Genomic DNA, 72,089 nt, shown 5'->3' with positions numbered 1-72,089 from the left:
CTCCTCTCGCCCTATTCCTCGCGCGAGGCAGAGGCAGAGCAGAGGAGGGAAGCGGCGAGGGGGTCGGCCGTCTCCGGCCGAGACGAGGGCACCAGCGAGACCGGGGCGACGAGGGGGTCCCGTTCAGAGGGGGCACGACCGCCGGGGAAGAGAGAGCTGGAGGGGAGAGGCGACGCCATGGGAGGGCAGGGGCGACTCGGTGGTGGTGGAGTTCATCGGAGCAGGGCGCTCTGGCGAGGGCTGAGGGGTCGGGGCGGCTCGCGGGGATGAGGGGGAGGCCATGGGGAGGTCGGGGAGGCACGAGAGCTCCGGATAACCGAGATGGAGAGGCGGCCGAGATGAGGCAGCGGCGGCCGAACGCAGAGGCCGCGGTCAGGGTGCACTCCGGCGAGGGGAAAAGGGTTGGGGTGGCTGAGTGGAACGAGGGGAACCTCGCGGACAACTTGAAAGGAGGGGAGGAGACTCGTGCTCACCAGAACCAAGGAGGAGTCGCGGCGGCCGAACGAACTCCGGCAAAAAGAAGAGGGGGCCGAGGGCTCCGGTGGGATAGGAGGGACGAGGAGGGGCTTGGGAGCTGCGGAAGAGCCTCGGGGTCCTTTTATAGGAAGAGGGGAAGGCTCTGGAGCTCACGAACGAGCTCTCGACTGAGCTTTAATGGCGGGCAGAGGCTGGACGTTGCACGGGCATGGCGCTAGCGGCGCATTTAAGGCAAATGAAGACGAGCCATCGATGCAGGGAGATGTAGGGCATCACGGGGCAGCTACTAGACATGGATGGAGGTCGAGACGACGAGGGAGATGACGGGCACAGGGCCGGGAAGAATCCAGAGCGCGCAATGTGCATGACATTAGCGTGATCACCACGCGCACTGGAGCAAACTCTGGGTTTTGGCCAGGCCGACCATGTCCAGTGGATGGACCTTGGTGCCCTTAGTCCAACTAAAGAAATAAATCGGTCCAGGGGCAAAGAAGAGATTTGCGCTTAGCTCCAAAAGTAAATCAGTAAGAAGGTGTTTGTAACTTGCTGTGGTTAAACCAGCTAGGTAAATCAGTAACTAGCTTGTCTGGGAGGTTTAACTATCGAAGGACATTCATCCTGGAGGTCTAAGGGTAAAAGGATCAAGATTTACCGCAGTTGCTTCACAACTGCATACTTGGTCCAAAAATGAAGATCATGATGATGCTCTCACATGGAGTGTTCAATTGGGCTAAGATTGGGCAAATCTTAGTCATTTGGTCATATTAAGATGCTGTAAAAAGCTCATGCCAAATGGACAAACCAAAATAGCACTTGCTTCACAAACATCTCCTCTAGACAGAAACTTGAAATAATTATGGAGGTCAAATGGCTGAATGAACTGATGCCAAATTGGGTGGAGAGATGTTTTATGGGCATAAGAATGATCTGGTAATTTATCAGGATTTTTGAAGCAATATAAAATACATTTGCTTCACAACCTGAAAATAATGCCAGAATCAAAGATTGGCTCCTATGCTCACATAGATGATTGGATGGGGCTGCAAATGGGTGGAAGGGGTTAATATGAGCACATTAAGGAGTGTGCAAAAGTTCAACTCATTTGGCTACTCCTAGCTAGTACTTCCTTCACAATGCATTCCCTCAGACAGGAACTTTGAAAAATCACTGAGGAAGATTGGCTAGGTAAATAAAGTTGAGCTTTGGCACAGGGCAATTATTTGAACATGAAAAGATGCCCAAAAATGTTGAGGTCAATTGGGCACAGGAAAATAACACTTCCTTCACAACCTGCCACGCATGACAGAATAGAAAAGGAATTATTGGGGAATTATTTTTGAACATGGCAATGAAACGTTTTGCCATATTTGATCAAGATATGACCCAAACAATTTGTTAGAATTATTTGGGAATTTTGGAGTGATGGAAATATAGGTTGCTTCACAACCTATGGCTATTGGAGTTATTCCTTTAATAGAAAAGGAATATTCCCAATAAAAAGAATATTGGGATTTGGGCTAGGATGGAAATGACAGGGTCTAGGAAAAAAATTGGGAATGACAAGCCACTCTGGAAACAAAGAAGAGGGCATCTTCTTTAGTTTCCAGACCACAAAGCCACGAAAAAGAAAAACTCAGGCAAAAACCTCGGAAAAACAAAAGAAAAAAGAAAGGGCAAAAAATCAGGCTGTCACAGAAGAGCAGCGACCACTAGTAGAAAAACAACTTTTAGTACCGGTTCGTAAGGACCTTTAGTACCGATTCTGGAAACCGGCACTAAAGGGTGCGGACTACAAGTCCCCCCGCCCCCTTTAGTCCCGGTTCAACACGAACCGGGACCAAAGGCCCACCATGTGGCACGAGGCGCGCCGTGGTCTGGGGGACCTTTAGTCCCGGTTGGTAGGATTTTTTATTTTTTTTAAATAAAGCAAAAACACCTCACCTACTAGGCCGGCACGGCCTGCATACAACTAGAAACCCAACCTCTAGTTGGGCCAGGATGCAGGCCCATACGGCTCATGACCCACAAGTGTAGGGGATCGCAACAGCTTTCGAGGGTAGAGTATTCAACCCAAATTTATTGATTCGACACAAGGGAGCCAAAGAATATTCTTGAGTATTAGCAGTTGAGTTGTCAATTCAACCACACCTGGATAACTTAGTATCTGTAGCAAGGTATTTAGTAGCAAAGTAGTATGATAGTAATGGTAACAGTGGTAAAAGGTAAAGATAGTAATAGCAATATTTTTGGGTTTTGTAGTGATGGTAACAGTAGCAACGGAAAAGTAAATAAGCGAAGCACAATATATGAAAAGCTCGTAGGCAATGAATCAGTGATGGATAATTATGTCGGATGCGATTCCTCATGTAATAGCTATAACATAGGGTGACACAGAACTAGCTCCAATTCATCAATGTAATGTAGGCATGTATTTCGAATATAGTCATACGTGCTTATGGAAAAGAACTTGCATGCCATCTTTTGTCCTACCCTCCCGTGGCATCGGGGTCCTAGTGGAAACTAAGGGATATTAAGGCCTCCTTTTAATAGAGAACCGGACCAAGGAATTAACACATGGTGAATACATGAACTCCTCAAACTACGGTCATCACCGAGAAGTATCCCGATTATTGTCACTTCGGGGTTGTCGGATCATAACACATAATAGGTAACTATAGACTTGCAAGATAGGATCAAGAACACACATATATTCAAGAAAACATAATAGGTTCAGATATGAAATCATGGCACTCGGGCCCTAGTGACAAGCATTAAGCATAGCAAAGTCATAGCAACATCAATCAAAGAACATAGTGGATACTAGGGATCAAACCCTATCAAAACTAACTTGATTACATGATAAATCTCATCCAACCCATCACCATCCAGCAAGCCTACGATGGAATTACTCACGCACGGCGGTGAGCATCATGAAATTGGTGATGGAGGATGGTTGATGATGACGACGGCGACGAATCCCCCTCTCCGGAGCCCCGAACGGACTCCAGATCAGCCCTCCTGAGAGGTTTTAGGGCTTGGCGGCGGCTCCGTATCGTAAAACGCGATGAAACTTCCTCTCTAATTTTTTTCTCCGCAAGACAGAATATATGGAGTTGGAGTTGAGGTCGGCGGAGCTGCAGGGGGCCCACGAGATATGGGGGCGCGCCCAGAGGGGGTGGGCGCGCCCCCCACCCTCGTGGATAGGGTGTGGGCCCCCTGGTCTTCATCTTTTGCAAGGATTTTTTATATTTTCTGAGACTTGTCTTCGAGGATTTTCAAGTCATTCCGAGAACTTTTGTTTTCTACACATGAAACAACATCATGGTAATTCTGCTGAAAACAGCGTCCGTCCGGGTTAGTTCCATTCAAATCATGCAAGTTAGAGTCCAAACAAGGGCATAAGTGTTTGGAAAAGTAGATATGTTGGAGACGTATCAACTCCCCCAAGCTTAAACATTTGCTTCTCCTCAAGCAATTCAGTTGATAAACTGAAGGAGATAAAGAAAAACTTTTACAAACTCTGTTTGCTCTTTTTGTTGTAAACATGTAAACCTAGCATTCAAGTTCCAACAAATATTATGAACTAACCATACTCACAATAACATCTCGGTCTCACAATTACTCATATCAATGGCATAATCAGCTAGCGAGCGATAATAATAAAACTCGGATGACAACACTTTCTCAAAACAATCATAACATGATAGAACAAAATGGTATCTCGCTAGCCCTTTCTGAGACCGCAAAACATAAATGCAGAGCACCTTTAAAGACCAAGGACTGACAAAACATTGTAATTCATGGTAAAAGAGATCCAGTCAAGTCATACCCAATATCAACCAATAGTAATGAATGCAAATGACAGTGTGCTCTCCAGCGGGTGCTTTTTAATAAGAAGGTGATGACTCAACATAAAAGTAAATAGATAGGCCCTTCGCAGAGGGAAGCAGGGATTTGTAGAGGTGCCAGAGCTCAATTTTAAAATAGAGGTTGAATAACATTTTGGGCGACATACTTTCACTATCAACGCAACAACTATGAGATGGTTGTATCTTCCATACTACATGCATTATAGGCAATTCCCATGTAGAATGGTAAAAGTTTATACTCCCCCAACCACCAACAAGCATCAATCCATGGCTTGCTCGAAACAACGAGTGCCTCCAACTAACAACAATCCTGGGGGAGTTTTGTTTAATTATTTTGATTTTCTTTGATCTTTTTGGATCATGGGACTGGGCATCCCGGTTACCGGCCCATTCTCGTGAATGAGGAGTGGAGTCCACTCCTCTTGAGAATAACCCACCTAGCATGGAAGATATAGGCAGCCCTAGTGGCAACATGAGCTACTCGAGCATACAAAACAGAATTTCATTTGAAGGTTTGGAGTTTGGCACATACAAATTTACTTGGAACGGCACGTAAATACCGCATATAGGAAGGTATGGTGGACTCATTGGAATAACTTTGGGGTTTAAGGAGTTTGGATGCACAAGCAGTATTCCCGCTTAGTACAGGTGAAGGCTAGCAAAAGACTGGGAAGCGACCAACCGAGAGAGCGACAACAGTCATAAACATGCATTAAAACTAATTCACACCGAGTACAAGCATGATTAGGATATAATCCACCATGAACATAAATAGCATGAAGGCTATGTTGATTTGTTTCAACTACATGCATGAACATGTGCCAAGTCGAGTCACTCAATTCATTCAAAGGAGGATACCATCCCATCACACCACATCATAATCATTCTAATAGCATGTTGGCACGCAAGGTAAACCATTATAACTCATAGCTAATCAAGCATGGCACAAGCAACTATAATCTCTAAATGTTATTGCAAATATGTTTACTTCACAATAAGCTGAATCAGGAACGATGAACTCATCATATTTACAAAAACAAGAGAGGTCGAGTTCATACCAACTTCTCTCATCACAATCGGTCCATCATATATCGTCATTATTGCCTTTCACTTGCACGACCGAACAATGTGTATAATAATAAGAGTGCACGTGCATTGGACTAAGCTGGAATCTGCAAGCATTCAACTCAAGAGAGAAGACAAAGTAATATGGGCTCTAAGTTAAATAAACAATCATGCATAAGAGAGCCACTAAACATTTTCAATACGGTCCTCTACTCTCAACCCCTCAAAGGAAAGAAAAGAAAATAAAACTATTTACACGGGAAAGCTCCCAACAAGTAAAAGAAGAACGAGAAATCTTTTGGGGTTTTCATTTTAATTTTTACTACAAGGATGGAAATTAAACTAACTAATTTTTTTGTTTTTTCTTAAGGTTTATCAAACATGCAAGAATAAAACTAGAAAAAGAGAATTAAACTAACATGGATAGTACAATGAAAGAGTATGAGCACCGACGACTAGGATAGTGTGTGAACATGAATGTAAAGTCGGTGAGAAATACGTACTCCCCCAAGCTTAGGCTTTTGGCCTAAGTTGGTCTAATGCCACGGACCGCGGCTGCTCTCTCCGGTGTACTGAGAGGTGAAATCAGGATACCATTGGTTGGCCGTCTCCTCCGGATCCCACTGATAAGATGATGGATGATATGGGTCTAGTGGTGGTTCCGACTCGGGCTCAGGCTCTGGAGTGGATGCTTGGCCTCGATGAGCATACACCGCTTCCGGCATGACAAGAAAATTATCTGCAGTCAAATCAAACAACAAGGGTGTAGGCAGAATAATAGTCTCATTGTGTTTCTTACTAAATCTCAAGTTATACAGGAGCGTCTTATCACCATTCTGAAAAATAAAGTCGTGTGCTACCATGCTCCTGTAATCTAAAATGTAAGAAGGCAAAATTGTCTCCTCTTTCTCATAGTGCCTAATAGGTATCCTAAAATGTCTAGCAAGACGTGCAGCATAGATACCTCCAAAGACGGGGCCTTTTGTACGATTCAGATTTAAACGTTTAGCAATAACGGCACCCATACTAAAACTATTATCACCAAACAAGGCATGGAATAGAATAATGATATCTGGGACACTGAAGTTTCCACTATTTCCATGACCAATCAGACATCTACTAGCAAATATGGCAAAGTAGCACAAAACAGGAAAGTGTATGCTAGAGATTATCCCATCGGAACCCTTCTTTGGATCCCCTTCAGTGATAGTGTTAACAAAGCCCTCTACATTGCTAGGATGTGGTTCCTCTAATTTTCCCCCAAAGGGTATCTTACATACCGCGCAAAAATCACGTAAAGACATTTATCTGAATTCATCATATAAATGAAATGATACTGAAGGTGGTGACTTCTTAGGATAATAATAAAAGTTTTGCACGAAAGTATTGGTAAGTAAGAGATACTGATCGATCTGGTCGAGGAGGAAGTCGTTGAGGCCTGCATTCTTGATCAAAGAATAAAAATCTTCATAAATTCCATCTTCTCTCAAGAAATTTTCGCATGGCCACTCACACGGTCGTATTTCCGCTATGCGAGGAAGATTATACTTGGCCTTTTCCTTCTCTTTAGCTTGTTTTTCCTAGGAGCCTTGGCTAGAAGGGCCCCTCAAAAATCTCTTTATCATTTTCTGATTTTTTTTGAAATTTGAGTAACTTCAAAATAAAAGTGAATAAAATTAAACAAGATTGATAGCAACTACTCCTACAAGTGCCTAGAGCCTATACCATGCATTAAAATTACTTGGGACCTCATAAATTTAACATGCAAGCTCAAGAACAGGGTCACCAAGGCAGCAAGGATTTGCAATGAATAAAGCACTAGAACAAAAACTATTTGGACCAATGGAGGAGTCACATACCAAGCAACAATCTCCCAAAGCAGTTTTGTGAATGGAGCCTTGAGCAAGGAGATAAAAAATCACAGCAAAACGAGCTAGAACTTGTGCTTGAGCTGGATGAGGATTTTTTTGGGAAGAAGATGGAGTGTGTGGGTGCTAGCATAAGTGGAAGGGGTCCACCAAGGGCCCACGAGACAGGGGGGCGCGCCCTCCACTCTCGTGGCCAGGTGGCAAACCCCCCTGCAGTGTTTTCAGTGCCTAAAATCCTCAAATAATTCATAAAAAAACATACTAAATTTGCAAGGCATTTGGAGCACTTTTATTTTCGGGGTATTTTTTATTGCACGGATAATTCAGAAAACAGACAGATAATACTATATTATTTATTTATTTATTTTAAATAACAGAAAGTAAAAAGATGGTACAGAAGGTTATGCCTTCTAGTTTCATCCATCTCATGATCATCAAAATGAATCCACTAACAAGGTTGATCAAGTCTTGTTAACAAACCCATTCCGAATACCACGGAACCGGAGAAATTTTGAAGTGACACTAGGTTACCTCAACGGGGATATGAACATCCCCAATAATAAGAATATCATACATTTTCTTGACAGTAGGGAGAGGAAATTCAAAACCTCCAATAATAATTGATGGAATTTTCTCAATAGTATTTATGCTATGAACTTGAATTTGTTTCCTCGGAAAATGTACCGTATGCTCATTTCCATTAACATGAAAGGTGACATTGCCTTTGTTGCAATCAATAACAGCTCCTGTAGTATTTAAAAAGGGTCTACCAAGAATAATAGACATACTATCGTCCTCAGGAATATCAAGAATAACGAAGTCTGTTAAGATAGTAACATTCGCAACAACAACAGGCACGTCCTCACAAATGCCGACAGGTATAGCAGTTGATTTATCAGCCATTTGCAAGGATATCTCAGTGGGTGTCAACTTACTTAATTCAAGTCTACGGTACAAGGAAAGAGGCATAACACTAATACCGGCTCCTAAATCACATAAAGTAGTTTTAACATAATTTCTTTTTATGGAGCATGGTATAGTGGGTACTCCGAGATCACCAAGTTTCTTAGGTATTCCACCCTTAAAGGTATAGTTGGCAAGCATGGTAGAAATCTCAGCTTCCGGTATCTTTCTTTTGTTTGTAATGATGTCTTTCATATATTTAGCATAAGGGTTTAATTTAAGCATATCAGTTAAGCGCATGCATAAGCAAATAGGTCTAATCATTTCAGCAAAACGCTCAAAGTCCTCATCATCCTTTGTCTTGGATGGTTTAGGAGGAAAGGGCATGGGTTTCTGAACCCATGGCTCTCTTTCTCTACCATGCTTCCTAGCAACAAAATCTCTCTTATCATAACGTTGGTTTCTTGATTATGTGTTATCAAGACCAACAACATGTTCAATTTCTATATTATTGTTATTACTAGGTTGAGCATCAACATGAACATCATTATTAGCATTATCATCAGGTTCATGCTCATCTCTGGATTGTGTTTCAGCATCAAGGATAGAAGTATCATTAGGATTCTCAAGTGTTTCTACATTAGGTTCACTAGAAGTTTGCAAAGTCCTATCATTTTTCTTTTTCTTCTTCTTAGAAGAACTAGGAGCATCTAGATTATTATTCTGAGAATCTTGTTTAATTCTCTTAGGGTGGCCTTCAGGATACAAAGGTTCCTGAGTCATTGAAAGTGCAACTATCCCTAGGTGGTTTTGGTAATTCATAACAACATATAGCTCATTGAGCTAATGCTATTCCAAGACTATTATTTCAGGAAAGCTCAATGAATGGCATGGCATGGATGATGAAAGTGGATCCCTCAAAATATCAAGGACAAAGGATTGGCTCAAGCTGAAAAGCTCAAGACTCTTCATTTTACATTTTAGTGATCCAAGATCACATTGAGTCTATAGGAAAAGCCAATACTATCAAGGAGGGATGAGGTGTTGCTTAATGAGCCTCTTGCTTCGTGTGCTTAGTGATATGCTCCAAATACCCTCAACTACTTTCTCACATCCTCATATGACCTAAACCTAAAGTCAAAATCGGTCACACCGATTCTTTCTATCCGGCGCCACCGAGTTCAAATGTCATAGCCACTGCCACAAACCCTAGGCAAATCGGTCTCACCGATAGGGATCTCGGTCTCACTGAGATGGGATTGTAATATCTCTGTTTCCCTTCGTAACGTTTCGGTCTAACCGAAGTGAGCGATCGGTCCCGCCGAGATTGCAATGTAAACTCTCTGTTTCCCTTTCGTAACATTTCGGTCTCACCGAAAAGAGCGAATCGTTCCCACCGAGTTTACCTGACCAACTCTCTGGTTAGCTAATTACCAAAATCGTCTCACCGAGTTTGTGTAATCGGTCTCACCGAGATTACATTATGCCCTAACCCTAACCATATCGGTCCTACCGAGTTGCATGTCAGTCCCACCGAAAATCCTAACGGTCACTAGGTTTACTAAATCGGTATGACCGAGTTTATTGATTCGGTCCCACCGAGATTGGTAAATTGTGTGTAACGGTTAGATTTTGTGTGGAGGCTATATATACCCCTCCACCTCCTCTTCATTCATGGAGAGATCCATCAGAACAAACCTACACTTCCAACTTACCAGTCCTGAGAGAGAACCACCTACTCATGTGTTGAGGCCAAGATATTCCATTCCTATCATATGAATCTTGATCTCTAGCCTTCCCCAAGTTTCTTTCCACTCAAATCTTCTTTCCACCAGATCCAAATCCTATGAGAGAGAGTTGAGTGTTGGGGAGAGTATCATTTGAAGCACAAGAGCAAGGAGTTCATCATCAATGCACCATTTGTTACTTCTTGGAGAGTGGTGTCTCCTAGATTGGCTAGGTGTCACTTGGGAGCCTCCGACAAGATTGTGGAGTTGAACCAAGTAGTTTGTAAGGGCAAGGAGATCGCCTACTTCGTGAAGATCTACCGCTAGTGAGGCAAGTCCTTCGTGGGCGACGGCCATGGTGGGATAGACAAGGTTGCTTATTCGTGGACCCTTCATGGGTGGAGCCCTCCGTGGACTCGCGCAACCGTTACCCTTCGTGGATTGAAGTCTCCATCAACGTGGATGTACGATAGCACCACCTATCGGAACCACGACAAAAACATCCGTGTCTCCAACTGCGTTTGAATCCTCCAAACCCTTCCCCTTACTTTCTTGCAAGTTTAATGCTTTAATTTCCGCTGCTATATACTCTTTGCATGCTTGCTTGAATTGTGTGATGATTGCTTGACTTGTCCAGAGATTGCTAAAATCTGCCAAACTCTAAAATTGGGAAAAGGTTAAGTTTTTTAATTGGTCAAGTAGTCTAATCACCCCCCCTCTAGACATACTTCAAGGTCCTACAGTCATTTTACCCGTTCTAGTAGCCACTCTAATAGCAAAGTCTTGTTTATTATTTAATTTAGCTAGCAATTCATTCTGAGCCTGAAGTACTTGTTCATCTTGAGTAGCAATCATAGAAGCATGTTTACTAGTGAGTTTAAGTTCATCTTTAACTCTAGCTATATAATCATTCAAGCGTCCTATCGTATAAGCATTATTCTTCAATTGTCTACAACATAATCATTGAAATTTGCTTGTCTATCCATGAAATCATCAAATTCATCTAAACATGGACTATGAAATTTAGTAGACGGGATTTCATCTTTATCATATCTATAGAGAGAATTTACTTTTACTACCTGTGTCGGGTTATCAAGACAATGTGTTTCTTCAACAGGCGGTATATTAAGACCATGTATTTCTTTAATAGGAGGTAAATTCTTAACGTCTTCAGCTTTAATACCTTTCTCTTTCATTGATTTCTTTGCCTCTTGCATATCTTCAGGACTGAGGAAGAAAACACCTCTCTTCTTCGGAGTGGGTTTAGGAATAGGCTCAGGAGTTGGCTCAATTGGTTCGGGAATTGCCTCAGGAATTGGCTTAGGAAGAGTCCAATTATTTTCGTTAGTCAACATATTGTTCAATAATAATTCAGCTTCGTCGACTGTTCTTTCCCTGAAAACACAACCAACACAATTATCCAAGTGGTCCTTGGAAGCATCGGTTAGTCCATTATAGAAGATATAAGTATTTCATTTTTGTTAAGAGGATGATCAGGCAAAGCATTAAGTAATCGGAGAAGCCTCCCCCAAGCTTGTGGGAGACTCTCTTCTTTTATTTGCACAAAATTATATATTTCCCGCAAGGCAGCTTGTTTCTTATGAGCAGGAAAATATTTAGCAGAGAAGTAATAAATCATATCCTGGGGACTACGCACACAACCAGGAGCAAGAGAATTATACCAAGTCTTAGCATCACCCTTTAATGAGAATGGAAATATCTTAAGGATATAAAAGTAGCGAGATTTATCATCATGAGTAAACAGGGTAGCTATATCATTTAACTTGGTAAGATGTGCCACAACAGTTTCAAATTCAAGGCCGTAAAAAGGATCAGATTCTACCAAAGTAATAATTTTGGGATCAACGGAGAACTCATAATCCTTATCAGTAACACAGATAGGTGAAGTAGCAAAAGCAGGGTCAAGTTTCATTTTAGCATAAAGAGACTGCTGCTTCCATTTAGCTAATAATTTCTTAAGATCATATCTATCTTTGCAAGCAAAAATAGCTTCAGCAGCTTCTTCATTCATAACATAACCCTCAGGAACAACGGGCAATTCATAATCATTCGGAGAACCTTCATCATCACTATCATCAATAATAGCATCTTCAATAATTTCGTTCTCTCTAGCCCTAGCAAGTTGTTCATCAAGAAATTCACCTAATGGCAAAGTAGTATCACGCACAGAAGTGGTTTCATCATAAGTATCATGCAAAGTAGAAGTGGCATCATCGATAACATGCGACATATCAGAATTCATAGCAGTAGCAGGTTTAGGTGTCGCAAACTTACTCATAACAGAAGGAGAATCTAGTGCAGAGCTAGATGGCAGTTCCTTACCTCCCCTCGTAGTTGAGGGATAGATCTTGGTTTTAGCGTCTTTCAAGTTCTTCATCGTGATCAACAGATATAAATCCCAAGTGACACAGAGAATAGAGCTATGCTCCCCGACAATGGCGCCAGAAATTAGTCTTGATAACCCACAAGTGTAGGGGATCGCAACAGCTTTCGAGGGTAGAGTATTCAACCCAAATTTGTTGATTCGACACAAGGGGAGCCAAAGAATATTCTTGGGTATTAGTAGTTGAGTTGTCAATTCAAGCACACCTGGATAACTTAGTATCTGCAGCAAGGTATTTAGTAGCAAAGTAGTATGATAGTAATGGTAACAGTGGTAAAAGGTAAAGATAGTAATAGCAATATTTTTGGGTTTTGTAGTGACGGTAAAAGTAGCAACGGAAAAGTAAATAAACGAAGCACAATATATGAAAAGCTCATAGGCAATGGATCAGTGATGGATAATTATGTCGGATGTGATTCCTCATGTAATAGGTATAACATAGGGTGACACAGAACTAGCTCCAATTCATCAATGTAATGTAGGCATGTATTCCGAATATAGTCATACGTGCTTATGGAAAAGAACTTGCATGACATCTTTTGTCCTACCCTCCCGTGGCAGCGGGGTCCTAGTGGAAACTAAGGTATATTAAGGCCTCCTTTTAATAGAGAACCGAACCAAAGCATTAACACATGGTGAATACATGAACTCCTCAAACTATGGTGATCACCGAGAAGTATCCCGATTATTGTCACTTCGGGGTTGTCGGATCATAACACATAATAGGTAACTATAGACTTGCAAGATAGGATCAAGAACATAATAGGTTTAGATCTGAAATCATGGCACTCGGGCCCTAGTGGCAAGCGTTAAGCATAGCAAAGTCATAGCAACATCAATCTCAGAACATAGTGGATACTAGGGATCAAACCCTAACAAAACTAACTTGATTACATGATAATCTCATCCAACACATCACCGTCCAGCAAGCCTATGATGGAATTACTTACGCATGGCGGTGAGCATCATGAAATTGGTGATGGAGGATGGTTGATGATAATGACGGCGACGAATCCCCCTCTCCGGAGCCCCGAACGGACTCCAGATCAACCCTCCCGAGAGGTTTTAGGGCTTGGGGGCGGCTCCGTATCGTAAAACGCAATGAAACTTCCTCTCTGATTTTTTTCTCCACGAGACTGAATATATGGAGTTGGAGTTGAGGTCGGTGGAGCTGCAGGGGGCCCACGAGACAGGGGGCGTGCCCAGAGGGGGTGGGCGCTCCCCCCACCCTCGTGGACAGGGTGTGGGCCCCCTGGTCTTCATCTTTTGCGAGGATTTTTTATATTTTCTGAAACTTGTCTCCGAGGATTTTCAAGTCATTCCGAGAACTTTTGTTTTCTACACATGAAACAACATCATGGTAATTCTGCTGAAAACAACGTCAGTCCGGGTTGGTTCCATTCAAATCATGCAAGTTAGAGTCCAAAACAAGGGCAAAAGTGTTTGGAAAAGTAGATATGTTGGAGACGTATCAACGGCCCAGTAGGCCCCACATGGCAGAAGACTTGCAGTAGGCCCACAAAGGCCTGCTTAAAGAGGAGCTCGACACGGTAGCTGCAGCGGGGCTTATAAACCGGTGCGAGCTCCTCTCAACTAGCAAGGTTGGACTAAACATTGTGCACTGCGGGTGACAGCGTACCACCTTTAGTACCGGTTGGAGCCACCAACCCGTACTAAAGGGAGGGTCTTTAGTACCGGTTGGAGCCACCAACCCGTACTAAAGGCCATGACCCCTTTAGTATCAGTTGGAGCCACCAACCGGTACTATAGGTCACAAATGAACCGGGACTAATGCATAGCCGTTCGAACCGGGACTAATGGTATCATTAGTGCCGGTTCATTTATAAACCGGGACTAATGTGTCTCACGTAAGTAGTTTTTCTACTAGTGGACGAGGACACCTACGCGCCGCCGAACGAGGTTACGCCGGACCCCCCCCCCCAACTTTGGATTGGTTTTAGGGCCAGTACGATCTTTGTCTTTGGAAGTCACTGCCGCCGGCTGAGAAAGCTAGGCAAGTGGCTTTTAAGAAGGAGATGGTGGAGGAGGATGCCAAGCACTAGGCACCCTGTGAAGCCCGTGATGCTGTCTGGAAAAAGGAGGTGGCGGGGGTTTGGGGCCGGGCGCGTTGTCGTGCGGAGGCGGTGTATGAAGACGGGTACTTTGCGAGGAAGGCCAGAGGCGCTAGGCGCCTCGTCGCTGCGTGGAGCTGGGCCGATAAGCTCCAGCGTGCCATCGACGAGGAGCTCCGGTGGGCGCCCAACGAAATGGCAAGATCGTTCGCGCGCGTCCGCCTACAAGAGGCAGATCGGCATGTCAAGCGTTGTGAGGCGGAGGAGGCAGAGTACTGCCTCCTCTCTGGGAAGACGCCACGCACGAAGGAGCTGCTGGCGAGGGGCTGTCAGAATACTGGCCCAGGAGGGATTATTAGTTTTAGTATTGTTCATTTTCAATTTTATGCATTGTACCTAGTAGTTAAGTATCATCACATATATGTAATGATATTATATATTATGTGATGAACTAATGAACAATCAATATTATATATATTATGAATTTCATTTTCTATCTTTTTATACTAATTTGAATCTATCTGTTATCATTCACATATACAGAATGGAAAGTGTATAAACACACATTGAAACAGAATATATAAGAATGGAAAACAAAGTACACACATTGAAACAGAGCAATAAACAAAGCAATAGTATGATTGTTGTGAATACATAGCTATCCACGTCGAAACGACTCGAGAAAATAAAACACGTCCATGAGACCATGATCAGCAGCCCTTGCCTACGATAGCTCTTGGCTCTGCCTGAACTCGTGCAGGCGTTCGTCCAAGCGGTCGACACGCTCGCGGTACATCTAGAGCGCGATCTCGAGCTCCAAGTTGGCTATTTCATCGGAGATCACCTCCTCGAGGATGCGACGGCCATGTTCTTCTATTGTTCCCAGGTGGACACCTGGGCCAAGGAGGCGATCGAGCCTACCGACCAGCACGTTGGCATCGAGCAGGCCGCGGACAAGGCGAATGGCACGACCCATGTGAACGGTGCGGCGGGCGTCCCGTGCAAGTACGGTGCGACCGGCCTCTGATGCAAGTACGACGCAGAGGGCCTGTGCCAACTCCTGGGGAGGAATGGGGGTACTGACTGGACATGTACCCAGCTGTGATGCCATGTCAACAGCAGGCAAGCACCGATGGATCCGCTCTTGTTGTGCGGCGCGCCGCGCCCCTCGCTCTGCGGTGCTCCAACAGTCTCGCTGTGCGGCGAGCCGCAGCCTATCTGCGCGAATGCGCCTAGCTTGCTCTAGGCGTGCCATTGATCATGTTGTGCGGCGAGCTGCAGCCTCTCGGCGCTGACATGCCTATCTTGATCCGCGATGCTGAAGCGCCATGCGCCAAGGGTCTGCTCAACCCTGGCGATGACACGCATCACGGCGTCGTCCATCGCGTTTCCGGGCGCCACGTCCTCGACGGGTCGTAGCGCCTTCTGTTTTTCCTCGTCGACGAGGTTGATGGAAGAGGCAGTGCTTTGGTGCGTTGGCATTGATCTCTCTACGCAACCTTCTTCTTGTAGACGTTGTTGGGCCTCCAAGTGCAGAGGTTTGTAGGACAGTAGTAAATTTCCCTCAAGTGGATGACCTAAGGTTTATCAATCCGTGGGAGCGTAGGATGAAGATGGTCTCTCTCAAATAACCCTATAACCAAATAACAAAGAGTCTCTTGTATCCCATCCACACCCAATACAATGATAAATTGTATAGATGCACTAGTTCGGCGAAGAGATGGTGATACAAGTGCAATATGGATGGTAGATATGAATATTTGTAATCTGAAAATATAAAAACAGCAAGGTAACAAGTAATAAAAGTGAGCGTAAACGGTATTGCAATGCTAGGAAACAAGGCCTAAGGTTCATACTTTCACTAGTGCAAGTTCTCTCAACAATAATAACATAACTGGATCATATAACTATCCCTCAACATGCAACAAAGAGTCACTCCAAAGTCAGTAATAGCGGAGAACAAATGAAGAGATTATTGTAGGGTACGAAACCACCTCAAAGTTATCCTTTTTGATCGATCTATTCAAGAGTCCGTAGTAAAATAACACGAAGCTATTCTTTCTGTTCGATCTATTATAGAGTTCGTATTAGAATAATACCTTAAGACACAAATTAACCAAAACCCTAATGTCACCTAGATACTCCAATGTCACCTCAAGTATCCGTGGGCACGATTATACGATATGCATCACACAATCTCAGATTCATCTATTCAACCAACACAAAGTACTTCAAAGAGTGCCCCAAAGTTCCTACTAGAGAGTCAAGACGAAGACGTGTGCCAACCCCTATGCATAAGTTCTTTGAACCCCCAAGTTGATCACCAAAACATACATCAAGTAGATCACGTGAATATCCCATTGTCACCACAGATAATCACGACAAGACATACACCAAGTGTTCTCAAATCCTTAAAGACTCAATCCGATAAGATAACTTCAAAGGAAAAACCCAATCCATTACAAGAGAGTAGAGGGGGAGAAACATCATAAGATCCAACTATAATAGCAAAGCTCGCGATACATCAAGATCGTGCCGAATCAAGAACACGAGAGAGAGAGAGAGAGATCAAACACATAGCTACTAGTACATACCCTCATCCCCGAGGGTGAACTACTCCCTCCTCGTCATGGAGAGCGCCGGGATGATGAAGATGACCACCCGTGAGGGACCCCCCCTCCAGCAGGGTGCTGAAACAGGGTCCCGATTGGTTTTTGGTAGCTACAGAGGCTTGCGGCGGCGGAACTCCTGATCTATTATGCTCCTGGATGTTTTCGGGGTATATGGACATATATAGGCGAAAGAAGTCGGTCAGGGGAGCCACGAGGGGCCCACGAGGGTGGGGGCGAGCCCAGGGGGGGTAGGGCGCGCCCCCGACCCACGTGGCCACCTTGAAGCTTCCCTGACGTCTACTCCAAGTCTCCTGGATTGCTTTCGTTCCAAAAATAACTCTCCCGAAGGTTTCATTCCGTTTTGATTCCATTTGATATTCCTTTTCTTCGAAACAATGAAATAGGCAAAAAAAACAGCAACTTGGACTGGGCCTCCGGTTAATAGGTTAGTCCCAAAAATAATATAAAAGTGTATAATAAAGCCCATTAAACATTCAAAAAAGGTAATATAATAGCACGAATACTTCATAAATTATAGATACGTCGGAGACGTATCAGGCATGCTTGGAAAAGGTGGATGTGCTACATGCTGTGCTTGTTGCCCTCGTGCGTCGCGCCGCGCCTAGGTTTATGTGTAATATTGCTGGGTGGCGGGAAAAAGGTGAGGAAATGGCGGGAAACAGTGGCGTGTTCATAGAATGCCATCAATTAGTGGAAACTTAGCATATAAGGAATATCGAGCTAGCACAAGAAGTAGATGATGATGAGATGAACACGAACCACACTAGGGAACCCGTTGGTGATGAATTCATCAATCGCAAATGGTTGTACACTAGCAAGCATTTTCCCACAATACACACGGCTTATTCCATCACAAAGAGGTTGAATGGATCAACTGTATGCCACGTATACACATTCTCAAAAAGTAATGCGGTAGAACTTCTTTAACATATGTTAAAAAATAAAATAAAAAGAAAAAACAAGGACCTCGAGGTTAAATTAGCTGAGGGAGTGGGTCATTTCAGTCATTTGACCGAAATGACTCATTCTATCAGTTAATTTAACATCAACACAACTTCCCATCCAGTCAGCCTGAGCACACTTAACTTGAGAGTTCTTTTAGATGAGCTACTGGTGGAACAGCTAGTCCTTGCTGATATAGGATGCCTCTTCGCATCCTTATGGTGTATTCGGATGACCGCCCGCCCCCAAATTGCCAATACATGTTGTGTAGACAGAGCATATCACATACATCTTATTAGAAGCAATCATCTGTGTTATTATCGGTCTTCGCACACATTTCTGATTATAGACCCGTTTGCCGCATATCACACAATCTTGTTATATTGAACCGTTTTTGTTCTCTTGTCTCAACGCAAACAGTTCATCCGAGTGAACCACATGTCGTATATCGCACACACCTTGATCTGCCTGACGGTTTATTTTGTGTTTCCTAATCACAAACAGTTTATCCGAGTGAACAATATGTTGTATATCGCACACACCTTCATTTGGCTGCTCGTTTCTTTTGTTCCTCCTCATTGCAAACATTTGAACTGAATTGTATGCCCTGCATCGCACACGGAACCAAAGTATAAACCGTGTTTGATGCATCCATCATCACAAATGTTTTGCACTTTTTTGACGGTTTTTTACACCACCATTTGCGATTATTGCATCGCACATAGTTTCGTCGAAGGATTTCTGATCATAGTGTCGCATTAGCAGCATCCTGCAGTAGTGATAGTGGACTGTATCAAGTATTGCTTGTGATCGGGAAATTGTTGTGCAACTTAATTTTTCTCTCGTTATTCTCTTTCACTGAACAATTGTCATGTGTTGCAATAGATGCTTTTTTATGCAATCACCTTGATTTAATAGCTATTTTATTGTTAATGTGATGATGTATCAAATATGGCAATTTGATTAGTAGTTATTATTGATACCAAAGAAAACATGATTTTATTTGGTAAGCCAATAAAAATAAAATATGGGCTAGTTGAGGTGGTTCTCAAGGAAAAGTGGTATGAAGAAATTGACAACAACGAAAACGGGAATGTGTGGTGGGGAGGGAGGCCAAAAAAGGGACAGATGCAAGAACCTTACAACTCTTTTTAAGTAAAAGAGATATCCGGACTATTTATGTATGTTAGAAACCATTGTGTAGACAACTTACATCATCTCTCTTTGAAATAAAGATCTTATATACTACTTCCATCCACTGTAAACTTTTATAAGACTTTTTAGATCACTACTTCGGTCACCCAACAGTCATATTACTTTTTATAGAGGTAGTAGTTAATAAGCTCCAAAAGGAGTTTTTATAGTTAATACATGACATAACTCCAGAACAAACGTCCAATACTTTCTTATCTAGTAAAATACTGCACTAGAGATGTTTTTTTGAAGAGTATGCCAAAAGCATACCATAGTTTTATAGAAGAGAGCAAAAACAATGTACACAATGCCTCTAAAAGCAACAGAGATGTGAGATGCAGCAGAGACACGTGATGCATTTGAAAGGAAAAAACAATTAAAAGTGTGATTAGTAAAGTGTGGTTGACGGTAAAAGCAAGCAAAAGAATGAAGTTGAAAAAATACAACAAAAAATAACTAAATCACTTTCAACTGCACTATTTATTATATTCTTATAGGTAAATATGCGCTAGTTAGCATTTTGCCCATAGGTTAGAAATGACCGAGATCCTCTATCTGCTGCTTTTTGTCAAAGCTTTCATGCATAGCACTGTATTCCCTTCCTTATCTTTTGGAAGGGAATTTTCTCCTTTAATTTATCCATGGATAATGAGTGATGAACTGTTTTTTTTCCTACCAAAAACGAGGTTACACCTCCGGCCTTTGTGTCATTGTGATGCACACAACCATTCTTATTAATATTATGTAGAGTAAAAAACAAATACAACCACGACTGAATTATTACAGGATATGAAATAAACACCTACGAATTAGTCGAATTCTTCTGCATCAACGCTTTCAAGAAGGGACGAATGTTCTTGCACCATCGTCGCCATGTCCTTACGAAGGTGGCCTGGACAAAGATTTGCATCCTGTTTGCCGAGACCGGACAATGAACCAGAATAACAACATGGAGACAATACCTTCAACAAGGTAAAGATGCAAGTTCGCTGCTAAACTGACCAATAAAGGACATGACAAGAGTTTTTGCTCCATACATGAAGTGGTGTTCCAGTAAGCATCTTGATAACGAATCATTCGATAGTCGCATCCGTCAATAGTTCATGTCAGGGCCGAAAAGGCACTAGTATATTGATTGGGCGTTATTGATAAACAATGGATGTAATACCTCCAAGAGAAATGATAAATGATGGGTTAGGCTTAGCGAGTTAACACAAATTCTGTCATGAGCCTTTCGACGGGAATTGAAATGCTATGCACCATTGATAGACCCAAAACATTTTGAAGCCTCAACACTAACATACCTCATTGTGTCATCGGAAATCCCTTGAGGGACGACGAAAAGTACCCCTGATGTTGCAGTTTACTATGAATTATCTTAAGATGTTATTTGAGTTTCAAACTTGTCAAAAACTTGTAGACTATAGAGGGTTAATTTAAGCTTCTAAAGTTGCAAAGCAATCTGAAACTTAGTTTCCATAAGAAGCATTGCCTCTTTGTTGAAAAATATAGGTCATAATAATAATTTTGCAACCTTCTTTCAAAATACAAGGCACAAACATCATGGTTGGTGATTTTACTTCCCCATTTGTCCTAATTTATCTCTAGGCTCTTTTCATCATATATGGTTATCTCTTAGATTCTCGACAAAAATAATATATTGCAAATTTGGCTTATTACTAGTGGATTCTTTAGTTTATATGCGAGACAAAAATATTTTTTTAGGGAAGACAAAAACTTGATTTGTAAATTGTAGTGGACAGAATACATGATAACATAACTCATGTTGCATTCTTTGGCTTAGGGTTCGACATGTCTTGTGCCATAGGAAGAAGAATATCAGTTGAGGAGGAGGCGCCAAAAGGATGAAGAAAGAGGGAAAAGATAAGAGTGGTGGGGAATGAAGATGCACGATCAAGTTCCCAATGGGTAATGAGCACCTTGGCTACTTTAGAGATTAGGGTGCCATGTCCAGAGTTGGGGACTATTATGGTGGGAAAGTGGAATAGGTTGCACAAGATGCCAAAGAGGAGAATGCAACGAGATGTTAGAGTAGGTGAAGAGAAGGTGGGGTTGGGAAGTGGCCAAGCGAAGGAGGCCAGTAGTGCTGACGAGCAGCAGGATCAAGGAGGAAGACAAAGACGCGAGCAGACTAGCGGGTGCGCACTTGCCGTACAACGCACACGTCATGCACATCCTTTCGTGAAATTTGTATTGAACCAACTAAAATAGTGAAAGAAAAAATAACTCACCATAATTAGCCTTCCAATGTACTTTTTTTTACAATTAAGTGGCAATAAACCAATGAGATAACATACCCAATCAAGTCAATTATCAAAAAAATCTCTATTGAGGGCTCTTATGGCGGGGAGAGTGGGTTAGAGTGCACGAGATGTTGGTCAGAAGAAGGTTGCAAGGTTGCAAGCGTAGGCGAAGAGAAGGTGGGTAGTGAGGATGTCAAGCAGGGGAGGCCGGCAGAGTCGACGAGTGGAAGGAGATAGGAGAAAGGTGAAGATAAAGATGCGAGGAGGATGGGTTGCGCATTTGCCCTATGGCGTGAATGTCACACACATTGAATTTCGTATTGAATCTGCTAAAATGATGAAAGCAAAAAAAACATAATTAACCTTCCAATATACCTTTTCTACAATTAGGTGATAATAAACCAAGTGGGATAACACACTCAATCTAGTCAATTATCCAAAATTCTCTGTTGGGAGCTCTGATGACAGTAAAATGACTAGAGTACACAAGATGCTGGAGATGGAAAGGTAGTGAGGTGCAAGAGTAGACTAAGAGAAGGTTGGGCTACGAGGACGTTGAGGAGAGGAGGCTGTCGGTGCTCACAAGAGGGAGGAGCTACCAGCAAGACAAAGACAAAGACAAAAGCATGAAGAATAGTGGGTTGCACATTTGCCCTATGGCGTGAACGTCGAACACATTGAATTTCATATTAAGTCGCCTAAAGTAATGAAAGCAAAAATAACTTGTCATAACTGACCTTTCAATATACGTTTTATACTATTAAGTAATAATAAACCAAATAAGATAACACCCAATCAAATTAATTATCCAAAATCCGCATCTAGATGGGACACAGCTATTCTTAGCTCAAGCTCAAATGAGCATGCATGAATAGTAAATTCATAAAAATTTGGAAAGAAATCTGAATCTTTTTTTGTGCTAAACATTGACAAATTTTCTGAGTGCTTGCAAAATTTCATCATGAGATCACATTTGTGGAAGTGGTGGCAACAAAAACAAAATCGGTGCTCCAAATATCATTTTCAAAAGCATTTTGGAGTGCTGATTTTTTTTGCTTCGACTTACAGGAATATCATTTGAATGTGAAAATTTGCAGCCTCTTAAAACATTTGTTAAAGTTTATCACACACAAAATTCAGTTTTTTTTGGATTTTTTTCCCATCTTCTTTCGAATGTACTATAAATGAGCTCGGGAGCGGAAAGACACTTTCAATCTAGATGCTGTTATGGCGGGAAGGAGGACTAGAGTTCACGAGATGCTGGCGAAGAGAAGTTAGCGACGTGCAAGAGTTGACGAAGAGAAGGTGGAGTTGACAGGACATCGAGCGGTGATGACGAGTGGGGGGAGCTAGGTGGAAGACCAAAAGGTGTGAGGAGGAGGAATGGTGGGTTGTGCACTTGCCCTAAGGCTTGTGCATCACGCACATCCTTTCATGAATTTTGTCCAAAAATAACTCGCCATAATTAACATTCCGATATACGTTTTCTACCCCTAAAAAAAGGATATACGTTTTCTACTGTTAAATGACAGTAAAACAGATAAGATGACACATTAACACGCCCAATCAAGTCAATCATCCAAAATTCCATGTCATCTTTTGTTTGGATAAATAATTACTAATATACTTCTACACAGGAGTTAAGGTTCTGCTACTCGTTGTCGATTTGTTTTCATGGTTTTTTTTAGGCAAATTTGTTTTCTTGGTAAAACCGGCGGCGCCAACCCACCCCCGTGCGCGGCCCCGCCGACGCGGTCAAGCCCGCCGGCGCACGCACGCACGCGCACCGCGCCGGACCCTGTCTGGCGTGCGCGCCACCACCCACTGACTCGCACGGTGCGACCGCACCCGCGACGCGTGCCCCCGGTCATCGCGCCACGTGCCGCGCGACGGGGCTCCGCTAGCCACCGTGCGCCCGACCCGCTACGGCCAGCCGCTAAATAAATCGCCTCGGATCTGACCAAATCTTCTCCGTCCGGACCGCACGCCGTCTCCCCCGTTTCCATTTCGCGAGGAGAAGAAAACGAGGGGGCAAGGGGAGGACAAAGAAACGGGGTCGGCGCCGCCGCCGCCGCCGCCGCTGGTTCGAGGTGGAGGAGGTACGAAATGGATCGGCGCGCTCGCAGCGTGCCTTCGATTAGATTGACGTACATAAAGGGGAGAAGCGGAGGAGCTCGGGAATCTCTGTTCCCTTGATCGTTTCTTCCCTTCATTTTGTGTTGGCGTGGGGATTGTGTTTAGGATGAGGGGTCTATCTTCCGCCTGCGATTTCCGCCCCGTTTGCTGTCGGCGTGTCGATCATTTGGGCTTTGGATTGGTCCGGATTTCGTTTTTTATTCCCTCGGTTTGGGCCGCTGCATGGTTGCGCCTGTGATCGTTTCGATTCCAGATACATACGTACATACACCTATTATGCAGTAACCTGTAATCTGTGTGTGTTTATGAGCTGAGGTCTGAGGGGAGGGATTCTTAAATTTTGTGGGCGCGCGATTGTCTCGTAATGATTCAGAAGGCAGAGGATACTTGGTTGTGCCTATTGTGTTTGTGTTATTCTTTACGCGATTGAGTATTCTGCCAACATTTCTTCGTTTGGAAATCGATAGGCAGTTTTTGTTGTTTGTATCTTCAAATAAATTACTATGCAGTATGATGTTTGCACATGATATAGTTATCCATGACCTAAGTGTTTTTATATTGTCTGGGTGGTCCCAGACAGTCTTTTGTTTGAAGCAGGAAATTCGGCATCACTGTATCACAATCTAAACTGTTATATGGAGCTTTCGATCAAGTCATTTTCATTCAACTGCTAATTCCAATTGGTTTTGGGATAATGAACAGATGAGGCCAAGAGGCAGATAGAATAATGAACATAGGGTCTTATTTTGTTCCAATTTTGTTACAAAAATCTGTTGATTAAATTTTAGGAAATATTTTCTAATATATTTTTTGTTTGCTTTAAATGAAAAAACTGAAGAGCGTCCGGTTAACTTGTAGCGCCGCTACAATGTAGTGATTTGATATAATTTCATGAACATAGCTGAATATGGCTTCCTTGGAGTGTAGTTGAATGTTCTTAACTAACAGTAGGTGCAAAGTTGGATTGTTTGGTGCTATTGGAGATTGGTATCATTACCTTCTTCCCATTTTCTTTCATGAACTGTATCATTTCTACATGTGGATTTACATATTGGAGGATACCTTTCTGACTGTTTGTGGCAACATCAGTTCCTAACTTTCATTGCATTGTGGCTGCAGAAGTGTAACACAAGTTGCCATGGAGGAGAACGCCGGTAGATCCACCACAACAATTGGCATTCTAAGAAGGGGTTCTGGTGTCTCCTTGAGAAATCAAAGCAATGAGGAGAGACCAAATCAGTTCCAGAATAAGGCAGGGAACACCACAAAGCTCAACCCCACAAAAGCAACATGGGCTGGCAACAAGGAAAAGCCGGGGTATTTGCGTGACTCCTTTAATTCATCAGGATCCAAGTCTGTATCTGCAAGCTCTTCAAAAGCTCCTGTCAGAAAGAATTGCGACGAAAAGCTAAGGCGCCCATTGTCGGCACAGTTTAACAATGCTGAAAGTAGTAACAGAAGAACTGTTGTCAACCGTCTGCAGAGTAGCAAGAAAGCTATTGCTGGTGAGGAGGATGGGCATCCATGTGCTCAGCAGATTGAGTCTGAAGATTCATCATCCACATCAACCACTGGGGATCAGCCAACAGGGCTAGATCCTGAAGTCTTAGATTCATCTGTTTCTTCAGGGAGTTCTTCACATGTAGTTGATTCCGTGGCGAGAAATACTGCATTGAGGACTAAACCACGTAGGCAGAAGGATAAAGAGGAAATAGGTTTGGGTAAAACTCAAACTGCATCTACTTCTGTCCATCAGCCTGACGGACCTCGCAATTTGGTCATTGGTGTGAAATCATCAAATGGTGCTGGTCCTGGTGTACAAAGGCGTGGTATAAAAAACCTTGGTTGCACATCAATCTCTGATGTTTTGCCGTCAGGCTGTTCTTCATCTAATTCTGTCCATAGTAAGAGGACTGAGATTACGAGAAAGAGGATTTCTGATGGGGAGACTTCTTCGAGACCAAGGGCTTTAAGTGGGCAGCCTTCTTTGTATCCTGGCAGTACTGGTCCTAGAGTCAGAGACTCTGAACAATCAGCTTCTCAACAAACAACAAGGACTAGCAACAGAATTATTCGGGATTCTGCAGATTCAGTAAGGACTAGGCGTCCTTCTACTCAGCAGGCTAGGATGAGGATGCCAGATGAAACAGAGCAGGGCGTGTTTGCTCTGCGCGAGACTGTTTCGGGGGCTCGTCAACCAGATTGGGCCCGATTTTCGATGAACGAAGTTCCTCCACAGAGGTCAACAAGGCCTTTTCCTATGGAGTTGCCTCATGCAATTTACTCTTCTAGTCGTCAAGGCTCTAGTAACCGTACATCAAGGAGCAGAGGGAGTTCTCATCCCGAGGATAGCTCCCCACAAATGTTTAGAGATGTCTACAGGCGCATGAACATGGACGGAATTGCAGAGGTAAATTTGTTTTTCCATGTACTGTCTGAGTTGTTTGATTTTGTGCTTAGGTTTTGTTTGTGATGAAACTGATCAAACTATCATAGTTTAAAGTGCAATGCTTTTTATGAGCTGCTAGGAAGTCTTGACATGAGAAAGCAATAACAGTGTTGATATATGGAATGCTTATTGTGTACAGGTGTTGCTAGCATTGGAAAGGATCGAACAACATGATGAATTGTCTTATGAGGTCAGTCCTTTTGTCCTTGTTTGCAACTTTAATTTTCTCTTTTCTTGCCAACTTAGCTCTGAAGCGTGTTCTGTACAAAATATTGGCAGCAATTGCTGGTGCTGGAAACCAATCTATTCCTCAGTGGCCTTGGCTTGAATGATCAGCATAGAGATATGAGAATGGATATTGACGACATGTCTTATGAGGTATTATTACCATGATATTGATTTTGCCGTAAGAATTTGATTAGAGCCGTTCTTTTCTTTGTTAAGAATTGTTACTCTGTAACCATTCAGTTTGCGTGTATAGATCTTAAAATGTAGCCCTATGCTCATGAAGTTCAGACACCAGAAGCTGATATGTTTTGTTTCGCTCAGGAATTATTACAACTAGAGGATAGAATTGGCTCCGTGAGCACTGCCCTTTCTGAAGAGCAATTGGAGAAGTGTCTCAGTCGAGTCGTGTATAAGCTAGCGAATCCAGCGCTAGAAGTGAACAAACCTGTAGTAGATGATGTCAAATGCAGCATATGCCAGGTATTTCCCAGTTCATGGGCCATTATTACTGCTTCTTTCGCAAGAAACTATTGTTTGTGCATTACTATACTGTTATTTGTTTTTGTGCTGCTTACATATGTTTTTGACATTGACTGGATATTACAGGAGGAGTACATTGAGGACGAAGAGGTTGGCAGAATGAAGTGCGAGCATCAGTACCATGTGTGCTGCATTCAGGAGTGGCTTCGACAGAAGAACTGGTGTCCGATATGCAAAGCTTCAGCAGTACCTACGTCGGACGCGGACAAGGGGGATACATGAATCTATGTCAAATACTCTCTCCGTCCCAAAATAAGTGTCTCAACTTTAATATAACTTTATACTAAAGTTAGTACAAAGTAGAGACAGTTATTTTGGGACGGTGAGAGTAGTATGAACATACCATGAAACCATGTTAGACATCGTAGGCACTGCCTCAAATCAAGGCCCTCCAACTTGTGAATATATATGATAAACTGTTCCTCTCTTGCAAAGCCCCGTGTCTTTCTTTCTTTCTTTTTTGTTACATTATTATCTTGTTCTACTCACAGTACACGTCACTGGCCATCAGATAAAAAAGGGAAACGATCATCCTTGGGACTGGAAAATGGTGTACAATCTACGGACTACTGAAAGAGGAGAAGTGTGATGGCTGTAAATTTATGGCGGCTGCCCACCAGAGAAAGAAGAAGCTCCTAGGAAAAGAATAAAAAGAGGGGGCAAATGATGGGCTCCAGCTTTTGTGTCTGCTCTTCTCCCATCATTACTCGTGCTGTTCTGTGTCATAACTCGAATTCGTGCCAGTTCAGCCAGAAAAAGAACCCGTGATCATGGTGGCCAACTTTTTTATTATACAAAGCAAAAGCATAGTTGGTCAAGATCCGCCCTTTGTGTTCAACGGTCGAACCAGCTACTCTATGTCAGTGCTTGTTCTTCTCCTAATTAACCTCTGAAAGTCATGGCAGCGCTACTACTCTTTCAGAGCTGTTTGCCAAAAATATTCTGAGGTAGCACTTCTGCAGCTTCGTCGTTGGGCTGATTCGTTGTTGGGCCTCATGCAAAATTTGGGCTTCCTACTTCTAATGCAGCCCGACATAGATCATTTGCATCAGTGAACGGAATGATGGCGGAGCGCCTATGTCTCGCTTTCAGCGAGTAGAAGCATGCGGGCATAGATCGTTGGGCTGAAGCATGCGGGCATATCGGCCAGCCTAGTTCGCGGTAGAACACTGCCTTATTACCTTTTTTTATGTTTTTATTTTTTATTCCTTTATTTATTTATTTTTACACTTTCAAATGTTCTAAACATATATATTACAAAGTAGACTTTCAATAATATTTTGAAAAGAAGTTAATTATTCATTTGAAAAATGTTGAATGTGTATACATAACATGTTGACCATGAATTAAAAAATGATGAAGTATTTTGATGATGTGTATAAAAATATTAGTAAAAGCATTTGAAAAAATGTTGAACAATTATTTAAAAAATGCTAGACAAAGCATTTGAAAAATGTTAAATGTGTATAGAAAAAATGTTGATCATGTATTACAAAATGCTGAAATTAATTCTTCATGTATATAAAAATGTTAATCAATTATTTAAAAAATGTTGAACAAATATTTGTTAAATGTTGATCAAGCATTTGAAAAATGTCAGATGTGTATAGATAAAATGTTGACCATGTATTAAAAAAAATGATGCATTTGGTTGATCATATATAAAAAAAATACTAATCGAGCATTTTATAAAATGTTGAACAAGTATTGAAAAATGTTAATCAAGCATTTGGTAAATGCTGAATGTGTATAGAAAAAATGTTGACAATGTGTTCCAAAAAATGCTAATATTGCATTTAGAAATTATTAATCAAAACATTTGAAAAAACAATAAATATGCATAGAAAAAAATGTTGGCCATGTATTAATAAATGTTAATTTTGTATTTGAAAAATGTTGATCAAACATATGAAAAAGTTTACAATTATGTATAGAATTTTTTTGACGATGTATCAAAAAAATGTTAATCAAGCATTTAAAAAATATGATAAATATGTATTTAAAAATTACTGACCATGTATTAAAAAAATGTTAAATTTGTATAGAAAAAATGTTAGACATGTATTAGAAAAATGTTGCTAACATATATGGAAAATTTAAAATGAATCCAAAAGAAAAGAAAAATACAGAGAAGAAATAAGAAAACCAAACAAAAAACAGAGAAGACAAAAAAATAAAACTAAAACCAATGAAACAAGAAAAAAAGGAAAAAAACCGAAGAAAAAATAAAAAAAGGAAAAGCCCAATGAAAACCAAGAAAGTATTAAAGAAAAACAACAAAAAGAAAGAAAATAAAAAATCTTAAAAACATTGAAAAACAAAACCCCTGAAAAACGGATAAGATATAGTGGAACGAGGCTCGTTTCGACTAAGAAGGCCCGACCTACTAGTTAATCACGAACGTGAATCTAGCGCAATGGCTAGCTGCGCTCATGATCAACTAGTACACCAAGGATCAAATCCTCCTGCGTGCGACGCTCTCTTTTCTTTCTCTTCCTATTTCCTTTAAGTGACCGCTATTGGGCTGGCCGCGAGAAATTGTGCGGTCTCGCTTAAGGCGAGATATAGTCGCCGCAGAATGATGGGATTCTATGCTCTTAGTATTAAATTAAAGTTTCAAGATAAACATAGATCAGACCATGATACATTAAGTGCACGTGCAGAAATTCGAGCAAAGCTCTACACTTGGAAAAGACAAAAAAAGTACCCGAATGTGGGCTTTTGCTACACCCATGATGAATAGTAAAATAAAAAAAGTTAAACAAAACAGAAAAAATATTTTAAAAAATAACAAATCATGAATTTTCTACAAACATGAAAAAATTTATGAAGAAAAAATATTCTAGTGTTCTGGAAAACAAAATACAAAATCGATTCTCCAAAATGCTTTTTAAAATAGTCTTTTTGGAGTATCGATCTTTTTTGCCATAACAATGAATATTTGTCCTTCATGATTTTTTGAAGTATGCAGACAATCCACCAATGTTTATTGAAAAAATAAAATAAAATCAGTTTTTAGTTTTATTCTTAACTATTATTTTCGAGTTTACTGTTCATGGAGGGCACTTGAGCTCACGAGCAGAAACTCCATGTCCAAGAAGTAACCTTCTGCTACTGTAAGTTTTTTTTGAGGGAATGCCATCATGGCGCACTTTATTTCAAGTTGAATAACGATATATCGTTCATTACAGCTGGGACAATAAAGCTAGGGAGATTACCCTCCCAAAACACAAAAGAATTAGAAGTAAAAGCATGTCTAACTAATGTGTGCGCCATCATGTTCGCTTCCATGTTGCAATGTTGCATGGAGATGTTCCCAATTCTAGATGCAATCTAACAACAATCTGCTTGTATAGACGAGTATGGACTCCACATTTGAATGACCCCATTAAGAGCTTGCACAAGTTCCATAGAATCTATTTCAACTATTACCGAGACACATCCCAACTTTTCCATCATGTACATGCCCTTCTGAAGCATTGTTGCCTCTGTTGTTGCTACATCAAGTAATCAATCTAGAGACCAGCAAGCCCCTGCAATAGCTTCGCCAATTGCATTACGTAGTACTACGCCTGCTCTACCTGTTTCATTTAAAAAAAAGATGCATCGATGTTCAACTTATATGAAAGTCTTGGTGGCCTGCACCATGTTGTTGCTTGTGGTTCAGGTTTTGAATAAGCTCCCACATAGTTCATTGCTATAGCTCGAATAGCAAAAGCTGACTGAGGTGGAGGAGCCACAACCACCACTTTTACAAACTCTCTACGTTGCCACCAAATATACCAAGCACCCATGATAATCATCTCCTTTAACCCAACTTGCCCAAGTACTGGTGATTTATTATTTTATCGTTGAAGCATCTCTTCAAGAACTATGGATCTAGATCGTTCAACATATGTAGCCTTCATAATAATGTCTTGAAGACCCAGCGATTTCCAGACATCTTGTGTACGGCTACAAGTGAACATTAGATGCCTAATATCTTCAGAGGCCGGGGGTTTTCCCCCTTTTCAAAAAAAAGATGCCTAATATCTTCAAGACCCGAAGAGCAAGCCATACATTGACCTAGAGTAGGAATGTCTGTATTAGCCAACACTGCCAGGGCTAGGATTATGCCATGCAAGGCTTTCCTTCCGAATTTTTTTACTTTGCTTGGCACTTTCAGCTTCCATAAGGTGTCCCAAACAGGATTGCGTGAAGTTGTCCCTTGCTCATCCGCTCTAGTCAGTCGGTGTCTATGGACATGATCTCATTCAATATAGTACACCAAATTTACCATGAATATATATGATTTTGTAAAATGCTAGGCCACAAAATTTTCTTTTAGATGTTTGCTTAAGGGTATTAGCAAGATTCTTTCCACGTCAATTGGGTTAAAAACATCCCTTATGAGCATCTCATTCGAACTTCAAGTAGCAAGTTCAATTAAATCACTTATGGTTTGTAGCAGAATTTGGCCTTTAGGTGTTTGCGCCATTCTAGATGGACTTCCTACTATCCAGTGGTCCTCCCAAATATCTATGTATTCACATGTGCCAACTCTCCAAATGTGTCTTCTCCGAAAACTACATAGGCAGGTCACAATATTTTGCCATGTGAAAGAAGAGCTATTTTTAGGGCCCGCCTTTAGTAAATTGTAGTGAGGATAATACTTAGCTTTTAGAACTTGAGCACACAACGTATCAGTACTTGTGATGGGTCTATTGGGGAATGCGGTAATTTCAAAAAAATCCCTACGATCACGCAAGATCTATCACTAGGTGATGCATAGCAACGAGAGGGGAGAGTATTGTCTACGTACGCTCGTAGACCAAAAACGGAAGCGTTATGACAACACGGTTGATGTAGTTGTATGTCTTCATGACCCGACCAATCCTAGCACCGAAGGTACGGAACCTCCATGATCTGCACACGTTTTGCTCGGTGATGTCCCGCGAACTCTAGATCCAGATGAGGTCGAGGGAGAGTTTCCTCAGCACGACGGCGTGGTGACGGTGATGATGAATTTACCGGCGCGGGGCTTCGCCTAAGCACTACGATGCTATGACCGAGGTGTGTAACTGTGGAGGGGGCACCGCACACAGCTAAACAATCAACTTGTGTGTCCTAGGGTGCCCCCCTGCCCCCATATATAAAGGAGCAAGGGAGAAGGAGGCCGGCCAGGGGAGGAGGCGCGCCAAGGGCGGGCAATCCTACTCCAAGTAGGTTTGCCCCCCCCTTTCCTATTCCTACAAGGAGAAGGGGGAAGGAGGAGGTGCAGAGAAGGAAGGAGAGGGGGCCCGCCGCCCCTTCCCCTTGTCTAATTCGGACTAGGGCAAGGGGGCCGCACGCCACCTCCTGGCTGCCCTCTCTCTTCTCCACTAAGTCCCATGAGGCCCAATAGCTTCCCAAGGGGGGTTCCGGTAACCCCCGGTACTCCGATTTTATCCGAAACTTATCTGGAACACTTCCGGTGTCCGAATATAGTCGTCCAATATATCAATCTTTACGTCTCGACCATTTCGAGACTCCTCGTCATGTCCGTGATCACATCCGGGACTCCAAACAATCTTTGGTACATCATATCACATAAACTCGTAATACCAATCATCATCGAATGTTAAGCGTGCGGACCCTACGGGTTCGAGCACTATGTAGACATGATCGAGACACGTCTTTGGTCAATAACCAATAGCGGAACCTGGATGCTCATATTGGTTCCTAAATATTCTACGAAGATCTTTATCGGCCAATGCTTGCGAGGCTTATACTGATGAGTATTACCGAGAGGGCCCAGAGATACCTCTCCGAAACACGAAGTGACAAATCCTAATCTCGATCTATGCCAACCCAACAAACACCTTTGGAGACACCTGTAGAGCACCTTTATAATCACCCATTTATGTTGTGACGTTTGGTAGCACACAAAGTGTTCCTTCGGTATTCGGGAGTTGCATAATCTCATAGTCCGAGGAACTTGTATAAGTTATGAAGAAAGCAGTAGCGATGAAACTGACACGATCATAATGCTAAGCTAACGGATGGGTCATGTCCATCACATCATTCTCCTAATGATGTGATCACGTTCATCAAATGACAACACATGTCTATGGTTAGGAAACATAACCATCTTTGATTAACGAGCTAGTCAAGTAGAGGCATACTAGGGACTATAGGTTTTGTCTATGTATTCACACATGTACTAAGTTTCCGGTTAATACAATTCTAGTATGAATAATAAAGATTTATCATGAATTAAGGAAATAAACAATAACTATATTATTGCCCTAGGGCATATTTCCTTTAGTCTCCCACTTGCACTAGAGTAGATTACATAGTAATGATTCTAACACCCATGGAGCTTTGGTGCCGATCATGTTTTGCTCGTGGAAGAGGCTTAGTCAACGGGTCTGCAACATTCAGATCCGTGTGTATCTTGCAAATCTCTATGTCCCCTTCCGACACTTGATGACGAATGTAATTGAAGCGTCTCTTGATGTGCTTGGTTCTCTTGTGAAATCTGGATTCCTTTGCCAAGGCAATTGCACCAGTATTGTCGCAAAAGATTTTCATTGGACCCGATGCACTAGGTATGACACCTAGATCGGATATGAACTCCTTCATTTGCTGCTTCTGAAGCAGCAATGTACTCCGCTTCACACGTAGATCCCGCCACGACACTCTGCTTGGAACTACACCAACTGATAGCTCCTCCATTCAATAAAAATATGTATCCGGTTTGTGACTTAGAGTCACCCGGATAAGTGTCAAAGCTTGCATCGATGTAACCGTTTACGATGAGCTCTTTTTCACCTCCATAAACGAGAAGCATATCCTTAGTCCTTTTCAGGTATTTCAGGATGTTCTTGAGCGCTTTCTAGTGCTCCACTCCGGGATTACTTTGGTACCTCCCTGCTATGCTTATAGCAAGACATACATCAGGTCGGGTACACAGCATTGCGTACATGATAGAACCTATGGCTGAAGCATAGGGAATGACTTTCATTTTCTCTCTATCTTCTGCGGTAGTCGGGCGTTGAGTCTGACTCAACTTCACACCTTGTAACACAAGCAAGAACCCTTTCTTTGACTGATCCATTTTGAACCTCTTCAAAACTTTATCAAGGTATGTGCTTTGTGAAAGTCCAATTAAGCGTCTTGATCTATCTCTATAGATCTTGATGCCCAATATGTAAGCAGCTTCTCTGAGGTCTTTCATAGAAAAACTCTTATTCACATATCCTTTTATGCTATCCAGAAATTCTATATCATTTCCAATCAACAATATGTCATCTACATATAAGATTAGAAATGCTATAGAGCTCACGCTCACTTTCTTGTAAATACAGGCTTATCCAAAAGTCTTTATAAAACCATATGCTTTGATCACACTATCAAAGCGTTTATTCCAACTTCGAGAGGCTTGCACCAGTCCATAAATGGATCGCTGGAGCTTGCACACTTTGTTAGTACCCTTTGGATAGACAAAACCTTTCGGTTGCATCATATACAACTATTCTTCCAGAAATCCATTCAGGAATGCAGTTTTGACATCCATTTGCCAAATTTCATAATCATAAAATGCAGCGATTGCCAACATGATTCGGACAGACTTAAGCATCGCTACGGGTGAGAAAGTCTCATCGTAGTCAACTCCTTGAACTTGTCGAAAACCTTTCACAACAAGTCATGCTTTGTAAACAGTAACATTACCGGCTGCGTCGGTATTCTTCTTAAAGATCCATTTATTTTCTATGGCTCGCGGATCATCGGGCAAGTCCACCAAAGTCCACACTTTATTCTCATACATGGATCCCATCTCAGATTTCATGGCCTCAAGCCATTTGGCGGAATCTGGGCTCATCATTGCTTCCTCATAGTTCGTAGGTTCATCATTGTCTAGTAACATGACTTCCAGAACATGATTACCGTACCACTCTGGTGCGGATCTTACTCTGGAAGACCTACGAGGTTCGGTAATAACTTGATCTGAAGCTTCATGATCATCATCATTAGCTTCCTCACTAATTGGTGTAGGAATCACTAGAACCGATTTCTGTGATGAACTACTTTCCAATAAGGGAGAAGGTACAGTTACCTCATCAAGTTCTACTTTCCTCCCACTCACTTCTTTCGAGAGAAACTCCTTCTCTAGAAAGGATCCATTGTTAGCAACAAAGATTTTGCCTTCGAATTTGTGATAGATGGTGTACCCAACAGTTTCCTTTGGGTATCCTATGAAGACGCACTTCTCCGATTTGGGTTCGAGCTTATCAGGTTGAAGCTTTTTCACATAAGCATCACAGCCCCAAACTTTAAGAAACGACAACTTTGGTTTCTTGCCAAACCACAGTTCATAAGGCGTCATCTCAATGGATTTTGATGGTGCCCTATTTAAAGTGAATGCAGCCGTCTCTAAAGCACAACCCCAAAACGATAGCGGTAGATCAGTAAGAGGCATCATAGATCACACCCTATCTAATAAAGTACGGTTACGATGTTCGGACACACCATTTCGCTGTGGTGTTCCAGGTGGCGTTAATTGTGAAACTATCCCATGTTGTTTCAAATGAAGACCAAACACGTAACTCAAATATTCTCCTCCATGATCAGATCGTAGAAACTTTATTTTCTTGTCACGATGATTTTCCACTTCACTCTGAAATTCTTTGAACTTTTCAAATGTTTCAGACTTATGCTTCATTAAGTAGATATAACCATATCTGCTTAAATCATCTATGAAGGTAAGCAAATAACGATACCCACCATGAGCATTAATACTCATTGGATAACATACATCGGTATGTATTATTTCCAACAAGTCAGTAGCTCGTTCCATTGTTCCGGAGAACGGAGTTTTAGTCATCTTGCCCATAAGGCACGGTTCGCAAGCACCAAGTGATTCATAATCAAGTGATTCCAAAATTCCATCAGCATGGAGTTTCTTCATGCGTTTTATACCGATATGACCCAAACGGCAGTGCCACAAATAAGTTGCACTATCATTATTAAACTTCAATCTTTTGGCTTCAACACTATGAATATGTGTATCACTACTATCGAGATTCAACAAAAATATACCACTCAGCAGGGGTGCATGACCATAAAAGATATTACTCATATAAATAGAACAACCATTATTCTTTGATTTAAATGAATAACCGTCTCGCATTAAACAATATCCAGATATAATGTTCATGCTCAACGCTGGCACCAAATAACAATTATTCAGGTCTAAAACTAATCCCGATGGTAGAAGTAGAGGTAGCATGCCGACTGCGGTTACATCGACTTTGGAACCATTTCCCACGCGCATCGTCACCTCATCCTTAGCCAATCTTTGCTTAATCCGTAGCCCCTGTTTCGAGTTGCAAATATGAGCAACAGAACCAGTATCAAATACCCAGGCGCTACTGCGAGCATTAGTTAAGTACACATCAATAATATGTATATCAAATATACCTTTCACTTTTCCATCCTTCTTATCCGCCAAACACTTGGGGCAGTTTTGCTTCCAGTGACCAATCCCTTTGCATTAGAAGCACTCAGTTTCAGGCTTAGGTCCATACTTGGGTTTCTGCTCTTGAGCAACAACCTTTTTGATGTTTTTCTTGAAGTTCCCTTTCTTCCTTTTGCCCTTTTTCTTGAAGCTAGTGGTCTTATTGACCATCAACACTTGATGCTCCTTTTTGATTTCTACCTTCACGACCTTTAGCATCGCGAAGAGCTTGGGAATAGTCTTGTTCATCCCTTGCATATTATAGTTCATCATGAAGCCTTTATAGCTTGGTGGTAGTTATTGAAGAACTCTGTCACTGACACAATCAACTGGAAGATCAACTCCTAGTTGAGTCAAGTGATTATGATACCCAGACATTTTGGGTATGTGTTCACTGACAGAACTATTCTCCTCCATTTTGCAGCTGTAGAACTTGTTGGAGACTTCATATCTCTCAACTCGGGCATTTGCTTGAACTTCAACTCCTGGAACATCTCATATGCTCCATGACGTTCAAAACTTCTTTGGAATCCCGATTCTAAGCCGTAAAGCATGGCACACTGAACTATCGAGTAGTCATCAGCTTTGCTCTGCCAGACGTTCTTAACATCATCAGTAGCATCTGCAGCAGGCCTGGCACCCAACGGTGTTTCCAGGACGTAATTCTTCTGTGCAGCAATGAGGATAATCCTCAAGTTACGGACCCAGTCTGTGTAGTTGCTACCATCATCTTTCAACTTAGCTTTCTCTAGGAACGCATTAAAATTCAAAGGAACAGTAGCACGGGCCATTGATCTACAACAACGTAGACATGCAAAATACTATCAGGTACTAAGTTCATGATAAATTAAAGTTTAAGTAATCATATTACTTAAGAACTCCCACTTAGATAGACATCCCTCTAATTATCTAAGTGATCATGTGATCCAAATCAACTAAACCATGTCCGATCATCATGTGAGATGGAGTGGTTTCCAGTGGTGAACATCAGTATGTTGATCATATCTACTATATGATTCACGCTCGACCTTTCGGTCTCAGTGTTCCGAGGCCATATTTGCATAAGCTAGGCTCATCAAGTTTAACCCGAGTATTCTGCGTGTGCAAAACTGGCTTGCACCCGCTGTATGTGAACGTAGATCTTATCACACCCGGTCATGACGTGGTGTCTCGGCATGACGAACTATAGCAACGGTGCATACTCAGGGAGAACACCTGTACCTTGAAATTAGTAAGGGATCATCTTATAATGCTACCGACGTTCTAAGCAAAATAAGATGCATAAATGATAAACATCACATGTAATCAAAATATGTGACATGATATGGCCATCATCATCTTGTGCTCATGATCTCCATCACCGAAGCATCGTCATGATCACCAATGTCACCGACGCGACACCTTGATCTCCATCGTAGCATCATTGTCGTCTCGCCAACTATTTTTACTACGACTATCACTACCGCTTAGTGATAAAGTAAAACATTTACATGGCGATTGCATTGCATACAATAAAGCGACAACCATATGGCTCCTGCTCGTTGCTGATAACTTTGTTACAAAACATGATCATCTCATACAACAATTTATATCACATCATGCCTTGACCATATCACATCACAGAAAGCCCTGCAAAAACAAGTAAGACGTCCTCTACTTTGTTGTTGCAAGTTTTACGTGGCTGCTACGAGCTTCTAGCAAAAACCGTTCTTACCTACGCATCAAAACCACAACGATTTTTCGTCAAGTGTGATGTTTTAACCTTCAACAAGGATCGGGCGTAGCCACACTCGATTCAACTAAAGTTGGAGAAACAGACACTCACCAGTCACCTATGTGCAAAGCACGTCGGTAGAACCAGTCTCGCGTAAGCGTACACATAATGTCGGTCCGAGCCGCTTCATCCTACAATACCGCCGAATCAAAGTATGACATGCTGGTAAGCAGTATGACTATTATCGCCCACAACTCTTTGTGTTCTACTCGTGCATATAACATCTACGCATTGACCTAGCTCGGATGCCACTGTTGGGGATGCGGTAATTTCAAAAAAATTCCTACGATCACGCAAGATCTATCACTAGGTGATGCATAGCAACGAGAGGGGAGACTGTTGTCTACGTACCCTCGTAGACCAAAAGCGGAAGCGTTATGACAACGCGGTTGGGCGCACGTCTTCACGATCTGACTGATCCTAGTACCGAAGGTACGACACCTCTGCGATCTGCACACGTTCAGCTCGGTGACATCCCACGAACTCTAGATCCAGCTGAGGTCGAGGGAGAGTTTCATCAGCACGACGGTGTGGTGACGGTGATGATGAAGTTACCAGCGCAGGGCTTCGCCTAAGCACTACGATGATATGACCGAGGTGTGTAACTGTGGAGGAGGGCACAACACACGTCTAAACAATCTACTCGTTTGTCCTAGGGTGCCCCCTGCCCCCGTATATAAAGGAGCAAGGGAGGAGGAGGCCGGCCAGGGGAGGAGGCGCGCCAACGGGGGGCAATCCTAACCCAAGTAGGTTTGCCCCCCCTTTCCTATTCCAACAAGGAGAAGGAGGAAGGAGGAGGTGGAGAGAAGGAAGGAGAGGGGGGCTGATGAGGATATAGACCTAGGGTAGGGTCATAGGCCTGACCTATACTCCCTACCCAAGGTCACTAACCTAGAAGCAAAGGCACCCCAGAGACAACAGGGAGTACCAGTTGAAGACGTCGAGTGCAGTCCACTCGACCAGTCATATCACTCGGGTACCCCTCCTTCTCGATATCACTTGACCATACAAGAAACAACTTGACCTACTGAAGACCAGGAGTCGCACACGACAACAACAGTCAAGCATTCACTCTGCAGTCTTCAAGGGCATTAATATCACTTTATAGATGACGTTATCAGTAATGCCCTATCTTTATGTACATTGAACTCCTTGTAACGGGGGATGGCTGGGGTCCTGGCGTACTCTATATAAGCCACCCCCTCCTCTGGCACAAGGGTTCGCACCCCCTATAACGCACACTATAATCCAGTTGACCGCCTCAGGGCACCGAGACGTAGGGCTTTTACCTCCTCTGAGAGGGGCCTGAACTCGTAAACACTTGCATACAATCTCATCGTAGCTAGGACCTTGCCTCCTCATATGTACCCCCCACTCTTACTATCAGTCTTAGTACCACCATAGTTGGCGCCCACCGTGGGGCGAAGCGTCTTAGCGACTTCCGGCAAGGTTGCATTTTCTTCAGTCTTCATCAACATGGTTTCCGGCGGCAGTTTGATCATGGGCCGCGAGTTCCTACTCGGCGTGTTCACTTTCGTCGTCGATGATTCCGCCCGGCTCCAGGAGGCCCCCCTTGACGTCGAGGCTCTACCGATCCGTGGTTCGTCGCACTTTCGTGTGAGTGCCCGTGGCATCCTTCTTCGGCAGTCGTCGACCCCGTACCAGTCGGTCCCCGCATCGTTTTCTCGCTCTGCTGGGCGCCGCCACAAGCGGTCTGGTCGATCACGGCTCTAGCGATGGGTGAAGCATGTGGTGGCTCGACATGCGTTCACCCCTCAAGTCACGGCGATCGAGCCCGATGTATATCGTTGTGGTCCAGTCGACCCGTCGACTGACTTAGCAGACACACTTTTCGAGAGCAGGAGTTGTGACCCCGCGGTGGAGGTCCTCATGGTTGACTCCCATCGCGCCCCGCCTGGTTTTCATCGCAGCGGCGAGAACAAGGACGGCGACGGTCCGTCATTCGGCCACGACGAGTATTAGCCTCAACCTCTCAGTCCGCAGCAGAGGGAGGGGCTGCACCGCCGCAACGAGGAGGCTCTCCATACCCCCATCGTAGGGGAAACCGCCGAGGCTCGGCCTTGGAGGAAGTGCGCCTGGACACGTTGGCTGAGCGCACTCGTTTGGAGAATCTCCAACATTCTCTCGACGAGCATGCCCGTCGACTGATCCCTGGATCCAGTCGGCGTTCACGACAACTATTTCCACCGGAAACCCAGGTATTCCGTATATTGATTCAGAATCTTGCGGCTGTTGCGCGTATCATAGAGTCCATTCAGCCATCTCGCTCGGAGGCTGGAAGGGGCTTGGAACAGATCAGGGCGTTGCTCCGAGCAGCAGGAGACCAGAACTCCACCATGTCCCAGTCGCGGAACATAATTCACAGTCGATCAGTAAGAGCGGACACCGTTCAGTCGGCACACAGTCCTAGGTCACCTTTTTGGTGGGGAGATCGTGAGCACCGCCAAGATAGACACCTAGGAAGAGCTCATGGAGATGATGATCGTGAGTACGCCCGCGACAACTACCGTCAAGTGCGTTTTCCCCTTCCGAGGGGCGGGTCGTACACGCCCCGGTGGTATGATGATAGGCGTCCGTACGGTAATGATCGCAGAGTTCTAGTCGACACAAGAGAGCCTGGGTTCGATGCAAGGTCAGACCTTGTTCAGGGTCTGGTCGACCGGAACAGAGCATACAAAGAAGGGCTAGATAGAGACAGGCCCAGCGGAAGCAGGGTCCATGTGTCTGCTCCCGAGTGTTTCGGAAGAGTCATCGGGAAGGTGAGATTCCTCACAACTTCAGATTGGCGACTGGCGTCAGCAAGTTCATGGGAGAATCAAAGCCCGACACCTGGCTTGAAGATTACCGAGTGGCTGCACACATTGGAGGCGGCAGTGACGAGGTGGCTATGAAGCACCTCCCTCTGATGCTTGAAGATTCTGCCAGGGCCTGGCTGAATCAGCTGGCCCCTGGGAGCATTCTAAATCGGGATGAGTTGGCCCGAGTGTTTACCACAACATTCGAGGGCACTTGCAAAAGACCTGCTGGTCTACCGGAGCTGCAGCATTGCGTGCAAAAACCGAATGAAACCTTGAGAGACTATATTCAAAGATGGATCACTCTACACCACACAGTGGAGAATGTATCATATCACCAAGCAGTCTATGCCTTCAAGGAAGGCGTTTGCTACAGAGAGCTCAATCTGAAATTTGGTCGGACCAGAGATATGTCCCTGACTCGGATGATGGAGATTGCCACAAAATATGCTAACGACGAAGAGGAAGACCGACTCCGGAGCGGCAAACACAAGTCAGTCGCCCAGGACACCGGAGCGGGAAATTCCGGTCGGAAGCATAAGCAAAAGGCTGAGGCAGCCGGTCCTGCCGAGGCAGCAGTGTTGAATCAAGGGAAGTTCAAAGGGAAGCCCAAGGGGCCCTGGATTCCCAAGAAGGTAAAAGATCAAGATGGAAATGATGTGATGGATTTGCCATGTCATATTGACACGAAGAAAGATGAAGAGGGGAATCTGATCCTCCCCAAGCATACCACTCAATAGTGTCGACTCATGATTCAGAGTTTCCAGAAGAAAGGCCAGCCTAGCGAGAAAGATAAGGATTCTGATAAGGAGGAAGACGAGGAAGAGGAGGAAGATGGATATCCCCATGTTAATGCCACCTTGGTGATTTTTGCTGATGTCAAGAGCATAAGTCGAATGAAAGTCATTAACAGAGAGGTAAACATGGTTGCTCTGTGTTAAGGCATATCTCTCTCTATGTAGTTTTGATGATTGATGACAACCCGCTTGCAAACTAATCGTGTGCCTTGAGCATTTCAGAGATTCATCCTTTGGCACGAGACAATTCCCTCCCCTCAGAGTTTTAGTCAAAGACAGTGTAGCTCCTTTGTTTCTGTTTTGGTTGACTTTTTTCGTAGGAGTCACCGTACTATTAATAGGGGGTCCACTTTGGTAAGGCTAGGGTGGAATCAACACACACACACATCCTCTGCACACCCACTGAGCCTTCCCACTTCAATGGAGCTTCCTTTTTCCTTCCTGTGAGTATGTTTTGGTCCCAGCGGTAGTACCGCCTGGGGTCCTCAGCCGTAGTACCGCTGCGGTACCGGCCTCCTACCGCCTCAACTCGAGGGGGTCGCCTCTCGTGTCGGATTGTGCGGCACTAAGAAGCGGCAGTAGAAGCGGTAGTACCGCTCGCGAGCGGTAGTACCGCTGATACGTCTCCAACATATCTATAATTTTTGATTGTTCCATGCTATTATATTACTTGTTTTGGATGTTTATGGGCTTTTCTCTACACTTTTATATCATTTTTTGGACTAACCTACTAACCGGAAGCTCAGCCTGAATTGCTGTTTTTTGCCTATTTCGGTGTTTCGAAGGAAAGGAATATCAAACAGAGTCCAAACGGAATGAAACCTTCGGGAGCGATCTTTTCGGAACAAACGCAATCCAGGAGACTTGGAGTGGACATCAAGAAGCGAACGAGGCGGCCACAAGGGTGCCCGGCGTGCCCGGTAAGGGTTGGTGCGCCCCCCACCCTTGTGGGCCCCTTGAGCATCCACCGACCTATTTCTTCCTCCTATATATATCCACGGACCCCGAAAACATCCAGGAGCACCACGAAAAACTATTTCCCCCGCCACAACCTTCTGTATCCACGAGATCCCATCTTGGAGCCTTCGTCGGCGCTCCGTCGGAGGGGGAATCAACCACGGAGGGCCTCTACATTATCTCCAAGGCCTCTCCGATGAGTTGTGAGTAGTTTAAATAGACCTCCGGGTCCATAGTTATTAGCTAGATGGCTTCTTCTCTCTCTTTGATTCTCAATACAAAGTTCTCCTTCCTCTTCTTGGAGATCTATTCGATGTAACTCTTTTTCCGGTGTGTTTGTCGAGATCCGATGAATTGTGGGTTTATGGTCAAGTTTATCTATGAGAAATATTTGAATCTCCACTGAATTCTTTTATGTATGATTGGTTATCTTTGCAAGTCTCTTCGAATTATCAGTTTGGTTTGGCCTACTAGATTGATCTTTCTTGCTATGTGAGAAGTGCTTAGCTTTGGGTTCAATCTTGCGGTGTCCTTTCCCAGTGACAGCAGGGGCAGCAAGGCACGTATTGTATTGTTGCCATCGAGGATAAAAAGATGGGGTTTATATCATATTGCATGAGTTTATCACTCTACATCATGTCATCTTGCTTAATGCGTTACTCTTTTCTTCATGAACTTAATACTCTAGATGCAGGCAGGAGTCAGTCGATGTGTGGAGTAATAGTAGTAGATGCAGAATTGTTTCGGTCTACTTGTTGCGGACGTGATGCCTATATACATGATCATGCCTAGATATTCTCATAACTATGCACTTTTCTATCAATTGCTCAACAGTAATTTGTTCACCCATCGTAATACTTATGCTATCTTGAGAGAAGCCACTAGTGAAACCTATGGCCCCCCGGGTCTAACTTTTATCATATAAGTTTTCAATCTACTTTTATTTGCATATTTTATTTTCCAATCTATATCATAAAAATACCAAAAATATGTATCTTATCATATTATCTCTATCAGATCTCACTTTCGCAAGTTACCGTGAAGGGATTGACAACCCCTTTATCGCGTTGGTTGCGAGGTTCTTGTTTGTTTTTGTAGGTGTGTAGGACTTCTGAGGAGCCTCCTACTGGATTGATACCTTGGTTCTCAAAAACTGAGGGAAATACTTACGCTACTTTGCTGCATCACCGTTTCCTCTTCACGGGAAAAACCAACGCATGCTCAAGAGGTATCAAGAAGGATTTCATGCGGCGTTGCCGAGGAGGTCTTTGCTCAAGTCAAGACATACCAAGTACCCATCACAAACTCATCTCCCTCGCATTACATTATTTGCCATTTGCCTCTCGTTTTCCTCTCCCCCACTTCACCCTTGCCGTTTTATTCGCCCTCTCTTTTCCGTTCGTCTCTTTTCCGCTTGTTCCCCTTTTCCGCTACTCCCTCTGTCCTTTAAAGAGTGTACTTCCAACTTTCTTGGAAAGTCAAACTTTTTTATATTTGACTGTGTTTATATAATAATACATCAACATTTATGCCATCAAATTAGTAGCATTAGATTCGTGATAAAATATACTTTCATCATATACCTATTTGATTTCACAAACATTGATATATTTTTGCACAAACTCGGTCAAACTTTGAAATAGTTTGACCCTCCAACAAAGTTGGAAGTACACTCTTTAAAGGACGGAGGGAGTATGTATGACACTGGGGAGATTATCGTTGATATGGACAATAATAACATGGAAAATTTTGATGCTCCTGTTGAAGAACCCACTATCTAACATACTAAAAAAATTCAAATCGGTAGTGGTAATATTATTGGAAAAGGGGTTATTCAAGATTTCTTTACTTGTACCGGTGCTTTACCTTCTATGGATGGTTCTATTCTTAATAGAACTAGTAGTCTTGCGGATGCTATCGCCATGCTTATAGTTGAACTTGAAAGGCAGTTTATGCACTTGCACCCTTGCATACAAAGGATTTTCTTAGAATTTTCCAATATTAAGCATTCTTGTGTTAAGCGTGCCGCTACTATCTTTTTGGCACATGAGTTCAGATTTATAATAAAAGAGGCCAAAGAAATCTTTGCGCACTATAGGTTGGACGCTGGCCGTCCTCCCATAGAGGCTATCCTCTTTGATCAAGAGGAAATTATGCATTTTCAATCTTTAGACTATATTGCTTTTAATGAAAACCTTAGAAAAAAGGTTCCTACCAATGCTCTAGTTGATAGAATTTCCGAACTTAATAATGATTTTTCTATTCGAAATAATGAGTTAGGATATTCTCTTGAGTATAGGCTTACTAAGTTCTGCCAAAAGAATGCTTATAATGATGAATTGGTTGTGCAATATGAACGGCCAAAGGAGGAACCCATACCTCCCGAGATTGATCTTGGGGACTTCTGTCCCATTAAATTTAGCCCTTTTGATTAATTTTGCTTTCCTCAAAGAAAACTTGCTGCTGAACTTAGGGAATATGAAATGAGTTTTTGTGATCTATCTTATTATTATGGCAACACTTAGATCTATTCTCGCTTTTATGCCTAGCTAGGTGCGTTAAACGATAGCGCTTGTTGGGAGGCAACCCAACTTTATTTTTGTTCCTTGATTTTTGTTCCTGTTTAGTAATATATATCTTATCTAGCTTCTGTTTAGATGTTTTTTATGTTTAATTAGTGTTTGTGCCAAGTAGAACCTATAGGATAACCTTGGGTGAAAGATAATTTGATTCTGCTGAAAAACAGAAACTTTGCGCTCACGAGAAAATAAATCAATAAATCACAGAAACGTGATTTTGCGTTGATTATTTTTTATGTAGATCAATAGACAAATTAAATAGGACGTCCTATTTTGGTAGGATTTTTAAGGTTCCAGAAGTATTTGAAAGTTACAGATTTCTACAGATTGTTCTGTTTTTGACAGATTCTGTTTTTCGTGTGTTGTTTGCTTATTTTGATGCATCTATGGCTAGTATCGAGGGGTATGAACCATGGAGAAGTTGGAATACAGTAGGTTTAACACCAATATAAATAAAGAATGAGTTCATTACAGTAACTTATGTGGTGGTTTTTCTTTCTTGCACCAACGGAGCTTATGAGATTTCCTGTTGAGTTTTGTGTTGTGAACTTTTCAAGTTTTGGGTAAAGATTTGATGGACTATGGAATAAGGAGTGGAAAAGCCTAAGCTTGGGGATGCCCATGGCACCCCAAGATATTCAAGGACAACCAAAAGCCTAATCATGGGGATGCCCCGGAAGGCATCCCCTCTTTCGTCCTCATCTATCGGTAACTTTACTTGGAGCTATATTTTTATTTACCACATGATATGTGTTTTGCTTGGACCGTCTTGTATGATATGAGTCTTTGCTTTTTAGTTTACCACAATCATCCTCACTGTACACACCTTTTGGGAGAGACCCACATGATTTAGAATTTATTAGAATAATCTATGTGCTTCACTTATATTTTCTAGAGCACGACGGTGGCTTTATTTTGAAGAAATTGTTGATCTCTCATGCTTCACTTATATTATTTTGAGAGTCTTTTAGAACAGCATGGTATTTGCTATGGTTATAAATTTGTTCCTAGAATGATGAGCATCCAAGTTGGGTATAATAAAAACTATAATAGAAAGTGCAATAAAAACTATGATCAATTTGATGCTTGATAATTGTTTTGAGATATAAAGGTGGTAATGTTAGAGTCATGCTAGTTGGGTAATTATGAAATTGAGAAATACTTGTGTTGAAGTTGGAAAGTCTCGTAGCATGCACGTATGGTAAAAGTTATGTAACAAATTTGTAGCATGGGGTGCTCTTTGAGTGCTTTCCTTATGAGTGGCAGTCGGGGATGAGCGATGGTCTTTTCCTACCAATCTATCCCTCTAGGGGCATGCGTAGTAGTACTTTGCTTTGAGGGCTAATATTTTTTTGCACTAAGTATATGAGTTCTTTATGACTAATGTGAGTCCATGGATATATGCACACTTACCCTTCCACTTTGCTAGCCTCTATTATGCCGCGCAACCTTCGCCGGTTTCATGCACCCATTATTTACCTTCCTCAAAACAACCACCATACCTACCTATTATGGCATTTCCATAGTCATTCCGAGATATATTGCCATGCAACTTTCCACTATTCTGTTTATTATGACACGCTCCATCATTGTCATATTGCTCTTTGCATGATCATGTAGTTGACATCGTATTTGTGGCAAAGACACCTTCATAATTTCTCATACATGTCACTCTTGATTCATTGCATATCCCGGTACACCACCGGAGGCATTCACATAGAGTCATTTTTTGTTCTAAGTATTGAGTTGTAATTCTTGAGTTGTAAATCAATAAAAGTGTGATGATATTCATTATTAGAGCATTGTCCCAAGTGAGTAAAGGATGATGAAGACTATGATTCCCCCACAAGTCGGGATGAGATTTCGGACTTTATAACAATAAAAGAGGCCAAAGAAGCCCATACCAAAAAAGAGGCCAAAGAAGCCCACCAAAATAAAAAAATTAGAGAAAAAGAGAGAAGGGACAATGTTACTATCCTTTTACCACACTTGTGCTTCAAAGTAGCACCATGATCTTCATGATAGAGAGTCTCCTATGTTGTCACTTTCATATACTAGTGGGAATTTTTTATTATAGAACTTGGCTTGTATATTCCAATGATGGGCTTCCTCAAAACACCCTAGGTCTTCATGAGTAAGCAAGTTGGATGCACACCCACTTAGTTTCTTTTGTTGAGCTTTCATATATTTATAGCTCTAGTGCATCCTTTGCATGACAGTCCCTACTCACTCACATTGATATCTATTAATGGGCATCTCCATAGCCCGTTGATACTCCTAGTTGATGTGAGACTATCTTCTCCCTCCTTGTCTTCATAACCACCACCATATACCACACATAGTGCATGTCCATGGCTTGCGCTCATGTATTGCGTAAGAGTTGAAAAGGCTGAAGCCTGTTAAAAAGTATGAACCAATTGCTCGGCTCATCATCGGGGTTATGCATAAGGGGAGTATTTTGTGTTACGAAAATGAAGCATAGCCTAACTATATGATTTTGTAGGGATAAGCTTTCTTTGGCTATGCTATTTTGATAGGACATGATTATTTGTTAGTATGCTTCAAGTATTACTATTTTTATGTTTTATAAGCTTTTATCTTGAATCATTTGGATCTGAACATCATGCCACAATAAAGAGAATTACATTGAGAATTATCTAGGTAGCATTTTCCACATCAAAAATTCTATTTTTATCATTTACCTACTCGAGGACGAGTAGGAATTAAGCTTGGGGATGCTTGATACGCCTCCAATGTATCTATAATTTTTGATTGTTCCATGCTATTATATTACTTGTTTTGGATGTTTATGGGTTTTACTCTACACTTTTATATCATTTTTGGGACTAACCTACTAACCGGAGGCCTAGCCCGAATTGCTGTTTTTGTGTGCCTATTTTAGTGTTTCGGAGGAAAGGAATATCAAACGGAGTCCAAATGGATTGAAGCCCTCGGGAGCGATCTTTTTGGAACAAACGCAATCCAGGGGACTTGGAGTGGACGCCAAGAAGCGAATGAGGCGGCCACGAGGGCGCCCGGCGCGCCCTAGAAGGGTTGGCATGCCCCCCACCCTTGTGGGCCCCTCGAGCGTCCACCGACATATTTCTTCCTCCTATATATATCCACGGACCCCGGAAAGATCTACGAGCACCATGAAAAACTATTTCCACCGCAGCAACCTTCTGTATCCGCGAGATCCCATCTTGGAGCCTTCTCCGGTGCTCCGCCGGATGGGGAATCGACCACGGAGGGCCTCTACATCATCTCCAAGGCCTCTCCGATGAGTTATGAGTAGTTTACCACAAACCTTTGGGTCCATAGTTATTAGCTAGATGGCTTCTTCTCTCTCTTTGATTCTCAATACAAAGTTCTCCTTCCTCTTCTTGGAGATCTATTTGATGTAACTCTTTTTGCGGTGTGTTTGTCGAGATCCGATGAATTGTGGGTTTATGGTCAAGTTTATCTATGAGAAATATTTGAATCTCCACTGAATTCTTTTATGTATGATTGGTTATCTTTGCAAGTCTCTTCGAATTATCAGTTTGGTTTGGCCTACTAGATTGATCTTTCTTGCTATGTGAGAAGTGCTTAGCTTTGGGTTCAATCTTGCGGTGTCCTTTCCCAGTGACAGCAGGGGCAGCAAGGCACGTATTGTATTGTTGCCATCGAGGATAAAAAGATGGGGTTTATATCATATTGCATGAGTTTATCCCTCTACATCATGTCGTCTTGCTTAATGCGTTACTCTTTTCTTCATGAACTTAATACTCTAGATGCAGGCAGGAGTCAGTCGATGTGTGGAGTAATAGTAGTAGATGCAGAATTGTTTCGGTCTACTTGTTGCGGACGTGATGCCTGTATTCATGATCATGCCTAGATATTCTCATAACTATGCACTTTTCTATCAATTGCTCGACAGTAATTTGTTCACCCATCGTAATACCTTATGCTATCTTGAGAGAAGCCACTAGCGAAACCTATGGCCCCCGGGTCTATCTTTTATCATATAAGTTTTCCATCTACTTTTATTTGCATCTTTTATTTTCCAATCTATATCATAAAAATACCAAAAATATTTATCTTATCATATTATCTCTATCAGATCACTTTCGCAAGTTACCGTGAAGGGATTGACAACCCCTTTATCGCGTTGGTTGCGAGGTTCTTGTTTGTTTGTGTAGGTGCGTGGGAATTCTAAGGAGCCTCCTACTGGATTGATACCATGGTTCTCAAAAACTGAGGGAAATACTTACGCTACTTTGCTGCATCACCGTTTCCTCTTCAAGGGAAAAACCAACGCATGCTCAAGAGGTAGCAACCGCCCTACTACCGCGGCTAGTACCGCACTGGGTCTGATTCCTGCTCATGTTCTAGCCCTCCCAGTTTGCACGGGAGTACCGTGAGGGGGAGCGGTAGTACCGTTGGGCCCAACGGTAGTACCGTTGCCACCTGCGATAGTACCGCCCTGTGCGGGGCTGTTTTGGCGGGTAACGGTTGGATTGTTCCCCCTCTATAATAGGCGGCCTTCTTCTCCAAAGTTGACTCACCTCGTCCCCCAAAGCTCCATTGTTGCTCCAAGATCCATTTTCGCCCGATCTCTCTCCGTAGCCAATCAAACTTGTTGATTTGCTCGGGATTGGTTGAGAAGGCCCCGATCTACACTTCCACCAAGAGAAAGTTGATTCCCCCCACTAATCCCTTGCGGATCTTGTTACTCTTGGGTGTTTGAGCACCCTAGACGGTTGAGGTCACCTGGAGCCATAGTCCATTGTGGTGAAGCTTCATGGTGTCGTTGGGAGCCTCCAGTTCAGTTGTGGAGATTGCCCCAACCTAGTTTGTAAAGGTTCGGTCGCCGCCTCCAAGGGCACCAATAGTGGAATCACGACATCTAGCATTGTGTGAGGGCGTGACGAGAGTATGGTGGCCCTAGTGGCTTCTTGGGGAGCATTGTGCCTCCACACCACTCCAACGGAGACGTACTTCCCCTCAAAAGGAAGGAATTTTGGTAACACATCCTCGTCTCCATCGGTTCCTCTTTTGGTTATCTCTCACCTTTACTTGTGCTAGCTATATTATGTTATTTCCGTTGCTTGCTTGTGTACTTTTTGTTGTTGCATCATATAGGTTGCTCACCTAGTTGCATATCTAGACAACCTACTTTGATGCAAAGTTTAATTTGGTAAAGAAAAGCTAAAAATTGTTAGTTGCCTATTCACCCCCCTCTAGTCAACTATATCGATCCTTTCAATTGGTATCAGAGCCTCATCTCTTTATTAAGGACTTTGCCGTCCGAAGAATATGGTTGACACCATAGACGGTGAGGAGGAGCATTCCAGTGTGAATCCGAGCTTGTCTACGGCCGATGGGGGAACCGCAGTCTCTCGTGAGGAATTCAATGTGGGTTTGGACACATTGAAAACCTCCATGACGACCGAGGTTGAAAGCATGTTTAATAAATTCTTAGAAGGACTTAAACTATCTACCTCGCTAATGAAAGTGTGTTATCCCACTAACAAGGTAACGTATGCTAACTCCGACAAGGGGGGAAGCTACTAGTGAAAAGGGTCCTTCTACTAGTGGTAGAAATGGCACCGACATCTTTGCCCATGTGGAACCTCAACTTACTTATGGAGGACCGATTCCCTCTACTTATTTAAATCATTGCCGGCCCTCCTCCTAAGATTGCGAAAAATGAAGATTTTGATGCTTGGATCTATCGCTTTAAGTGTCATTTAAAACATGTTAACACTGATCTTTGGAGAATCATTGAAGAAGGTTTCTATCCGCATGACCCAAGAAACTTCACCCCAAGAGAAGCCGCGGATAATCAATTCAATGAGAATGCTCTCTTCATCATTCAAGATGCTATTCCACCTGAAGACATTGCTCATCTCCGACCATTCACCGTGGCCAAGGAAGCATGGCAACATGTTGTTTCCCTCTACAAGGGAAGCTTTAGCATTCAACACTCCAACTACGAAGTGGTTCAAGATGAAGCCGATGAGTTTGCAATGATTGAAGATGAAGAACCTCGTGTGCTTTACCAGAGATTGACCACCCTCGCGGTCTCACTCCGAGATCATGGGAGTAAGGATACGGATGAAAATTGGATCAAGTGCAAGTTCCTCAAGGCCATGATGCCTTACCACAAGGCTATGTCTTCCATCATCCGTCAAAGGCCGGACTTCCACACCTTGTCCTCACATGCCGTGTTGGATGAGTTTGTGGCGATGAGGATTTTGGACAAGACCGCCAACAATGTGGTGTTGCATTCTCAAAGAGCAAAGAATCCCAACCTTGCGTTGAAGTCCAAGGCTAGTGTGGCAGAAGAGGAAGAAGAAGAAGATGAGGAGAGCAACCTCGAAGATACGAAATATGATTATCATGAGCACATGGCTCTTGCTTCTAGGAAATTTTGGAGCAAGAAGAACACAAAGCCCAACTTCAACAAGAACAACTCAAGTGTCTTCAAGGGCAAGCAATGTGTGAGAACATATTACAATTGTGGCAATGTGAGTCACTTTGTTGTGGATTGCCCTTACGAGAAGCGGGAAGACAATGGTGGCAAGCTCATTCGAAAAGACAAAGCCAAGTCTTTCCCCAACAAGAACAAATTCACCAAGAAGACTCCTACCAAAGGGTTGGTGGCACAAGAAGAATAGAATGAGGATGATGATGATGATGAAGAGAGTGAAGTCCTGGCCATGGCCTCCATTGCCATTGCCTCCACTCCACGGGTGTCTCTCTTCGATTCACCCAATGAGAACATCACCGCCAAATGCCTCATGGCCAAAGCCACCAACAAGGTAACCCCCAACATCAAAACTACCATCATTACTAATCCTTCCTTGACGGATTGCATTGATGAAAATGAGGGGTCTAATGAAGAGATAAATGAATTTGAGTCTTTTATGAGTAAACTCGAGGGCAAATCCAAGAAGCACTTCGTTGCTCTCTTGGAACAACTTGGTGAAGCCAATGACATGATCGAGGCTCATGAAGAAACCATCTCTAAGATGGAAGGTCATAGTCGTGACTATGCCGATGAGATATCAGATCTCTCTAATGCTCTTGAGGAAGAGCGTGGGCATCGTTTGGATCTTGAGGAGTCACACAATGATGACCATGCTAAATTAAAGAAAGATCTTGATCATGCTCTTGTTGTCTCTCGTGTGCTAAACTCCGAGAAGGATAAACTTAGGGTTGACCTTGCTAGACTCAAATAGGAGTTTGATATACTTGACAAGGCTCACAAGGCCTTGAAGGGTGCTCATGCTAGCCTCAAGGAGTCTCATGATCAACTCCAAGTGAAGCTAACCAAGGAGAAAGCCACATTTCCTCATATGGTCTTAATTGATAACGCAAATGCTACTAACCCGTGTTGTGAGCATGTGCATCTTGTGGAGGAAAATGCCAAGTTGAAGGATCAACTTAAGAAAGGCCTTGTGTCGTGTATACAAGGTGAGAAGAATCTCAATGACCCTTTGAGCAATCAAAAGGAAGTTGTTGCCAAGGAGGGAGTTGGGTTCGCACCCAAGTGCAATAACAAGAAGAAGAATGACAAGACCAAACGACCTCCCCCTCTCAAGCAAACCTTTGTGAAGGAGGGAGAGGGTACTTCTAAGGAGAAGAAGAACAATGTAAAGGATGGCAACGTCAAAAAGGGCAATGCCATCCCTTCCAACAAAGCCAACGACGTTAACCCTTCTTATGTGTTGTGCCGTGCTAGCGACTGGCATGTTTATGTTAAATTTGTTGGTTCTCCTTATGAGTACATTGAATGGTCTATTTGGGTTCCCAAGACCCTTGTCACTAACATCAAAGGACCCATTACTCAATGGGTACCTAAAACCAAGCATTGATCTCTTATAGGTGTTTGCTTCCGGTGGAGGATCATGGTTGCTCGATAGTGGAGCCACAAATGATATGACCGAAAGCAAGGACTTGGTGGTGGATGTGCAAAAGATTCCATCTATGCCCACCAATGTCGAGTGGGGTGATGCCTCGTTCTCCAAGGTATTGGGTCTTGGCAAGGTTGTCATTTCTCATGATCTCACGATCGAGAAAGTCATGCTTGTTGAGTCCCTTGCATACAATTTACTTTCTGTTCGTCAACTTGCACTCATGGGTTTTGCCACTTTCTTTGATATTGATACCGTGGCCCTCTTGTGGAGCAAGACTCTTAAAGTAGCCTTTGTTGGGCATGTCGAGAATGGTCTTTATGTGATTAACTTTTCGGAGCGACCCACTAAGATCGCGACATACCTAATGGCTAAAGTTGATGTGGGATGGCTTTGGCATCACCGTCTAGCCCACGTCAATATGAGATCTTTGCAAAGTCTTCTCAAGGGGGACCATGTCCATGGACTAATGTATGTTAGTTTTGCCAAAGATCGTGCTTGCAGTGCTTGTATCGAAGGAAAGCTACATGAGAAGGCTCACCCTCCCACGACTATCATCTACTCGAAGAGACCCTTGGAGCTCCTTCACATGGATCTCTTTGGGCCTCCATCCTTTGATAGTCTTGGGGGTAGAAAGTATTACTTGGTGATTGTTGATGATTATTCAAGATATATTTGGGTATATTTCTTCAAGAGGAAGAGCGAGACTCAACAAACCATCATCAACTTTGCAAATGAAGCTCAACGTCAACATGATGCAAAGATCTTGATAATAAGGAGTGACAACGGCACCGAGTTCAAGAACTACACCTTGGATGAGTTTCTTAGTGATGAGGGGATCAAGCATCAATATGCTGCACCTTACACCCCTCAACAAAATGGTGTAGCGGAGAGGAAGAACCGGACATTAAGGGATGCGGTAAGGACCATGATGGCGGAGTTCAAGTCTCCATACAACTTTTGGGCCGAAGCCATCAACACAGCATGTCATGCATCAAATCGGCTCTATCTCCGCAAAGGCTTGAACAAGACTCCCTATGAAACACTCACCGGTAACAAGCCCAACCTCAAGTACTTATGGGTGTTCGGGTGTAAGTGTTTCATTCTCAAGAAAGGTGTTCGTTTGTCTAAATTTGAGGCTAGAGCTCATGAGGGCATATTTGTTGGTTATGCTACAAACTCTCATGCTTACCATGTCCTCAACAAGTCCACGGGACTCATTGAGGAGACGTGTAACATGGAGTTTGACGAGAATAACGGCTCCCAGGTGGAGCAAAGTGGTACTTGTGATGTAGGTGATGAAATTCCTCCCCAAGCCATAAGAATAATTGGTGTTGGTTATATCCTACCCATTGAGGAACCCCTTGTGGCCGAAGGAGAAGGACAATGCTCCACTCAAGTGGAGCCATCACCAACCCAAGACCCACATGCTTCCGAAGAACAAAATGAAGGCCCTCAACCTCGTGAACAAGATCAAGGGCAAGATCAACCTCAAGATGGTGGTGAACCACTAAGCGATGCCCAAGGTCAAGTTCTCCCTTTCAAGCAAGTTCAAGATCAAGAGCAAGCTCAAGATGATGAACAAGCTCGAGACGGCGCTCAAGATGATCAAGTTACCCCTCCTCCTTTCACACTCGTGGAGGAATTAGACCGTCGTGCTGTGAAGATAGCTTCCAAGCTCACTACCAGAGGTCATCTCATGGAGAATGTGGTTGGAAGCCTAAGAAAGGGGGTAAGCACTCGTAGAAAATTAGCAAACTGTTGTGAACATCACGTGTTTGTTTCTTGTGTCGAACCCCAAAAAGTCTATGAGGCGCTCGAGGATCCAGATTGGCTCAATGCCATGCATGAAGAACTCAACAACTTCGAGCACAACCAAGTGTGGAAATTAGTGCCAAGGTCGACCGGGAATCATAATGTCATTGGAACCAAGTGGATATTCAAGAACAAGCAAGATGCTTATGGGACCATTGTTTGCAACAAGGCTCGTTTGTTGGCACAAGGCTACTCCCAAGTCGAGGGTATCGACTATGGTGAAACCTTTGCTCCCGTTGCTCACCTTGAATCTATTGGTTTGTTGATTGCTTATGCTTCTCATCATAATTTGAAGTTGCAACAAATGGATGGGAAAAGTGCTTTTCTTAATGGTCCCATTAATGAGTTAGTGTATGTCAAACAATCCCCGGGGTTCGAGGATCCCTATTTCCCCGATCATGTGTACCAACTCCACAAGGAGCTCTATGGACTTAAACAAGCCTCATGTGTGTGGTATGAGCATCTTACGGAGTTGTTACAAGATCGTGGGTTCGAAATCGGGAAAATCGACCCCACTCTTTTTACTAAGAAGGTCAAAGGGGAGTTGTTTGTGTGCCAACTATATGTTGATGATATTATTTTTGGTTCCCCTAACAAAGCTTTCAATGAAGAATTTGCCGCTCTCATGACCTCAAAGTTCAAGATGTCTATGATGGGAGAGTTGAAGTTCTTTCTTGGGTTCGAAATCAAGCAAAGAAGAGAAGGAACCTTCATCAACCAAGCCAAATACACTCAAGACATGCTCAAGAGATTCAAGCTAAGTGATGTCAAGCCGGCCTCCACTCCAATGCCCATCAAATGCCAACTTGACATTGATCCCAATGGTAAAGCGGAGGATCAAAAGGTATATCGCTCCATGATTGGATCCTTGCTTTACCTTTGTGCATCTAGACCGAATATCATGTTGAGTGTGGGAATTTGTGCATGGTTTCAAGCCGCACCTAAGGAAAGCCACTTTGTGGCAGTCAAGCGAATCTTTCGATATTTGGCTCATACCCCAAACTTCAGCCTATGGTACCCAAGAGGAGCCAACTTTGATCTTTTGGGCTATACAGATTCAGATTGGGCGGGAGACAAAGTGGATAGGAAGTACACCTCCGGAGGGTGCCAATTACTTGGTTGTTCTTTAGTGAGTTGGTCTTCTAAGAAGCAAAGTTGTGTATCTCTCTCATCCACCAAAGCGGAGTATGTGGTTGCCGGTAGTTGTTGTGCTCAACTCCTTTGGATGAGGCAAACTTTGAAGGATTATGGTGTCACTTGTGACGAAGTGCCTCTTTGGTGTGACAATGAAAGTGCCATCAAGATCTCTCTCAACCCGGTGCAACACTTCAAGACGAAGCATATTGAGATTCGGTATCACTTCATCCGGGATCACATTAGGCTAAGGGAGATCAAACTCCAGTATGTCAACACTCATGATAACCTTGCAGATATTTTCACGAAGCCCTTGGACGAAGCAACATTTCGCGAGTTAAGGCATGAGCTAAATGTCATTGATTCGAGCAATGTTGTTTGAACCCTTGCACACCCCACTATACTCATCGTGCTTTCTTGTCTAGGTGTAGGCATGGACATAAGGGGAGTGTTGTTCTCTCAATGAACTTTCCCTCCCCCCATTATGCATAAACTGATCAAACTCTTTCACATTAGCCATTTTTATGGTACCTATGCTTCAAAGATGAGTTTTGGTCATGGGACCAAGGTTAAAATCTTCGCGGCGCCATACCTCCGGACTCAAACATAGGTGGCCTCGGCCACCGCCCTCTCTTGGAGAGGGGTGTGTTTCTCGTCTTCTTTTTGGTTTGTTTTGCTTGTGTGTTTGCTCTCGTTTCTAGTCGTCTTCTTTTCTTAAGCTAAGCCTTTTGGGACAGTCCTTTTGCGGCCGAGCGGCACTACTAGTGGAAGTGCACATACTACCGCTGATGATCATCAAGCGGTACTACCGCCCACCGTAGCGGCACTACCGCTATGAGGCGGGCGATGGGGGTTGTGTTGGGGTAGGGGGAGTTGCTTTTCTCCCCCATACCCATTCACTCCACCCGCTCGTGTTCTTCATCTCTCCAACGACGTCTTGCCGGAGGAGAGCTTCGACAGGCCGCCGTCTTCGTGTCATCCCTCTCCAGTTCCTCCGGTGGAGTCGATCCCCACGATGTCCTCTTGCCATGGATGCCGGTATTGCCCCCGTTCCCATTCTCTCTTTGACTAGATTTCATCTAGTCGCTAGGGGCAATAGGCATTGCTTTTCTCGATTTTTGGCTAAGTCGAGGCTTGAGTAGGATGGAGATGGCATCTAGACCTTTTGGATCGATGTTTCGTAGGATTATTTTTGAATTTGGCATCCCAGTAGTGCCGGATCTGCCCACGGCAGTAGGGAACCGCCGCTCCCCGTCTAGAGCGGTACTACCACTCAACTGGCGCGGTACTACCGCCTGAGCGGTACTGCCACTTTAATTTGGTTCGCGATACTACCGCTGGATGCCCAATTCCATCATTTTACTATCACTTTTTGATCCATGCTGTTTTGTTTGGAGGCTTATGCTTTTTCTTTCGTGTTGTTTCTTTTGCTCATGTGTTTGGTTCCAGGTGATGAACATCCTGAGCAGCAAGTCCGCCGTGTCAACCCCGGACGTTCAACATCAATGCGCTACCGCACCTCTGAGACAGTGGGTGCTTCCTCAAGTGCCCAACCTCTGTCTCAACACAAGAAGTTGGCTGCTAACAAGCCAAAGCCGAGGGGCAAGACTGTGACAGAGATGTCTGCCAAGGAATTCTGGGAAAGGTGTCTCCGCAACCCCTATGCGGAAGACCAAGAACCGCTTTCAGTTTGCCGCCCGTTCTGGAACCGCTTTCAGTTTGCCATCTACTTTGATGTGATCGAGGATAAGAAGAATCTCTATATTGATATGTGTTCAATCGACACAGATGCTATGGAAAAGGACCCTGAGTACTTTGGCGAAGCCCTTCAGATGTGCTCTCAGCTGAACATTCTCAGAATCATGCAATCCAACAAGGACTTTGATGCAGATTTGGTGGATCAGTTCTTTGCCACTGTCCATCTTGGAACTGATGAGGAAAGGACTCTGACTTGGATGACAAATGGCAAGCTACTTTCTGTCAAGTGGAAGGCCTTCATGGAGTTACTTGGGGTGGAAGATCACAGGCTTGAGACCCCAGTCGGCTTTCTCCCTCACCGAAATGCAACCTCCACTCACAAGAAAGCCCTCTAGCCCTACTATACTGTGAAGATTCACCCCGTGACTAAGAAGGAAACCTATGAGTTGCCTGCCTTTCTGGACATCCTTCATCGCGTATTCCGAGAGACTCTCTTCCCTTGTATCGAGAACCTGGATATGGTCCACTCCTTTCTCATGGACATGGTTCTCTTCTGCCAGCATGAGAAGGAAGCAAACACTGGAGAGTCCCTGGACATTTCCCATGTCATGTGGTCTGAACTTCTCTCTGCCGTCTCTGAGCGCAAGTGCCCGATCTATGGTCCATTTATCATGTTGCTTATTGAGAAGGCCTAGGCTCATGTCTATCCTAGGGTTGTGCTAGAAACTGGAGAGTTGGTTTCTCATGAGATCAAGCGTCTGAGGAAGAAGGAGAATTGGGGCACCCCCAGCTCCTAGGTTTGGTTGTCCATCTACAACTGCTGACATGGAGACCGAGGGTGAGGCTGAGGCCGATGATGATGACGAGGACTATGAGCCCTCCGGAGTGGAGCCCTCTTGGGCAAAGAAGATTAAGCGCAAGATGAAGAAACTCTTCTGCATGGAGTCTCATGGCCAGTACATGTCTCATGTCTCTGAGAAGAAGGCCCGGAGCCGTCACAAAGAGCTCATGCGTCGCTTGGGTGTAACAGTTGCCAGCGGATCTGAGGGAAGGATCACTGATGAGGAGGAGTGGGTTCAGCAGCACTGCCCGTGGACCGATTCAGACACCGAGTAGTTTCCTACCAATGACGGCAGTGCAGACGATCCCGCTGGGATGTGATGCTCGAGATCCTTAGTTTGCTATCACCTGGAGCCGTAGCAACGCTCTTTGCCTTTTTGGTGTCTCGATGCCAAAGGGGGAGAGAGTCTAGGGATTTATGTCGTTGCCGAGTTGTGAGTGTGTGTTTGTGGTTTGTCGTGTCTTGTCTTTCTCGCAACTTTTCTCTCGTCATTTGCTTTGTTTTGTTTTGTGCCTGTGAGACCTGGTTCCAGTTCATATGGTGTGAGACATATGCTACCTTATCCATTATTATCTATGTCCATCAAGTACTTTGGTAATTTGTGAGTTGCATGCCTATCCAGTTATATACCTTCCTCACACGTACCCTTCTGCATGTAAGCTATGTTTCTTTACTTGTTGCTTAGGGTGTTGGACTATAAAATATGGGGGGAGTGTGGATCCTAATGTGTGTGCCTTGAATTTCAAAGGCACCACTATTTAGGTGCACACATTCAGGGGGAGCCCGTCTAAATTTGTAGTTCTAAGTTTATCTTTACTTTCATGTCCTATCTTTGTGCGAATCCCTGGTTGTCATCAATCCACCAAAAAGGGGGATATTGTTAAGGCATATCTCTCTCTATGTAGTTTTGGTGATTGATGACAACACGCTTGCGGACTAATCGTGTGCCTTGAGAATTCCAGAGATTCATCCTTTGGCACGAGACGATTCCCTCCCCTCGGAGTTTTAATCAAAGATGGTGTAGCTCCTTCGTTTCTGTTTTGGTGGACTTGTTTCGTAGGAGTCATCGTACTATTAAGAGGGGGTCTGCTTTGGTAAGGCTAGGGTGGAATCAACACGTACACATCCTCTTCGCACCCACTGAGCCTTCCCGCTTCGATGGAGCTTCCTTTTTCCTTCCTGTGAGTATGTTTTGGTCCCAATGGTAGTACCGCGGTGCCCAGCGGTAGTACCGCACAAGAGCCACAGGCGGCAGTACCGCTATGCAGCGGTAGTACCGCATGGGGGTCCTCAGCCATAGTACCACTACGGTACCGGCCTCCTACCGTCTCCACTCGAGGGGGTCGCCTCTCGTGTCGGATTGTGCGGCAGTAAGCAGCGGCAGTAGAAGCGGTAGTACCGCTCGCGAGCAGTAGTACCGCCCTACCACCGCGGCTAGTACCACACTGGGTCTGATTCCTGCTCATGTTCTAGCCCTCCCAGTCTGCGCGGCAGTTCCGCGAGGGGGAGCGGTAGTACCGCTGGGCCCAACGGTGGTACCGTTGCCACCTGCGATAGTACCCCCTTCTGCGGGGCTGTTTTGGGGGGTAACGGTTGGATTGTTCCCACCTCTATAAAAGGAGGCCTTCTTCTCCAAAGTTGACTCACCTCTTCCCCCAAAGCTCCATTGTTGCTCCAAGCTCCATTTTCGCCTGATCTCTCTCCCTAGCCAATCAAACTTGTTGATTTGCTCGGGATTGGTTGAGAAGGCCCCGATCTACACTTCCACCAAGAGAAAGTTGATTCCCCCCACTAATCCCTTGCGGATCTTGTTACTCTTGGGTGTTTGAGCACCCTAGATGGTTGAGGTCACCTCGGAGCCATAGTCCATTGTGGTGAAGCTTCGTGTCGTTGGGAGCCTCCAATTCAGTTGTGGAGATTGCCCCAACCTAGTTTGTAAAGGTTCGGTCGTCGCCTCCAAGGGCACCAATAGTGGAATCACGGCATCTCACATTGTGTGAGGGCATGACGAGAATACGGTGGCCCTAGTGGCTTATTAGGGAGCATTGTGCCTCCACACCGCTCCCACGGAGACGTACATCCCCTCAAAAGGAAGGAACTTTGGTAACACATCCTCGTCTCCATCGATTCCTCTTTTGGTTATCTCTCACCTTTACTTGTGCTAGCTATATTGTGTTATTTCCGTTGCTTGCTTGTGTACTTGTTGTTGTTGCATCATATAGGTTGTTCACCTAGTTGCATATCTAGACAACCTACTTTGATGCAAAGTTTAATTTGGTAAAGAAAAGCTAAAAATTGTTAGTTGCCTATTCACCCCCCCTCTAGCCAACTATATTGATCCTTTCACTCTAGCAACACCAAAGTATTTGAAGTGGTCAAAAATCCCAATTACATTCGACCAGTCCGATCACCCGCCATGAGTTGCTACCCCTGGGTAGCAGGCGCTGGTGGTCGACCTAGTCATTGGGGGCACTCGACTGACCAAAGTTCTTATGGATGGTGGCAATGGCCTCAATATCCTGTACGTTGAAGCTCTCAAAGGAATGGGTATTCCGATGTCCAAACTCAACGAGAGCAATATGAGATTCCACGGAGTCATCCCAGGAAAGAAAGTCGATTCACTCGGCCAGATCGCTCTTGATGTGGTTTTCGGCGATGAGAATAATTACCGCAAGGAAAAGTTGATGTTTGAGGTTGTGGATTTCTAGAGTGCTTATCATGCCATTTTGGGCAGACCTGCCTATGCTAGCTTCATGGCTCGACCATGTTATGTGTACCTTAAGTTGAAGATGCCTGGCCCCAAAGGTGTGATAACGGTCTCCGTTAACCATAAAAGGGCAGAAGATTGTCTTCAGGACGGCGCGAAGATAGCAGATGAGCAGATGGTGGCTGTGGAGTTTCAAGAGTATCAGAAGACCGCATATCCGAGTGATTTGCTACGTACAAAGAGACCTACCTCGGAATCCACATTTTAGTCGGCCGGAGGGAACAAGCCAGTTCACATTCACCTGACCGACCCCAATGCTGCTCCGACTCATATCTCAATGACACTCAACAGCAAATAGGAAGACGCGCTCATCCAGTTCCTCCGTGAGAACTGGGACATCTTTGCATGGAAGCCATCTGACATGCCTGGTGTACCCAGGGGACTGGCTGAGCACCGTTTGCAAGTCGACCCAAAGGCAAAACCTGTTAAGGAGCATCTTCGTCGGTCCGCCATGGAGAAAAGAAAGGCAATTGGCGAGGAGGTGACTCGGCTTCTGGCAGCTGAGTTCATCCGTGAGATATACCACTCCGAGTGGCTCGCCAATGTCGTTATGGTGCCCAAGAAAGACAAATCACTTCGAATGTGTATAGACTTCAAGCACATCAATCGGGCCTGCCCGAAAGATCACTTTCCTCTGCCCCGCATCGACCAGATAGTCGACTCAACTGCGGGATGTCAGTGACTGTCCTTTTTGGATGCTTATTCCGGGTACCATTAGATCCGACAGTTTGGACCCGATGAGATCAAGACAACTTTCATCACCCCGTTTGGGTGTTTTTGCTATGTTACTATGCCCTTTGGCCTCAAGAATGTTGGTGCCACATTCATGCGCATGATTTAGAAGTGCCTTCTCGCTCAAATCAGTCAGAATGTGGAAGCATACATGGATGACATAGTGGTTAAGTCATGCAAAGGTTCCGACTTGCTGACTGACCTCGCTGAAACCTTTGCCAATCTAAGAAGGTATGATATCAAGCTCAATCCATCAAAATGCACATTCGAAGTCCCCGGTGAAAAGTTACTTAGTTTTCTCATTTCCAAACGAGGAATCAATGCGTATCCAGAGAAGATTGGCACAATCCTCCGAATGAAGTGCCCAGTGCGTGTGCATGATGTTCAGAAGCTTACTGGTTGTTTGGCTGCATTGAGTCGATTCATCTCACGCCTCGGTGAAAAGGCACTACCTCTTTACCGACCGATGAAGAAGTCTGACAAGTTCGAGTGGAATGACGAAGCCGAAGCAGCGTTTGAAGAGCTCAAAGCCCTGCTTTCTACCCAGCCGGTGCTTTCTGCTCCAGTCAGTAAAGAGCCTTTGTTGCTTTACATCGCAGCCACATGACAAGTTGTCAGCACAGTGCTCACGGTCGAGCGGGAAGAGGAAGGCAAAGCCTTCAAAGTTCAGCACCCAGTCTATTACATTTCAGAGGTCTTGACCCCGTCCAAGCAGACATACCCTCATTATCAGAAGCTTGTTTATGGGATTTACCTAACCATGAAGAAGGTTGCACATTATTTCTCTGATCATTCAATTTCAGTCATCAGCGACGCTCCTTTGTCAGAAATTTTGAATAACCGAGATGCAACCGGCCGAGTGGCGAAATGGGCGATTGAACTTCTTCGTTTAGATATCAAGTTTGAGGCAAAGAATGCCATCAAGTCTCAAGCAATTACAGATTTCCTTGCAGAGTGGACAGAACAACGACAGCCGACTCAAGTTCAGTCGGAACAATGGACCATGTTCTTCGACGGGCCCAAGATGTTAAATGGCTCTGGTGCAGGAGTGGTCTTAGTATCTCCACGAGGAGACAAGCTTAGTTATGTTCTCCAGATTCACTTTGATTCTTCAAACAATGAAGCTGAGTATGAGGCACTATTGTATGGGTTGTGTATGGCTATTTCACTCAGCGTCCGACGCTTGATGGTTTATGGCGACTCAGACTTAGTGGTAAATCAGGTAATGAAAGAATGGGACGTCAGGAGTCCCGCAATGACCGGTTATTGCAATGCAGTGAGAAAGCTAGAGAAGAAGTTTGAGGGGTTAGAGCTCCACCACATACCACGAATCAAGAATCAAGCTGTTGATGATCTACCGAAGATAGGGTCCACTCGGAAGCCTGTCCCCAGCAATGTGTTTTTGGAGCATCTCCACACTCCGTCTGTACAAGAGGATCCCTTCAAGGAAGAGCCCCCGCAACCGATAAGTTCAACCAACCCGACTGAGATTGTGATTCCAGTTGTGGTCGACTTGATCATGGAGGACTTGGTGATCACACCCGACTAGACAGTACCGTATGTTGCGTACATTCTCAGGAAAGAACTCCCAGAGGATGAGGATGAAGCTCGCCAGATAGTCCGTCGATCCAAAGCCTTCACAGTGATAAAAGGACAACTTTATAGACAAAGTGTCACAGGAGTGGCTCAGCGCTGCATCACCCCAGAAGAAGGTCAAATGATCCTAAATGATATCCACTCGGGGACCTGTTGTCACCATGCGTCCTCTCGGACCATCGTGGCCAAAGCATATCGAGCGGGATTCTACTGGCCTCAAGCAAACGAAATGGCAAAAGATATAGTCGACAAGTGCGCAGGCGGCCAGTTCTATTCCAACATGTCCCACAAACCTGCGTCTGCCTTGAAGACTATTCCACTCATCTGGCCGTTTGCAGTCTGGGGGTTGGATATGGTCGGACCCTTGAAAACCGATGCGGGTGGTTTCACACATTTGCTTGTAGCAGTTGACATGTTCACCAAGTGGATTGAAGCTAGGCCGATCAAGAACGTTTGTCGGGGGGATGAACCCCGGGCAGGCAACGGAACCCAGATCCTTTTCAAAAACAGCGGGGCCCGCATCGCCCCGCGAACGGGCACGAGCCTGGCCGGGTCGCTCGACCTGGAAAGGCCTGCAACCCGGCCAAGCCCCTTGACTCGGCAAGGTACGTCGACCCAGCCACAGCGGCCGGCGCAAGACATCTCAACCCGGCGCAGCCATGGCTTTCCCAGCAAGCCAACCCACCCGTGGCGTCCACGGCAACCCAGCCACGGGTCAACTCCCGTCCCATCAAGGTCGTACGATGGGATGAGATCTCAACCACCGATGACCAAGACAACAGTGTTCCTGCCCATGCCTATGGTCAGCCGGAGCGTGGCAACAGTACCCCTTACCTACCCGCTGACCAAGGGCAGGCGTGGCAACAGTGCTCCTGCCCTCACCGCTGACGATAGCAAGCGGCAGCCTGACGGAGGGCACTGTACACGACTCGACTCGGCCACGCCCTGACGATCGACAAGACGGCGCACAGTCCCCCTAGGCACGCGGGGCCCGCACCTAGGGGAACCCGGCGAACCACAAGCCCACAAGCGGGACCCAGCCCGGAACCCCGGACACCGACAATATGGACCCACCGACTCGGCATATTACCATTGTAACCCTGGGTGGGTTGATCTATAAAACCCCCCAGAAGCCCACGCCTACAGAGGCATGTGAGGCGATATACGAGATAGATACGAGACATATGTAAGAGAAACATAGGCAAGCATAGGACTAGCCACCCAACAACGACACCAGGGAGAAGGAGCAGCCCAAGCCTTGGCAAGCTTCCTTCCTCCTCCATACAGCTCGAGGAGCGACATTGTACTATCGATCATCCAACTAAACTCGGCAGGACTAGGGGTGTTATCTCTCCGGAGAGCCCAGAACATGGGTATGTTCGGCGTCCCGCGCCCGCGCATATCAACCTCGCCTCTAGAGCCCACCAGCACCCTCGAGCCTCCTCCTCTCTTTAGCCATCCCTTGGCATCTGCCGTGCGCCCACCACGACAGTTGGCGCCCACCGTGGGGCAGCCCGAGGAGCTGGCCGGGAGCATGCTTCAGATGGGGCCCTTCTCCTACTCTGACGAGTCCGTCGCTCTGGCGGACGACGTCATCGGCACGCTCGCCGCCTCCTTCACCATGCTGCGCATCTCCGACGCATTCGCGGTCGATGAGTACCCCAACGAGGTGCTCAGCTACTCCGACTCTCCGCTCTCCCTCAGTGGCGGATTCACTACCGGGGCGATGGACACCCATGTGGAGGTCTTTGTCACCGGCGATGGCGCCTCTTCCTCGTCGAGCAAGGCGAGGAGGGTCGCGGAAGCTGGGGCCGCCGCGGCACGGACCGAGCCGTCCGACTTGCTGTGTGCCGCGATGCAGAGCCTCCGCATCCCCATCGGCACCGACGTCGACGCCACCAACGTCGCTGAAGCCCGAACCCATCTCAAGGACAGGCGCCAGCAGATGCTGGACCTCTCCGAGACGCTGGCCACCACCAAGCGTCGTGTGGAGGCCGCTCAGATGGTGCACGACGCCGCCCACGGAATCACGCCCGCCGCAGCCGAGCCAAGCCGGGTCGTCGATACTCGCGCCCGGGAAGGAGCAATCGGCCGGGCCTTCGGCGCCGTCCGAACCGTCTACGAGACCCCAGTCAAGAACATGCCCGCTGCAGAGGCAGCCGCGGTCGGCCTCGACCAACTCGCGGGCGAGGAGCTCAAGGAGCGCATCGGGCGGATGCGCGAGCTCCTCCACGCCGCCAACACCCAGCAGGATCGCCTCAACCAGCTCGCCAAGCCGGCGGGGTCCAGCTCCGCCCGCCTTGGCGGACCCGGCGAACTTCTGCACACGGCTTCCTTGCCGCCCGGCGAGGCGCACTCCGGCCAAGCCCGGGCTCGCTGCAACCCGTCCGCCACCACTGCCGACGCTCTGGGCAACGAGCCCGCCCCGGAGACCCAGCGCGGACCCGGCCAGCATTGTCGGTGTCCGGCTCCAACCGACCCGGCCCCTCGGGGCCTGGTCGCCAGTCGACTCGGCCTGCATGCCATCGACAATGCCGACGTGCGCCACCGCCTCGATCAGCTCGCTCTCTCCCTAGAGGTGGAGGAGAGCGGAGCTATCGGCCGGCGTGCTTCGGCCCACGCATCCGGGAGGAGCCCTTTCCCATGGGATTCGTGCTCCCCTGTGACACCCCAAGTACAATGGGACCGTAAAGCCAGAAGACTGGCTCACCGACTACACCACAGCCATTGGCATCACCGGTGCCAATCGTCGTCTCGCCGTGCGCTATGCATCGCTCATGCTCCAAGGGTCGGCCCGCACATGGTTGAAGAGCCTGCCAATGGGCAGCATCAACGCGTGGGTCGACTTCGAGGAAGCCTTTGTCCGCAACTTCACGGGGACATACAAGCGGCCCGGTCGCCCCAGCCAGCTCGCCATGTGCGTGCAGGGGCCGACAGAGACCGGCCGCGAGTACCTCGCATGCTGGACCGAGCTCCGGAACAACTGCGAGGGTGTCCATGAAATCCAGGCGATCCAATACTTTGTCAGCGAGAGCCGAGATGGCACCCTCCTCAAGCACAAGCTCCTATGCTCCAAGCCGGCCACCATGGCCGCGCTCATGGTGACGGCGGACAAGTACGCCAACACTGACTCCGCCATGAAGATCTAGGTGGCCCTAGATGAAGCCGGAAAGGCGAAGCTGGTTCCTCCCCCGAAGCCGGCCGACGAAAGAAGCCGGCAGCAGCATCACCAGAACAACAAGCGCAAGGCCGACCAACTGGCGCAACGTCACAACAACCGGCTCGTCGCGGCCGCCGAGCCCGCGGCGGACCCGGCAGCGAAGCGCCGACAGACCGGCAAGATGGCGTGGCAACCCGCCATGAGTTTCGAGGAGATGCTCGACGCCGCATGCAAGCAGCACAGTGGCGCAAGACCCTCCACGCACATGCTTCGGCAGTGCGCCATCACCAAGCGCATCATGAGGGGAGACGTTCCGCCTCCTCCGGCTTCGGCTCCAGCTCCAGGCACAGGACAGCCGCCTCCGCCTCCACCGCCGCCTCCGGCCGGCGGCGCGATGCGGAACGACGCCTACCCGGACCAGAACGCGGCCTACGTCGTCTTCACCCGCCTCGGCGATGACAAGCGCAGCAAGCGCCTCCTTCCGCTCCACCTCGGCCTGGGCGAAGGCCTCAAGCCGCTCCGTCCGGCCTCGCAGGCGGCGGCTGACGGCGTCCAACACCGCCTCCTCCTGGGTCTGAGGTCCGAAGACGGCTGCGCCCCCGCTCCGCGCGGGCTGCGGCACGGCACCACGGCAACCTCGCTGTCGGGGCACCAAGCCGTGCCCCTCGCTGGCCGCTTGCGACGCGGCCAGTACCTCCCCCGACGCACCTCCAGGCGTCGTCAGCAACCCGGACGCCGGGACGCCCTGCGTCACCACCTTAGACACCGCCGCCCGCAGTGCCTCCTACAAGACGTCGCCGCCTCCGCCACCATCGGCCCCCACGCGCTCGCCCACATCGGATCACGACGGGGTATCGCACCCCACCTCCACGACCTCCTGGTCGAGGACCACCACCTCAGCCCGGCCTCCACGGCCGCGCTCCCTCACCGACGACGGCTCAAAGACCGTCGCCGCCACCACCGTGCCCTACGGCATCTCGCGCCAGGTCAGCTCCGCGCCGGCTCGCGCCCATGCCGCCGCCGCGTCGGTCCAAGCCTGGACCAACGCCGCCTCCAGCTCCGCCTTGGCCTGGTTCCTATCCTGCCAGGCCAAGCCTTCAACGTCGCTCGGGTCCAGGCCGAGGTCCGAGTCGCCCCGTCCCTCCTCCTCGGCCAGGCCGGCGAGGTCGGACCGGCTCCTGCGGAACGCGGCCCCCTCGGCGGCCGCGGCCTCCACCGCTGCCCTCGCCAGCGCGATTTTCGAACTAAAGAAGAAGGCGGAATGAGCAAACAAGAGACAAGACCGGTTCAAGGAATCCAGGCGCAAGCAGGAAACGAAGCTTACCCTGTCAAGACCGGGACCGAGGTCGGCTTCCCATGCTTCTTCTTGGCCGGCCTCCCAGGCTCGGCCGGGTCCGCTGTGCGCTTCGGGGCCCGGGGTCGCGGCGCGACGCTGTCTTTCCCATGCGGGCAGCTCGGCGCCGCCCCATGCGAGGACCCGGCTCCGCCCGCGTCGCTGCCTCCCCCGCCCAACGCCGCTACACCAACAACCGGCGTCAGCATCGCCCGCGCCGTGACATGATCAACAATTCAAGACAAATGAAGAAGGAAAGATTCAAAACTTACCCGCGCGACGCCCTGCGCCGGCGTTGGACTCGGCCACCTCCTTGCCGCCGTGAGCTGCGGGCTCGTCTCGTGCCACCGGCGCCACCTGCGACGGAGCCCGGGCGTAAGGATGCTGGCTCGCGTTCAGAAGAATCTCCCGCGTCGTGTCGGGACGAATAAGAAGATGAGCTGCGGCAAAATAAGAAGACCAGACGCTCACCTGCGGCGCCGGGTTCGACTGGCTGTACGGCGCCTTGCCGAATCGCCATTCCTCCCCAAGGTTGGCCTTGGAGATTTCGTTCACGCCGCGCGCGACCTGCTCCACAGACATCCGCGTCGACCCCATCCGGTTGGGGTCCTGAAGCCCGATCATTTTGCCAATGAGGCAGGAGCGCATCCGAAGTGGAAGGACCTGGCGGGTGATGAACGCGGCAAGGAGGTCGGTGCCGGTGAGCCCCTCCTGCGTCCTCATCACCGTCATCCACTCGCAGAGATTGACGATTTCCTGCGACGGGCGCCGGAGCGAGTAGCCCCAGTCCGTTTTTGCCCACGGCGGCGCAACGACGAAGGGAGGAAGATTAATATGGTCCGCACCGTGGTTGCGGACGTAGAAGAAGGACTTTTGCCACTTCTTGGCAGAATCCTCGAGCGGGATCTTGGGGAAGTCCGCCCCCGACCGCTTTGAGATGACAGCGGCGCCGCAGTCGGCGAACTCCCTGGCCGGCGGGCCCTGCTGCTTCAAGGAGAAGAAGCGCGCCCAGAGGTTGATCGTCGGCTCGACCCCCAGGTACCCCTCGCACAGGGTCACGAAGCCGGAGAGCTAGACGATGGCGTCGGCACCAAGATGGTGCGGTTGGAGCCCGAAGAACTCCAAGAACGCGCGGAAGAAGGTGCTCGTCGGCAGCCAGAAACCACGCTCGAAATGCGTGAGGAAGATGACGCGCTCCTGCTCGTCGGGCCGGGGCCTCTGCTCGCCGTGCGGCAGACAGATGCCAACGTTCGTCTCCCACGGCAGGCGCTGCGAAGACCGAAGATAGGTGATGTCGTCGGTGGTGACAGTCGAGCCCATCCAGGAGCCCGATGGAAGCGACATCGCTGGAAGAGAAAGAGAGAAGATGGACGACGGAGAGATCTCTGCTCGGGGCCACGGGCGCAGCTATGCGTCAGTGGAAAAGAGCAGAGCAGGAGCAGGGGGACAGGAGGGCGTGATCGAGAATAATGTCCGCCGCCCCTTGCCTCCCTCAATTTATAACCCCCGGTTCAAACGTGGGGGAGTGGGATCGTCTGCACACGCCCGTTCCACTGCCCCGCAATAAGTGCGCACATACACACGCACTAACTGCTCGGGGAACTGCAACCGGCCCCCAAACGCCGCAATAAATCCGTGCGCGTGGGCCAAGGGCGCGCGGTGGCGGGGCCCAGCCCATTGCCTAGTCCCGTCATGCGTGTGGCCTGTCAGGCCCCTCCGACTTCTGTGCGCCACGTGGCACCTGCGCGAAGCCCGAGGGATCGCCTCAAGATTCGACGGACTCCTCGGTTCCCGCCACGGTCGGGATGCCGCGATCCGGTTTCCGAGAAAACCGGCACACAGTGGGTGTTGCCGGATCCGGCGCTCGCAGATTCCGCCTTGCTCAAGGGGGAAACTGCGAAGGCCCACTCATCCTAAGACGGCGGACCTTCACAGCTTCGGGGACTACTGTCGGGGGGATGAACCCCGGGCAGGCAATGGAACCCGGATCCTTTTCAAAAATAGTGGGGCCTGCATTGCCCCGCGAACCGGCATGCGCCTGGCCGGGTTGCTCGACCCGGCAAGGCCCACAACCCGGCCAAGCCCCTCGACTCGGCAAGGTACGTCGACCCGGCCGCAGCGGCCGGCGCAAGATAGCTCAACCCGGCGCAGCCATGGCTTTCCTAGCAAGCCAACCCACCCGTGGCGTCCACGGCAACCCAGCCACGGGTCATCTCCCATCCCATCCAGGCCGTATGATGGGTCGAGACCTCAACCACCGATGACCAAGACAACAGTGTTCCCGCCCATGCCTATGGTCAGCCGGAGCGTGGCAACAGTACCCCTTACCTACCCGCTGACCAAGGGCATGCGTGGCAACAGTGCTCCCGCCCTCACCGCTGACGACAGCAAGCGGCAGCCTGACGGAGGGCACTGTACACGACTCGACTCGGCCACACCCTGACGATCGACAAGACGGCGCACAGTCCCCCTAGGCACGCGGGGCCCGCACCTAGGGGAACCCGGTGAACCACAAGCCCACAAGCGGGACCCAGCCCGGAACCCCGGACACCGACAATACGGACCCACCGACTCGGCATATTACCATTGTAACCCTGGGTGGGTTGATCTATAAAACCCCTGGAAGCCCACGCCTACAGCGGCATGTGAGGCGATATACGAGATAGATACGAGACATATGTAAGAGAAACACAGGCAAGCATAGGACTAGCCACCCAACAACGACACCGGGGAGAAGGAGCAGCCCAAGCCTTGGCAAGCTTCTTTCCTCCTCCATACTGCTCCAGGAGAGACATTGTACTATCGATCATCTAACTAAACTTGGCAGGACTAGGGGTGTTATCTCTCCGGAGAGCCCCGAACCTGGGTATGTCCGGCGTCCCGTGCCCACGCATATCAACCTCACCTCTGGAACCCACCAGCGCCCTCGAGCTTCCTCCTCTCTTTAGCCATCCCTTGGCATCTGGCGTGCGCCCACCATGATAACGTTGGTGCAAGCACTGCCGTCAGTTTCATCAAGGAGTCGATATTCAGATATGGAGTTCCTCACAGCATTATCACAGATAACGGCTCCAACTTTGATTCTGATGAGTTCAAGGCGTTCTGTGCGACCCAAGGCACTTGGGTCAACTACGCGTCAGTCGCGCACTCGTAGTCGAATGGACAAGCGGAAAGGGCGAATGGTTTGATCCTCCAAGGGTTAAAGCCCCGACTAATGCGCGGCTCCAGCATGCTGCTGGAGCCTGGGTGACAGAGTTACCGTCCGTCTTGTGGGGGTTGAGAACAACACCGAATCGGTCGACCGACCGAACCTGTTTCTTCTTGGTGTACGGCGCTGAAGCTGTACTTCCGAGTGACTTGTTGCACAATGCCCCCCGAGTGGAACTATTCTCAGAAGCCGAAGCAGAACATGCACGAGAAGACGCTGTTGATCTCCTGGAAGAGGAGCGCGATATGGCTTTGATTCAATCGACCATCTATCAATAAGATCTACGTCGATTCCATGCCCGAAATGTCAGAGGTCGAGCATTCCACGAAGGAGACCTGGTGCTCCGAGTGGATCAGAAACGGCCTCACAAGCTTGCTCCGGCCTGGGAAGGTCCCTTCATCATCACCAAGGTGCTTCACAACGGAGCGTACCACATCTACAACATTGACAAGAAGATGGACGAGCCATGTGCGTGGAATGCAGAGCTGCTCCGCCATTTCTACACATAAATCACTCGACCCGACGAGTTGTAATAAGAGTATATCAGTTTGCTTTCCAAAGACAAGATTTTTACAGTATCTTAACGATCGGTTACCCATAATCATTTATGTCCAAATCCCCTAGTGGGTGGCTTATCCGTGAATCTGATTCACCTAAGTTAAAAACTTTCCGAGTGGAGAGCAATCCTCCCACTCGGAAGCTTAGCCGCGAACCTGATTCACCTAAGTTAAA

At 45.8% G+C, this 72,089-nt stretch overlaps 1 protein-coding gene across 1 annotated transcript; it reads left to right on the top strand.

Moving 5' to 3' along the window:
- The first annotated feature begins 23,372 nt into the window (after positions 1 to 23,372).
- Positions 23,373 to 27,205, top strand: LOC123160576 (probable E3 ubiquitin-protein ligase RHG1A). Its single transcript, XM_044578379.1, has 6 exons — positions 23,373 to 23,517; positions 24,674 to 25,964; positions 26,143 to 26,193; positions 26,283 to 26,381; positions 26,553 to 26,711; positions 26,838 to 27,205. The coding sequence occupies exons 2-6, from the start codon at positions 24,693 to 24,695 to the stop codon at positions 26,991 to 26,993; spliced, it is 1,737 nt and encodes a 578-aa protein (XP_044434314.1). The 5' UTR covers positions 23,373 to 23,517; positions 24,674 to 24,692; the 3' UTR covers positions 26,994 to 27,205.
- Positions 27,206 to 72,089: the final 44,884 nt, after the last annotated feature.

Source organism: Triticum aestivum, chromosome 7B, assembly GCF_018294505.1.
Source record: "Triticum aestivum cultivar Chinese Spring chromosome 7B, IWGSC CS RefSeq v2.1, whole genome shotgun sequence".
NCBI classification, from domain to species: domain Eukaryota; kingdom Viridiplantae; phylum Streptophyta; class Magnoliopsida; order Poales; family Poaceae; genus Triticum; species Triticum aestivum.
This window is presented reverse-complemented; position numbering and strand designations above follow the sequence as displayed.

What these genes read in the sequence shown, in the direction of transcription:
- LOC123160576 (XM_044578379.1), top strand. Translation starts at nt 24,693, where the DNA reads ATGGAGGAGAACGCCGGTAGATCCACCACAACAATTGGCATTCTAAGA. An exon ending in ATGATGAATTGTCTTATGAG is followed by an intron (nt 26,194 to 26,282) that starts GTCAGTCCTTTT and finishes AAATATTGGCAG; the next exon opens with CAATTGCTGGTGCTGGAAAC. An exon ending in TCAAATGCAGCATATGCCAG is followed by an intron (nt 26,712 to 26,837) that starts GTATTTCCCAGT and finishes TGGATATTACAG; the next exon opens with GAGGAGTACATTGAGGACGA.